The 72,089-nt window shown below is 46.1% G+C and overlaps 1 protein-coding gene across 1 annotated transcript; it reads right to left on the reverse strand.

Moving 5' to 3' along the window:
- Window positions 1-3,946: 3,946 nt before the first annotated feature.
- LOC123399564 lies at window positions 3,947-30,263 on the reverse strand. Its single transcript, XM_045093966.1, has 13 exons — window positions 29,672-30,263; window positions 26,431-26,580; window positions 26,113-26,325; window positions 25,942-26,031; window positions 18,489-18,605; window positions 17,896-18,165; window positions 17,653-17,809; window positions 15,579-15,656; window positions 14,810-14,910; window positions 14,222-14,392; window positions 6,528-6,602; window positions 4,825-4,920; window positions 3,947-4,539 (listed from the first exon to the last, which is right to left on the reverse strand). Exons 1-13 carry the CDS (start codon window positions 30,074-30,076, stop codon window positions 4,204-4,206), a joined length of 2,259 nt encoding a protein of 752 aa, XP_044949901.1. The 5' UTR covers window positions 30,077-30,263; the 3' UTR covers window positions 3,947-4,203.
- Between the last annotated feature and the right edge of the window lie 41,826 nt (window positions 30,264-72,089).

Raw genomic sequence — 72,089 nt, forward strand, 5'->3', positions numbered from 1 at the left:
GGTCTGATCGTGGTGGAGAGTACTTCTCAAATGAATTTGATTCATTTTGTGCGGAGCACGGCATTATTCATGAGAGGACGCCTCCCTATTCACCCCAGTCAAACGGGGTTGCCGAGCGGAAAAACCGTACTCTAACTGATTTGGTTAACGCCATGTTAGATACATCGGGTTTATCCAAGGCATGGTGGGGGGAGGCTATATTGACCGCGTGTCATGTCCTGAATAAAGTTCCTACAAAAGATAATGAGGTCACTCCCTACGAGGAGTGGTCGAAGAGAAGGACAACGCTCTCGTACTTACGTACTTGGGGCTGCTTGGCGAAAGTCAATGTACCGATCCCCAAGAAGCGTAAGCTTGGACCAAAGACTGTGGACTGCGTTAATTTGGGATACGCTAAGAATAGCGTAGGCTATAGATTTCTAGTAGTGAAATCTGAGGTACCTGACGTGAAGGTCGGTACAATAATGGAGTCGAGGGATGCTACATTCTTTGAGGATATATTTCCCATGAGAGATATGCAAAGCACTTCTAGACAGGAATCTGAGATAACTCCTGAGCCTGCCATTCCTATGGAATACTATGAACAAACACATGATGAAAATCCTGAGGAGGATGACGAGGAAGCCCGTGGTAGGGGCAAGAGACAAAGGACTGCAAAGACCTTTGGTGATGATTTCTTCATATACCTCGTGGATGATAATCCCACTTCTATTTCAGAAGCGTATGCTTCTCCAGATGCTGATTACTGGAAAGTTGCGGTCCGTAGCGAGATGGATTCTATCATGGCTAACGGGACATGGGAAATCACTGATCGTCCCTATGGTTGCAAAGCATTGGGATGCAAGTGGGTGTTCAAAAAGAAGCTTAGGCCCGATGGTACGATTGAAAAGTACAAGGCTAGGCTTGTGGCCAAGGGCTATGCCCAGAAAGAGGAAGAAGATTTCTTCGATACTTATTCACCTGTGGCTAGATTGACCACCATTCGAGTACTACTCTCATTGGCGGCCTCTCATGGTCTTCTCGTTCATCAAATGGACGTTAAGACGGCTTTCCTGAATGGAGAGCTAAATGAGGAAATCTATATGCAACAGCCAGATGGCTTTGTGATAGAAGGTCAGGAAGGAAAGGTGTGTAAGTTGCTGAAATCTTTATATGGTCTGAGACAAGCACCTAAGCAATGGCATGAGAAGTTTAATACAACTCTGACATCTGTTGGCTTCGTTGTTAATGAAGCTGACAAATGTGTATACTATCGCCATGGTGGGGGCGAAGGAGTTATATTGTGCTTGTATGTTGATGACATACTGATATTTGGAACCAACCTCAAAGTAATTGAGGAGGTTAAGTCTTTTCTGTCTCAAAACTTTGAGATGAAGGACCTTGGGGTGGCTGATGTTATCTTGAACATCAAGCTGTTGAGAGATGATGAGGGTGGGATTACACTTCTGCAATCCCACTATGTTGAGAAGATTTTGAGTCGCTTTGGATATTCAGACTGCAAAATTTCTCAAACACCATATGATCCTAGTGTGCTTATTAGAAAGTTTAAAGGCACAGCTATAGATCAATTGAGATTCTCTCAAATTATCGGTTCCCTTATGTACCTAGCTAGCGCAACGAGGCCTGACATCGCGTTTGCTGTGAGCAAACTTAGCCGGTTTGTTGCAAACCCGGACGATGTTCATTGGCGTGCTGTTGAAAGAATTATGCGCTACTTGAAAGGTACTGTCAACCACGGGCTTCACTATACGGGATTCCCATCGGTACTTGAAGGGTATAGTGATGCGAATTGGATCTCTGATGCTGATGAGATGAAGGCCACTACTGGGTATATGTTTACTCTGTTTCCTGGAAGTCTTGCAAGCAAACGATCTTAACAAGATCGACAATGGAAGCAGAATTAACAGCATCAGACACATCTGGTGTCGAAGCAGAATTCCTTCGAGATCTTTTGATGGACTTACCTGTGGTTGAGAAGCCGGTTCCGGCTATCCTTATGAACTGCGATAATCAGACGGTTATTGTTAAAGTGAAGAGTTCAAAGGACAATATGAAGTCCAACAAACATATAAGAATGAGATTGAAGTTTGTCAGACGTTTGAGAAACTCCGGAGTGATAGCGTTGGATTATATCCAAACGGCTAAGAATCTGGCAGATCCCTTTACTAAAGGGCTATCACGTGTTGTGATAGATAGTGCATCGAGGGAGATGGGTATGAGACCCACATGAGTTGCCATGGTAGTAACCTATATGATCGGAGATCCCGTGAAGTAGGACCTGGGAAAACAAGCCGGTGGTGAACTGAGGAGAGTAACTTTACTAACCCACTCCGTTGGAGATGCAATACTCTCGGATACTGTATGGTAGGATGACTACTGTCTTAATGTGTTCTAAAACTTATATGTAAGCAAGATGCTGTCCTACAGAGCGATCTTTGGAGGAACACACCTATATGAGCTTGACTGCTGGTCACAGTCTATGAGGTTTGGGTGATCTCTAGAAAACTCATGAATAGGCCAGGAGTGTGACTAATATGCTCCACCCGAGGGGTCACCTTCGGCAGTCTAGTACTAGTAAGACTTGTGGTGAAGCTCCTTTACGCCAAACTGACAATTCAAGGCATAGTCCATTGTTCAGTTGTAAAGGGGTGTAGCTACTTGTTCTAGGTGAAGCTCAACCTTAATAGGTCTTCACTGAAATGCTGGTATATTAAAACAGTGATTGGAACGAGGGAACACGATGTGCCCTTGAGATCTGGTGGGGGATTGTTGAAATTTGGAGGTGGGCTTTAGGCCCATTAGAGAATTTCAGAAAAATCTCCAAGGGCCCATGTAGGTGGTGGCATGACAAGGTGGTGGGAGTTTAGTCCCACCCCGCTAGTGGAGGAGAGTTTGGACCCCTTTATAAGGGTCTCTCTTCCACATGCTATTGGAGAGTGAGAAGAGAAGGTGCCCTCACGCACTCCTCCTCCGCCGCCCGCCTCGCCATGCCACGCCACGCCACGCCACGCCTCGTCACGACGCGCCGCGGGTTGCGGGAATGAGCCGAGCCGAGCTCATACCTACGCGCTTATTTTTGCCGGTCAGGAACGGAGAATACGTAACGGACAAGGCACGATCCGAGACGTCGGATCGTGGCTGCGATCGCCTACCCTAGCCGTCACGAGAATCAGATCACATCTGCCTCACGCGTTCGTTCCTTAACTGCTGCTGCCGCCGGCGACTCCGTCCCGTTTACCGCGTACACGGTCGACGGGAGAGCAGGCCTCCGAAACCCCGCCTCTCCGGTTCCTGTACGGGAGAGGGGCGATTAGGTTTTTGGGGAGCGATCACGCGACTGCTCGCCTCCGTCTGTCTGCTTCGTCTATGTCCGCGTCGCCCTCGTCATCGCCATGTCTTCACCAAGCGAAGCTGACCATCTCCGCGAGGAAGCCGAGAAGAAGACGGCAAAGGATACTGCCGCCGCCGCCGCTGCTACGGCCAACTGGCCGATTGGAGGGTATGACTCGTTTATCCTCATGTTCGTATTTATCCTAGCAGTACTACTTGTCTGCATAGATGTATCCACTATATGCGTAGTATGTGCTAGGTTAGCTCAAGATCAATATATCATTAGTCTAGTCAATGCCATGCTAGTTATTATCTCGTGGATTAATATACTCGGAAAATTGCCTATTTACTCAACATTATAACGGTATTTCTTTTAACATGCATGTTATTCTGGAAACTTTTTTTTGGAATGTCTTATTCTGAAAACGGATTGTGTGTTTGTGGTTTTTTCCTTGTAAATGAAAGTTTTGACAGATCCACACTCGTTGACCTCAAGAAAAAAGCCCTTGGCATCGTGCTGTATCAGGTTTTCGCCCTTCGTGCAATTGATCTAACAAATGATTTGTAACAACGGTGTTTAATACTATAAGACGTTTCATATTTAGAAACAAAGGTATACAGGTTAAAACTCAAGGTAACATGCTCATATTCAACTAGTCTGGTGGGACAAGTAGTTACTCATCTTCGTTTAATTTCGCTTAGCTCGCTTTACATCGCCAGTGAATCAGACGGTTTATTACCGGCCGATATTGACAAAGAGGCCTCACAATCAAGCAGTACATATAAATAAATATATACGTGACGCGCAATCCTATACAGCAATACTATGCACACTTTACTGTACAACACACCACGCCTCTTCTCGGGCCGTCGTCAGTCCGAGCTGCCCCCGCCGCAGCACAGCTCCGAGCAGCACTCGAAGCAGCCGAGGAAGGAGAGGGCAGCGCACATCTGCACCATGACGATGGCGCACTGGTCGTTCATCTTGCTGCAGCAGTTGATGAAGCACATGCAGCAGCAGCAGTCCGCCACGCGGCCGCAGCAGCCGCCCACCGCCTTCCCGAACATGTCGAATTTATCCGGCGCCCTTGTGTCGCCGAACCCCGAGGTTAGGTTCTCTGTCGTCGCCGGCACGTTGCCAAAGCCGAGTGTCAAGCCCTGAAGCGGCATCGCTGAAGGCTCCTCTGGTTTCTTTGGTTTCTGTTTTCCCTGCGTAAGTGCAGCAGCAAGCTTGATCACATACATATTCTCTCAACTTTCTTTGAAGACATTAATGTAGTACTCCCTCTGTCAACTAATATAAGAGCGTTTGGATCACGAATTAACACATAATCGTCTGAAGAATTACGTTAATAGGCAATGCATCATACTGAGTTCTAAGCGAGACCTGCTTCATTTGTTTTCTAAATCAAATTTAATCTTTGCTTATACTGAGTTGACATCGTAACCAAGACGTAATAAAGAAGGATGAATCTGTTGGGGCAATATGATTACCTGTTGTGCTGGATCTATTTTTTCCATGATGGTTTGAAGTAGGACTGTCCGTGTGTACTCCGAAGGAATGCCATTTTGTATGCTCATTTTTGCCACCTGTTTATATTCAAATAATGTGAGCGCTGAAGCAGATTTTAGAAACAATATTATTCATCAAGGTGAAGAGATATTCCCACTTTAAGCTTCCAGGCATATCACAAAAGATAATTTCGAGCAAGGATATATTAACTTTGATTGCAGTAAAAAGAACGAAATGACTTCCGCAGAAAAAAAAAACTTATCCTAGAATATGCAAAAGTATGTCGCGCCTTACGTAGAGAAAGGAAGTGGCCAACACGTATGGAAACATACTAGTCACGAATTCAATACTCATACGCATAGGGTTAACGATAATGAAACAGGAACAAACAAGGGAGTTATCAATACAAGAAAATAGAGGGATGGTGATTAGCAACACAAAGATCAAGGGTTTATTTCTGCTTGTCCCAAAAGACATGGGATGCATGCCCTCTTATAGGATGGCCAGTGCCTGATGCATATACAAAACCAAATAGAATAGAGCCCTTGCCAAAACATTTAATCCCTTGAAAAAATCATTTAGGGAATTAACCCCCTAAAAACTTAATCCTCAAAAATTATCACTGCTTTAACTTCATCCTGCTTTCCTACATGCGCCCAGTTCACCTACTTCTCACTTCAAAATATCTTCTTGAAGTAGACTAGCTTTTCCTCCAAACACCCCCAGCTGCTCAAATTTGGGTAGAAAACTCCCAATCCAAGTAAATTCTCATCAGTTTCTGCCATCCCCAGCCACGAGCAAAGCAGCAGCACTTACATAGAAGTGCACCAACAGAGAAACAGCACCTACGTAAAAATATGGCTGCCGGCCTTCATCGCCGATTCCAACATATCGTTCGTCCGGACCACGCCATCATGACCAGGGGAAACTTAGAAAAGAAAACCCCATTCAGACAAAGAAGTGTCAAAAATGTGGCCCATGGAGGACATATTTCACTGACTTTCTCGATTCCTTCCTCGCACGCGTACAATCAGGCTCAGTGATGTGAAGCTTCATGCACTAGCCAAAGCAACCAAAAGTCCGAGCTTATGGGAAGGGCTAGGCAATCCACATATGCACTTCAACAGGTGAGACTATCAAATTATTTTGCAGATCATCCCTGGCAAGTTCCTGGACATTGTTGTACGAGTCAAAATTCGTCATTGGCCGTAAACTCAAGACCGTGCCTTAAGTAAGAAGAAGGAAGATGGATTGAGACTTCCATGTGGGATCTAGCTCGTTTGAGGAGTTAAGTTTAAGGGAAGGGCTACCCAACTGGACTCTAATTGTGCTACTAACGCCACAACACTACACGTATGAGATAACCATGTCTTGTGTTTACTCATCCTCTCACACGTTGCAATAATTTACTCCCTTCCGTCCAGAAATACTTGTCATAGGAATAGATGTATCGACATGTATTTTAGTTCTAGATACGTCCATTTTTATACATTTGTGCAACAAGTAATTCCGGACGGAGGGAGTAATATCTAATCTTGGCATCAAGTTCAGTGCAGTCGAGTGCCCTAAAGTAACCACTTGAACATTGTCATATCAAATTAATACCTAACAGGCAGAGCTTAATTTAAGAATGTGAGGCCAGAATCAGATGTGATCAGCAGTATTAACCCAGAGTGCACGTTACCATTTGCTCCAGTTGCTTGTTTTCAGAAAGCCAAGCTTTTGCTGTTAGAAGGTCCATCTGTTGCTTTGCCAACACCTGAAATTTGAAAATAAAATGGAATATAAAATCTTGATTAATCTTTCACGTAATATTTTCCCGGTTACTGCCTTCAAGAACAATAGCACAAGTTCATTATTCGACACACAATTAGAGCACATCTTGACCTCAACGGCTCTGTAATCTTGTTAGGCCAACAATGGTTCTAAATTTTTATATGCACCTAACATTTTGAAGTCAGACAAGTCGAGCCAAGGCACCACCCAACTGGCTAAGTGGCTAGTCAACCACCAGTCAGTGCTACAAGGATTACGAGTCAACGAGTCAAGCCGTGTCTCCAGGATACCAACTCATGGACTAGTCGCAGTACTAGATATTCGTAACTAGTCATGGCTAGTCGAGGTATTCAGTTGGCCAAGTACTAACCTAGACTAGTCGAGCGACTGTTATTGCCTAATAGTCAGGGAGTTCAGGCCAGCAGGAGGTTTCAAGTCACATAGTGTTGCCTAGGACTACTTCTAGTCGGACATATATTTTGGGGTTTCTAACTGACAGCTCAACTACTAGTTGCAGGTTCGGAGCTAGCTGGTAAACCAGCCGACGAACCACTTTGACTTCATCTGCTAGCCAAGTAGTTTAGCAAAACCGGCTAGATGAATAATAGCAAACCAGTCATTGATTTAAAAACAATGCTAATATCTAGTGTTTTGTCACCCTCTCCTTGAGTCTGGTCACTGCGGTGATAAACAATGGTCCCTTAACAAGCTATAAGTGACATATTTTATTCAATTGATTGCCATGCCAGAGATGTTCAGTAAACAGCAAAATTAACAAGCTATAGGTGACTCTATGGACAGTAAATCTTTCCAAAAAAAAAAATCATGAATAGCAAATACTTCCAGAGATGTTCCAGACAAATTTTACAATTTTGGTAAGCCGACGTGATATCTGGTTATCATAACTACCGATTGGGAGTTTTACTGAAGGGCTGTAAGTTGGGCACTTGATGTCTCCGCTCCCGCTCCCGCTCCGCTCCTGCCCTCGCGCCTAGCCTAGCCTCGCCGCCCCCCACCGCCAGCGCTCCGCCCTGCCCCCGTCCCCTCTCAGGGCCCGCGAGATGGCCGCCTTCGCCGCCGCCGACCCTGCTGGCTCCCGAGAGACCCCCTCCGGCGAGCGCGTCTCCTACGGGGAGCACTGGAGCAGCTCGGAGGGAGAGTCCTCGTCGAGGTCGTACAGCGACGTCGCGCGCTCGCTCCCCACAGGCCCGCCGGCGGCCGCCGCCGCCTCCGGACGCGCCGCGCCCGCTCCTCGCCCCGCGGTGCAGGACCGCCTCGGACCTCGCTCGGAGGTACGCCGCGCGACGGGTGGGCCGGTGCTTGACGCGGACGGGTTCCAGCAGCCCCGCCGCAGGCACCCCCACCGCCGTCCGCGCCGTGACGCCCCGCCCTGTCCAGCATCTCCGCCGCTGCGCCGCAGCCCGTCCCCGGAGGAGGCCGCCGGCCTCTGCTTCCGCTGCCTCGACCCCAGGCATCACGTGCGCGACTGCCCCAACGACGTCCGGTGTCGCCGCTGCCTCGTCTTCGGTCATGCCTCGCGCGCCTGTGGCGGTCGTCGCTCCACCGACGTGGCTCGGCAGCCCTCACGCACGGACGCCGCGCAGCCCCGCGCCAAGGACGCCCCCAGGCTGCCTCCGCGCGCGTCAGCGGCCGCGCCGCCCCCTCCTCGCGGCGTGGTCGCCAGGATCTCTGCCGCCGCACAGCCACGCGCACCCCACCCGGCGCCTGCTCTCCCCCCAGCTCCACCCGCCCCGTCGCCCGCAGATAGCCCCGCACGGGTCATCATGGCGCAGACGACGGAGATGGACGACGCGGAGCACGTCCTTGCCCGCGCCATGGTGGCCACCATCACGGGCAACCGGCCGCGAGTTTCTCCGGCCGAGATGGTCGAGCTGCTCCTGACCTCGCTAGACCTCGCCGAGGGCGACTTCACCGTGCACGCGCACCACCCAGAAGACTTCCTCATCATCTTCTCCTCCTTGGCCACCATGCGCCGGCTCAATGGCGAGCACATCCTCTGTTCGCCGCGTTTTGCTCTCTCTGCGGCCATGGTGCAAGCTGGCGCACGCCACCGCCAATGACCTCGGATATCGCGTCGAGCTGGAGCTCCGCCGCATTCCTGCGCATGCGTGGCACCTCTCCGTGGCTGAGCACGTGCTCGGATCAAGCTGCTCGATCGAGCGGATGCACCCCCGCACGCGGTCGCAAGACGACCTCGACGTCTTCCGTCTCTCCGGCCACACCCACGACCCCGCCCGCATTCGGCGCGCTGTGGTGCTGGCTATCGTCGAGCAGCTCCCGGCCTGCGTGCCATCAGAAGCCCCGGCCATCAGAACCCTGTCCTACCCCATCTCCATCGAGCTCACCGTGGCGGAGCGCATCAGGGGCACGTCGGACGTTCCTCAGGCGGCCGGCGGGCATGCCGGCGACGACACAGGCGAGGGCAGCAGGCGCGGCCAGGGCAATGGCCAAGGCCCAGCACCAGGACGCGCGCGCCGTCGTGGCCGCAAGCGCAAGCGTGCTGACGAGGCCCCGGCCGGCCGCGCGGATGGCATGGCCATCGACGCGCCAGCATGGCGAGTGCGGTGCCTCGGCCGCGCTGACGGTACGGCCATGGCGGCCTCCTGGCCCGACGTGGCGGCGCCGTCGAGGGCCCCCCGTCCTGCCAGACTGGGCATGCAGGCCTGGCCCAGGCCGCAGGGACCCGCGTACCGCCGTCATCGCGTCAACAAAGGAGAGGGAGACCGTGTCATCAGCCTGCAAAAGGGAGGTTCGTCGGGGGCCCGCGCGCACCTACCTGCGCAACCCCCGGTCCACGGCAGAACGGCCCCACCTTCGGCGACAGCTGGCGCCCCGCCATTGGCTGGAGACGCCCCAATTCCTCCTGCCGTTTCAAATTCCCGCGCCCCCACCACGACCAGGGCCGCCTCGCACGAGACGGCACGCCCCCTCATATAGGAAGATCCCATCGGGGCCACGCCTGCTTCGGCTGAGATCACGCTCGCCAACCAGGTGTCGGATTCCCAGCCAGAAGCCCAGGCCGCGCCAGTCTCACCTGCTGCCCGATCGGGCCAAAGCTGCGCAATCTCCACCGCGGCGCCCTCCCCCCAGCCCATTCCTGCAGCGACTGGCGAGGTCTCAGGCCGACCCGGCCCATCCCCGATCACCATCCTGCAACGGCCCACTCGCCCAGATCGGGATGACCCTGATGTAGCGCCGCGCGTGCCTGCGCCGAGCCGGTTTGCTTCGCCCCCGATCACCCTGCGTCGATCGCGCAGCCGGCCAGCCCCGGCCACCTCCTCCTGGACGCTGGGGCAATTCTTGTCTGCAGCCACGAAGCAGCTCAACGCTACCCTGCCGTCTCCAGGGAAACGCCAGCGACCACCACTGAACTTCAGCCCGCGGCGGGGACGGTCGGCTTCGGCTCATACAGCAGTGGCAACACCGCCAAAGGCCGAGAGACGCGCCCAAGTGCAGATCCTCCGCACCCTTGGCATCGTTGGCATCAACCAGCCCATCTCCGCTGCTGCGATGAAGGCCTACGACGACCTATTCGCTACGCCGCTGCAGATGTTGGTCCTGCAGGCTATCGCGGCCCTCGTCGACAGGGAGCTTCCAGCCTGCCTGACGGCCGTGCCCAGCGCTGTTGCCGCCTGCGCGAGTTAGCCGCGCCGCTCGCCACGCGTCGACACCTTGTCCATGGATCACGGCTTGCAGATTGTTGTATGGAATGTTAGAGGCCTTAACTCACGCGCTAGGCGTTGCGCGATTCGATCGCTACTCTGTACCACCCGCGCATCCATTGTATGCCTCCAAGAAACTAAGATGGCTTTGATCTCGTCGTCTGTTGTGCTGGAAACGCTGGGGTCTGAATTTGACGGGTCCACTTATCTCCCAGCCGATGGCACGCGTGGCAGCATTCTCCTGGCTTGGAAAACAAGGGCTGCCACGCTCTCCGACCTTCAGTTCACGCAGCACGCGGTGACTGCGAAGGTGCGTGCGCCCAATGGCAACCCCTGGTGGCTCACCACGGTTATGGGCCCCAAAGCGACCAGGACAAATTGTTGGTCCTTCAAGAGCTGCGCGACATTCGCGATACCAGCCCAGGCCCATGGATGTTGTGTGGGGACTTCAACTTGATATGTCGTGCCTCGGACAAAAGCTCGGGTAACGTGAACCACCGCATGATGGGAAGATTCCGCCGCGTCATCAACGACCTTGCCCTCAAGGAGGTTTACCTCAATGGGCGTCGCTTCACGTGGTCCAACGAGCAATCCCCTCCCACGCTCGTGCGCCTCGACCTGCGCCTCGACCGGGTGCTCTGCACCACTGACTGGGAGGACAGTCATGGCGAGTGTCACCTCCGCTGTCTGGCATCCGTTGTCTCCGACCACTGCCCTCTGCTTTTGGACTGCTCGCCCATGCCATCAGCTCACAAGCGCTTCCACTTCGAGGAGTTTTGGTTGCGCCTCGACGGCTTCCACGACACGGTTGCCGCGGCCTGGGGCTCGATGTCCGACCCAGACCCCTTCAGGTGGCTGGTCCGGCGACTGCAGGCTACGGGCCGCGCCCTCATGAGCTGGTGCGCCAAGTCCACGGGCAACATCAGGGACAAGCTTGCCATCTCCCGCGAGCTCATCCTGCGCTTCGACCAAGCCATGGAGACCCGCACGCTCCCCCCGGAGGATTGGCTGTGCAAGCAGACCAAGCTTTCCTACCTGGGCTTGGCTTCGCTTGAGCGCACGATTGCCCGACAGCGTGCTCGCATTTCCTCCCTCTTGGACGGCGACGCGAACACGAGCTTCTTCCACAGGCAATGCACTTATCATCGGCAGAAAAACAGAGTATACAGCTTGCTTGTTGACGGGCAGACGATCAGCAACCACGACGAGATGGCCCAGGCGGCCTTTGCCCACTTCGACGGGCTGCTGGGCACAGCGGCCGATCGTGCCCACACGCTGGACTTTGAGCAACTCATCCAGCCAGTTGATCTGTCAGGCCTAGAGGCGCCGTTCAGCCCCGACGAGATATGGGAGGCTGTGCGGCGCATGCCGGCGCACAAGGCACCGGGGCCGGACGGCTTTACCGCGGAGTTCCTGCGAGCGTGCTGGAGCACCATTAAGCAGGACGTGCTTGAGGTCTTTGAGCAGCTCTATGCGCTGAGGGGGCGTGGATTCCACAGGCTCAACCAAGCACCACTCACCTTGCTGCCAAAGCGCTCCGATGCTCACAAGCTCGGCGACTACCGACCGATCTGCCTGATACATATTGTGGCTAAGCTCTTCGCGAAGGTCCTTTCCCTGCGCTTGGCACCGATGCTCGACGGCCTAGTGAGCCGCTATCAGAATGCTTTCATCGCCGGACGTACCCTCCACGACAACTTCATCCTAGTCCGGCAATCCCTCAAGCTACTGCACCAACTGGGCACGCCAGGATCATGCTCAAGCTCGACCTCACCCGGGCCTTCGACTCCATATCTTGGCCCTTCCTCTTCGAGGCCATGCGCCAATATGGCTTCGGAGCGAGGTTCCGGGAGTGGCTGGCCATCCTCCTCTCCTCGGCCAGCACCCGCGTCCTGCTCAATGGCGTGCCGGGACCCTCGATCTGGCACCGCCGCGGGTTGAGACAGGGTGACTCGACATCCCCGCAGCTCTTCGTTCTGGCCGTCAACACGCTCAGCCGCCTCATGCAACGGGCGCTCCAGGTCGGCATCCTCCGGAGACTCCACCCCCGACGCAACATCCCGGCTATCTCGCTTTACGCCGATGATGTGATGTTGTTCTATCATGCCTCGACCGACGAGGTCCTCGCTGTGAAGGGCATCTTAGGGATCTTCGGCTCCGCCTCCGGCCTACACGTGAACTACGGCAAGAGCTCCGCCACCGCACTTCATGGAGATGAGTCGACCGCCGAATCACTGGCGATTCTGGGCTGTCAGACGACGGCTCTGCCCATCACGTATCTGGGTATCCCCCTCTCCACGCGCCGCCCCTCCGCGGCTCAGATGCAGCCTCTAGTCGAAAAGGTGGCCGGCCGCCTCCCATCATGGAGGCATGGCTCATGAACAAGGCCGGGCGGCTGGCGCTCGTCAAGTCTGTGCTCAGCGCCATCCCCGTCCACCAGATGCTCGCCCTAGCGCCCCCGAAGAAAACTCTGAAGCAGCTTGAGAAGATTCGGCGTGGGTTTCTCTGGGCCGGGCGCGAGGCGGCCCACGGTGGCCACTGCCACGTGAACTGGCGACGGGTATGCCGGTTGCTGGAGTACGGCGGCCTGGGTGTACGAGACCTAGAGCACACGGGGCTCGCCCTTCGGCTCCGATGGCTATGGCTCTCACGGACGGACACTAGCCGCGCATGGCATGGCCTAGACCTACAGTTCACTCCCGAGGAGTATGGCCTCTTCTATGCCTCCACCACCATGCAGATTGGAGACGGATCGACTGCGCTCTTCTGGGAGGACCGATGGCTCATCAGCCTCTCCATCCGCGAGCACGCGCCCTCGCTATACGGGTGCATCCCCAATCATCGCAGGAAGTCCCGGACGGTGGCAGAGGGCATCGCCGGCAATGCCTGGGCAAGGGACATTCACGGCACCATTGGCCTCAAGGAGATTGGGCAGTATCTCCAGATCTGGCTGCTGGTGTCCCGCATCACCCTCTCCGCAGAGCCGGACACGCTCTCCTGGAAGTGGACAGCCAGCGGCAAGTACTCAGCCAGGTCCTACTATCTAGCCACCTTCCACGGTTCGATCACCTGCCAGTCCTGGAAGTTGATCTGAAAGAGTTGGGCCCCTCCGAAGGTCAAGTTCTTTCACTGGCTCGCTAATCAGGACCGTTGTTGGACTGCGGAGCGCCTTGCTCGCCATGGCCTAACGCATCACCCTCGGTGCCTTCTTTGCGACCAAGAACCGGAGACGATACAACACCTGCTGCTCTCTTGCCCATTCGCGAAGCAGACTTGGCACGGGATCATGTCCTGGCTGCGACTACCGGCACCTGTGCCCGACCAGGACGCCTCGCTGCAGGACTGGTGGCTACGCGCTCGCGAGGCCATGCCTCACCCGCTCCGCAAAGCGCTGGCCTCGATTGCGCTTCTCGTGCCTTGGATGATCTGGAAGCATAGGAACGCGTGTGTATTTGACCATGTAACCCCATCGCTAGTTGAGCTCGCCGATGCGATCAAGGACGAGTCCAGGAATTGGGTGCAGGCAGGGGCCAAGGGGCTTAGGGTCACCCTGCCACCCTCCTGGGACGTGCATTGATCTGGTTGTAACACCTCTGTACTAGCCTCCGAGGAGGTTGTCTTTCCCTCTTTTCAATACAATGAAACGCAAAGTCTTTTGCGTTTTCTCGGAAAAAAAAATAACTACCGATTGGGGTCAACAAGATACTTTAGATTGCATCGTACGTAAAAGAGCCACTGGAGTTCCTCAGCTACATTGTATCTTGATGACTGGCGAAAGCTGAATTGTTACAATACCACCCCCTCCCCCCAAAAAAGCACACACACATCACCCACAACCAAAATTAGGTCAATGAGGAAGTTCTATAAGTAACTACAGAGTGCCTTTGAATAGAATTAGAATAAAGTGTGAAAAACGTACTTTGTCAAGAGGTATATCCTTTATTTGTTGGACCTTCAATTCAATCGATATCTTACTCATGTCAGACAAATAGCCCTCAGCATAAAGAGTCTCCGGCAGTTCACCTCGGAATCTTCCAGATACAAATAATGGATATTTTGCTGAAACGTCAGGAATATATTCACAATCCACCTGAATGGGGAAAAGGTTCAATTGCAAGAGACATGGATAATCCAGCTATGAAAAAAAGTTAGATGATCTTAGGTACCAAATACCAACCATCCACACCTTTATATCAGAAGAAAATGAGCAAACGCAGGAGGGCATTTATTTCAGAAAATTAAAGATGCAACATGCTGTTGAGTATGTTGAGTGCTCCCAAAATGAGTAGTCAACTGAATACCCCAAAACCCAGAAGCACTTTATGCCCCCTCACTCGGCCTATCTCCCTCTCCACTCAGCAATTACACACAACTTACTACAAAGTGTTTTACTAATAGTACATGCATATGTCACCACAAGATTGATAATAAATGACTGTCACATGTTGCTTTTTCGTGACATGGCTAAAAGGTGACATTCTGACAGGTTTGCTGGGATAAAACTCACTTCAAATTCTTGGGTATGCTTTGTGACATCAATCGAAATGTCTGCGACAATTGTGGATGAAGCTTTCTGGAACCATTGAAGCATTCTACCCTCAATTGATCCTGGTGTCAAAAATCAGAATGGAAAACTTCAGTTTTGCAAAGTACCGCACTGGACTTTGGACAAAATCCGGCAAATTATAGTACAGCCAAAACACTTATAAACAATTAAATTTACTGCACAATTTCGTTCTGCCAACAGAGTTGCTGGATGAAATAGAAGAAAAAAATGTCAAAGCTTATTTGTTATAAAAAGCCATAGAACTAATTTGCCAACTTAGTAGATCATATGATTCCATAATGCAACATGCTGTTGAGTGCAAAACTGAACAGGAACAAAATGATTCCATGGAAGACCTTTAAATCATCTCATAAAATTCTACTCTCTGCTCAGCACAAATTCTAATAAGTTTCTACAAATATTCGCAAAAAAAGAAGAAGTTTGTACAATCAATATGCATGTCAAGTTTTATGGTTTGATTAGAAGCAATGGTGAAGGGCCCTAACGCACACAGTTTATAAACGAAAAACCTAAGTTGGGAACAACAACAACAACAAAGCTTTTAGTCCCAAACAAGTTGGGGTAGGCTAGAGCTGAAATCCATAAGATTGTCCTAGCCAGAACTTGCCAAAGTTGGATCATTAGAGCATAATTCAGAGTTTTGAGTTTCAGTAGTGCGTAGAACAAAACACTGCCTGGTTCAAGGGTTAAGGGGGCAATTTGTTCATACCTGTATCAAACGCAGCATCGTAATGCCCCTTGCCAATTGATGCCAACATCCGCAAGAAATAGTGGTTACAGTATGAACCTAAAATAAAGGGTAAGTACAACTAATTAAAAACTATTCCAAGTAAAAAAATTGGAAATCATACAAGTAAAATAAAATATTGATCTCCCCAATATCATCCCTCTTTACTGAACAAACTTGAGTAATCCAAAATGATTTACACATAAGAATGGATATGTAAGAGAATGAAGTTAGATGTATTTTCAACATGAGAATGAATAACTTTCAATAGTCCAACCCCTGACGTTCGTCGCCTCCTACATGTCATTCAAGATGAGTGTCGGGCCTGATCCCATGTAGGTGCCCTGGGATTGCTCAATCTGATCCCAGGATAGTACTTGGTACTTGGGGGTGTGTCATTTTGGGTGTCCGGTCTCATTTGAGTGCCCTGCTGTAGCTTTTCTGGGTGTTAATGAAATGATACACAAGGTTTTTTGCGTGTTCGTGGAAAAAAGTGTCCTACTTGTTTTGTCCTAAGTCAAACTTGTTTAAGATTGACCAAGTTTATATTAGAAAAACAACATCTACAAAACAAAACCAATACCAATAGATGCATTTATGGCCGTATGCATCGATTGATGCAGAAGCCGGGGGTTTGAACCTCCTTTTCAAAAAAAAACAATAGATACATCATGGAATATATGTTCATAGTATATTTATTTGGTATTATACAACAACAACAACAAAGCCTTTAGTCCCAAACAAGTTGGGGTAGGCTAGAGGTGAAACCCATAAGATCTCGCGACCAACTCATGGTTCTGGCACATGGATAGCAAGCTTCCACGCACCCCTGTCCATAGCTAGTTCTTTCGTGATGCTCCAATCCTTTAGATCTCTCTTTACGGACTCTTCCCATGTCAAGTTTGGTCTACCCCGACCACTCTTGGCATTATCGGCATGCTCTAGCCGTCCGCTATGCACCGGGGCTTCTGGAGGCCTGCGCTGAATATGCCCAAACCATCTCAGACGATGTTGGACAAGCTTCTCTTGAATTGGTGCTACCCCAACTCTATCTCGTATATCATCATTCCGGATTCGGTCCTTCCTTGTGTGGCCACACATCCATCTCAACATGTGCATCTCCGCCACACCTAGTTGTTGCACATGTCGCCTTTTAGTCGACCAACACTCAGCGCCATACAACATTGCGGGTCGAACCGCCGTCCTATAGAACTTGCCTTTTAGCTTTTGTGGCACCCTCTTGTCACAGAGAATGCCAGAAGCTTGGCGCCACATCATCCATCCGGCTTTAATTTGATGGTTCACATCTTCATCGATATCCCCATCCTTCTGCAACATTGACCCCAAATAACGAAAGGTGTCCTTGTGAGGTACCACCTGCCCATCAAGGCTACCCCCCCCCCCACGTGTTTAGTAGTACTGAAAGCGCACCTCATGTACTCGGTCTTAGTCCTACTAAGTCTAAAACCTTTCGATTCCAAGGTTTGCCTCCATAACTCCAACTTCCTGTTGACCCCGTCCGACTATCATCGACTAGCTCCACATCGTCCGCAAAGAGCATACACCATGTGATATCTCCTTGTATATCCCTTGTGACCTCATCCATCATCAAGGCAAAAAGATAAGGGTTCAAAGCTGACCCCTGATGCAGTCCTATCTTAATCGGGAAGTCATCAGTGTCGCCATCACTTGTTTGAACAGTTGTCACAACATTATCGTACATGTCCTTGATGAGGGTAATGTACTTTGCTGGGACTTTGTGTTTCTCCAAGGCCAACCACATAACATTCCGCGGTATCTTATTTGGTACTATAGACACCAATATTTATTTCTATAAACTTTGTCAAACAAAAAAGATTGACTTGGGACAAAACAAATAGGACTTAAATTTTGGGATGGAAGGAGTATTTTATAATTGGTAAAGTTGTATGTGTTTTATGGAGGGCCAACACCTTAGACATGATACACAGCCACAAAATCAAACAGTATTTCCTTTCAGTATTATCGTAGAGCAATATGTTAAGTCGTAAATAAGAAAATTCATATTTGCTATTACCTAGTCCAAAAGTAGAAATCCGAGGGGAAATAGATCCTTTGTTTGTGAGCTCAGTTTTCACAGTGTGACAGATATTCCGTTCATCCTCAACTGAACCATCGGTCACAAGAAAGATTTGTGGAAGTGCGCCATGAGAGTTTGACAGCAACGCCAATGCCTTACAGCACGAGAGGTAATGTGAGCACTGAAGGTGCCATCAATCATATATAAATGTCAACTGGTATAGTCTTCCAAATATTGTACCTCGGTTAATGGATGCATGATGTCAGTGCCACCCTGGGCGACGAATTTTGAGTTCATCCAGTCTATTGCACTTTCTGTTGTTTTGCCATTTACTTTCTCCAAACATGATGAGAATGAATGAAGTTCATCATTAAATGTTACAATGTTGAAGTAATCTCCTTCCTCAAGCTCGGAGACAGCAGTTGAGATGGCATTCTTAACATTCTCAATAGGCTTTCCTTGCATGCTTCCACTTGTATCAACAATAAACACAACTGCCTTTCTGAAGATCTATCACATAAATCAAATGAGATCAATATCCATTCACAGAAATATTTTATGAAGCACAAAAGCAGATAAAAAAAGTGTGTCATGTTCAATTAGATTGGTAAATTTTTCACACAAAAGTAGGGCTAAAGAAATGTCAACATGAAAAACAGAATGAACACGACTCACGAGAAACTTAATTAAGTACCTTAAATACTTTCAGTGAGTTACAAACTTCTAAGTAAAGATTTCTCAGTAAAGTTATCTTCAAGCATCAAGTAATTTCCGCACTGGCATAGTCTAGTTACTAGTGTCGAGTTAACAAGACAATAAGTAAGAGGAACTACCTTCCTGTTCTGGTTATTACCAGGTAAGAGAAAAATGCTGAAAATGTCTCTATCGTCATAGTCACGTAATGTTGAGCGCTGCACAAGCACTCCACCGGACACATCACCTGAGTAAACCTACAGACATGAACAATGCATTAGGTAATGACACTGATCTCAATGGCAACCATGCAGTAAACGCTGTAGTCTCCATGTTAACTAAAGTTGTTAATTAAATAAATTGTTTAAATTTGGAAAAGGTTTGTCCTTCAACCCTAAAATCTGAATCTGTGTGACTTGAGACCTCAAACAAATCAGTGAAGGGAGACGGCCCACTACTCATTGGCAGGAGTCCCATCGGACCGCACTCAGGAAAGACAGTACCGTGCAGTCTCGCCTACTGATGTGGCAGTGATGTGGCCCACTCCCTGTAATTATTTGTTTGGAAGACAACCATGTTCTCCTTCGTTGCAGTCTTGTAGTATGCTAATGACTAAACTACTAATATTAATGTATTATTATGAGATGTACTAGGGTTAGGAAGACTGGAAGAGGCTGTCGCCCCTGGGTGCAAGATAGAAGAACTATTCTTCTAGATCTTGCTTGCTTTACTCCTCATAGGGGGTCCTCTTTGTTAGGAATAAGCAACTTATATTTATTGAAGGCCCAAGGGGCATATATATATTACACAAGACTTGAGGTGCAAGGAAAGTAAACATAGACTAGTAATGACTCCTACACTAATACTAATAGACTAATAAGGACTCCTAGACTAATACTAATACTTCCTAACACCCCCCTCAAATGCAAAGCGTATGCAATAGCATTGCATTTGAAGAAGTGTAATACTAAAAAAAAATGATAATCCAAATCCGCATCATGAAAGTGTCGTCGTAGCATGAAGAGTCTTCAAAACTTGTTGAGTCGCCGAATGAGTGAACGAAGAGATGACACATCAGAGGTAGACACCGCATCACTTGAAGATACAAGATAAGTATCAAGAGAAGATGGGTTGTCAAAAGAAGATAGCACATCAAGAGGAAGACACCGAAGAGATGGCACATCAGAGGAAGACACCGCATCACTTGAAGATACAACAAAAGTATCAAGAGAAGATGGGTTGTCAAAAGAAGATGGCACATCAAGAGAATAAAGCATTGTGCAGAAAATCATAGTCCACGACAACCGTCGGCGAAAGAAGCTCGGCGGATAAGGCACGATGGACGTAGATCGACAATGCAAAAGAAGTCCAGAAAATCCTATAGAAAACAACAAGGACAAATAGGCCACAAAAGTTGCATAGAAAGGATCAGGACCAAAGAAAGGCTGACAGACAAAGGTATGGTGGACTCGCATGGCATGAGAAAACACAAAATATCAACGGATTTGGTGGACGCAGCAGAAAACAAAGAAAACTAGAAAACACACACTAGATTAGGGATGATGGCAGCGGAAGAGAAAAAATAAGATCATGGCGGCGAAGGCCAATTCCAACCAGAGTGTGCGTGAGACGGTCCTGACTGTGTAGGAGGTGGTTGCTCAATGCGGGAAGCCTGAGTCAAAATACCAGCAGTACCCGTCGAGGAAGAACCTGAAGCAACGAGCAGACGCTTAAGTCGCAGAATATCCTGTCGAGGTAGATGACGAAGTGTCTGTAGATGATGATTGCGCCTGGCGCAAACGGTTCTTCTTCATGTAGCAGTGGGACTCAATATGACCATCATTGTTGCAGTAGCCACAATGTGGACGGGGGCGACCTGAGCCTCCAGAAGGAGTGGGCAAGAGTGGCGGAGCACTCGAGTGAGAAGGGGGCGGTGCAGCAGGGGGCGTAGAAGTAGCCCGAGCAGCGAGCACCGAGGGAACCTCCAGCAAACCAGCACCACGGAAGCGAGTCTCCTCAGCACGAATCTCAGAAAGCGCCTCCATGAGAGAAATACGGCCACGAGCAAACTGTTAGGAAAGCAACTTGTATTCCCATGAGGTCATAGGCCGGTATATATACATGTGCAGGTGATGGACTATATGCAGGAAACCCCTTATATATTGGGATATCCCGAAGATATCGGAGAACACGGAGGAGATGACTATAGTGAACAGATGTGGGAGCAGAGACGAACTGACTCAGAATATGAACCGGATAAGAGATATCCGGGCGAGTGACAGCTAGATAAACAAGACTGTCAACAAGATGACGATAACGCGTTGGGTCAGGCAGGAGATCGTCATCAGTAGCAGAGAGGTGAACATGGAGCTCCATAGGAGTCTCAACAATGCGCTCATCAGTAAGAGCAGCACGAGCAAGAAGATCCTGGATGTACTTTTCCTAGGATATAAAGAAGCCATCAGAGGTAGAAGAGACTTCAATCCCAAGAAAGTAGCGAAGAGGTCCAAGATCAGACATAAGGAACTGCTCACTAAGGCGGGCCTTGACAAAGGCAATATACTCGGGGTCATCCCCAGCGATGACCATGTCATCAACATAGAGAAGAAGAGTCCGACCACGAGGAGAAAGGTGAATAAACAATGCTGGATCATGAAAACTGGGTGAAAAACCAGTGGCAGTCACCACAGAGGCAAAACGCTCAAACCAGGCGCGTGGGGCTTGCTTAAGGCCATAGAGAGAGCGACGAAGACGGCATACCATGCCATCAGGAACAGAATACCCAGGTGGTGGCTGCATGTAAACCTCCTCACGCAGCTCACCTCTAAGAAAAGCATTCTTAACATCAAGCTGAGAGATAGACCAGTGGCGTGTAGAGGCCACGGCAAGAAGTGTACGAACAGTGGTCATATGAGCCACAGGAGCAAAAGTCTCGTCATAATCACGACCATGCTCCTGCTGAAAACCACGAGCCACAAGACGAGCTTTGTGACGCTCAAGAGAACCATCGGAGCGAGTCTTAACCTTGTAGACCCACTTACAAGTGATGGGACGGACTCCGGGAGGAAGGGAAACAAGATCCCACGTACCAGTGCGTTCAAGAGCAGCAATCTCCTCTGCCATCGCAAACTGCCATTAAGGATGAACAACAGCCTGATGATAAGTAGTCGGCTCAAGAACGGTAACACCAGCGGTGGAAAATCCAAAGCGATCAACAGGCGGACGAGGACGAGAACGCAAGCCATAAGTAGGCTGAGACGAGGATGACGAGACATCCACAGAACGTGAACGACGAGTGTAACACTGAGGAAAAGATGGAACAATGGAAGGAGGAATTGCCAAGATAGAATCAGGGAGTGGCGATGAAGAAGTCAACGGAGATGAAGGTGTAGAATCTGGTGACATGCTAGACGAGGAGACTGTGGAAGATGGTGGCGACAAATCGACTGGAGGTGGAGAAGCAGAGGGAGCGGAACGGAGGCAAAGGCTCGACGGGTGTGATAGGTGTGTCAGGAAAAGTGAGGAAAGAGATATCCTCCACTGAAAAAGTCGAGGAAGATGGGCGTGGGTAGAAAGGACGAGACTCATCAAAAGTCACATCCCGAGAGATACGCATCCGACGACCGATAGGATCCCAACAACGATAGCCCTTATGCTCATCACTATAGCCTAAGAAGACACACTCAACAGACTGAGCGGTCAGTTTGGTGCGTTCGCGAGGGGCAAGAAGAACATAGCAAACACAACCAAACAGGCGAAGCATCGAATAATCGGGAGAACGATCAAAAAGACGCTCAAAAGGAACACCACCCTGTAGAGCAATAGAAGGTTGTAGATTGATGAGATAGGTGGAGGTGGAGACGGCCTCAGCCCAGAAATGAGGCGGGAGAGAGGCAGCAATCATCATCGCACGAGCCGTCTCAAGAAGGTGATGATGCTTGCGCTCAGCCACACCATTCTGAGCATGAGCACCAGGACAAGAGAACTGAGCAAGTGTACCCTGCTCAGCGAGAAATCCACCCAACATCTTGAAGATATACTCTCCAACAGAGTCAGCACGGAACACACGAATAGGCGTAGAGAACTGAGTGTGAACCATGGCAGCAAAACGCTTATAGATAGATAATACCTCACTACGAGAAGACATAAAATAGATCCACGTGTATCGAGAGAAATCATCTATAAAGATAATGTAGTAGCGATGGCCTCCCTTCGAGGAAAAGGGAGCTGGACCCCAAACATCGGAGTGAACAAGGTCAAAAGGACGCTGAGACACAGCCTCGCTATGAGGATAAGATAACTGAACTTGTTTACCAAGCCGGCAGCCTTGACAGTCTAAAGACACACCACCGGAGACGGATCCAAGAAGACCACGTCGAACTAAGGATGAGAGACGAGAGCCACATAAATGACCCAGACGATGATGCCACTCTTGAAAAGAGCTGGTAGACAAGGCAACAGAGGAGGAGAGACTGGCTGCGGTGGCAGCGGATGGAAGGTGAAGCCAGTCAAGCTCCTAGAGACCCTGAGAGTCACGGCGCCGGGGGCCAGCACAAAGAAGAGCACCAGTGTGACGGTCCAGAACTGAACATGAGTCGAAGTCAAGAATGACCAGACAATCAGAGTCAACAATCTGGCCACCAGAAAGGAGCTGCATGGTAAGCCGAGGAACATGAGCAACATCGGGAACATGAAAAGATGAAGTGCTAAGAGTGCCTCGGCCAGTAACCGGGAGAGAAGTACCATCAGCAGTAAGAACATGAACAGGAGAATCAAGAGGTCGAGTAGATGACAGAGTGGATGAATCAGGAGTCATATGAAAAGCAGCAGAAGAACTACCAGCACAGCCGTCAGGAGTCACGGGAAGCAAGGGACTGCAACGTTGCGTGCTGATGTAGACCATTTTATTTTATTATTTTGAATTTTTTTTATCGCCTGCGGGTAAGCCCGATCCGATCTGGAGGGCAGAATCGAGCAGCTGGGCGACGGGATCCGATCTGGAAGGCGAGCAGGAACAGGAGCAGCTCGTCAGCAAGATTCGTCCTGGAAGTCGTTGATGCAGTAGATCAAGCGGGTCGGCCTCGTCACTGGAAGCCAGCGATGCAGTCGATCTGGAGCTGGGCGACGGGATCCGATCTGGAAGGCGAGCAGGAACAGGAGCAGCTCGTCGGCAGGATTCGTCCTGGAAGCGGGAACGAGCGGGCCTGCAGCGCTTCGATCGTTTTCTTCGATCTGGAGCGGGGCCTGGCGCGTCGATCTCACGGGACTGGAGCGGGGCCTGCAGCGCGTCGATCTCACGGGAATAAACGGGGCCTGCAGCGCGTCGATCTCACGGGAACGAGCAGGGCCTGCAACGCTTCTATCCCACGGGAACCAGCAGCAGTGGGAGACGGCTTCGATCTGCAGCGAAACAGGAAGTAGAAGGAGATCGAGGATGACTTCGATCGGGAGAAGGAGGCAGGCGCTGGAACGAGGTGACGAGGAGCCGCTGCCTGACGGGAACGAGCCAGGAGAACGGCAGCGTGGAGCTGATCAACAGCACGAGTTGCGGCGTGCAAAAGTTAACCTAGCTCTGATACCATGTTAGGAAAGCAACTTGTATTCCCATGAGGCCATAGGCCGGTATATATACATGTACAGGTGATGGATTATATGCAGGAAACCCCTTATATATTGGGATAAATACAAAAGGGTACATGACTTATATTATAACTTTAACACAAACAACTGAGCACGCCGAGGCTCAAACTCCTTACGGAGCCGAGACAGGAACTCGTAGACGCGATGAAACTCCAAGTTGGTCTAGACAGCCTGGCAACAGGGGCAAGTACGACAACCAGCAGTGCGGAGAGAATCGGGCTGACGCCAGATAGCAGAACTTTGTGCATAGAAGTCATCAACAGTAGAGTCACCCTGCAGAAGAGCATGCTCCTGACGAACCACGGAGAGGTATAAGGCATCACCAGAGGGCGCATAGCGCTGACGAAGGCGAGTCCACATCTCAAAGGCAGTAGGAAGGCCCAAAAACTCAGAGGCAAACTGAGGCAGAACACTAGCAGTGAGAACAGCTGCAGCACGGGCATCATCATCAAGCCACTGGGTGTAAACGGTCAGAGCACCACGATACACCTGAAGAGCCTCCTCATAAGCCAAGACCTTCTCATCATAAGCACTCACAGCGGCCTCATCAGCAAGTTTAGCCGAATCCTTTGCGGTCTGAGAAGCATCCGCAGGAAGAGCCGGTGGGGTCGGCGGAGTGGGAGCCATGAGAGGAACCGGACATGGCGGACAGCAGACCTCGCCAGAAAGAACACCCCAGAGACAGATGCGACGCATGTGAATGCGCATAAAGCCAGTGAACTCGGTGTAGTTAGTATCATTAAAGATCATCGGACAACGAGGAACAGCAATGTAGCCTGATGATGAAGACATTTTTTTTCATTTTTTTTTTAGAACCAGAGAGCCGGATCCAATCGAGATCAAAACGAGATCAGGGCGGCGGCTGGCGGGCGCTGCAACGGGAGGACGAGAGCAGCGCTGGATCTGGCGAAATCAACAGCAGGGGCGACGAAATCAGGACCCTGGTTCGATCTCAGGAGGAATTTCGAGTGGAGCCGGCTACTTGAAGAAGGCCTGCGGATGAATCCGAATCGGGAACAAGTCCAAACAGCGGCGGAGTCCGGATCGAAGCAGATCAAGAATCGCGGCGGGTGGAGTCCGACCTGCAGCGGGACCGCAGCGGGTCCCGTCGGGAGGAGTCGGCGGCCTCCAGTCGTGACGTTGCCTGGAACCGCTGGGATCGGGACGGGCCGGGGCTTCGAGATCCAGCACCGCAACGGGATCGTGGCGGGTCACGTCGGGAGGAGTCAGCGGCCTCCAGTCGTGACTTCCCCTGGAGCCGCTGGGATCGGGGCGGGCCGGGGCTTCGAGATCCAGTAGCTTCGACGGGGGCGGCTGGATCACGGGAGTGACGGGATCCCGCGGGAGATGGAGCCGGCGGGATTGGATCAGGGACGAGCGGCCGACGGCTGTGACGGGAAGAGAGGCCGGCGGCCGTGATGGAAAGAGGAACAAGCACGAGTTGCGCGTGCGAAAAAAAACCTAGGGCTCTAATACCATGTTAGGAATAAGCAACTTATCTTTATTAAAGGCCCAAGGGGCATATATATATATATTACACAAGACTTGAGGTGCAAGGAAAGTAAACATAGACTAATAAGGACTCCTAGACTAATACTAATACTTCCTAACACTCTTTACATAGAGGTTTAACAATCCAATCTAAGTAACAAATCAAAGATATTATCTCCAATTGATTTAAGTCCCAAGCTAAAAATATATATTCCTAATTTAAATGATAAACTTTGTAACTGAGAGATCAAGGGGATCCTCTCCCTAACTTGGTCCTGGATGGGCCATGTATTGTATGTGCATAACAAATTCATAAATTCATATTTGAACACATAGCACACATATTGCTTTCAATATTCGCATATGGAAGGCCGTGGAACATAATGATCACGAAATTATTTTAGAAGTACCGAAGAGAATATACAGTTAACCAAATAAATAGGTTACTGGAGAATAACTTACACTATATGAAAAGTTGAAATCTTTGATTGACCAATTCTCAACCACAGCTTCATGCAAGAAAAATAATTTCTCAGCCTGCCTGATTTTTTCCTGAAAATGCACAAAGAACATCTCATGATAACCATGACATCGGACAGATTACCAAATGGTGCTTACGAAAAAGTTGATTACCTTCAAGGGATGGCTGGTCCCCTGCAATAAAACCTCTTTACTCACACCACTATTCACAGTTAACTGAATTTTCTCCTTTTTTGTGAAAATTTTAGGTAAAGGGTTCACATAATGTGGAAACCGAAACGGAATATCAACAGAAAACTGTCCATTATCATACAACAACTTTTGTGACCATCTAATTGTGGCAAAGATGTCTTCTCCTCCTACAACCTTGACGGGATGAAAGAAAATAGTTAGCACAGACAGATATGGCTGCAGAAAGCTTGAATCTTGACAAGCTAGCAGTTGGGAAACTGAGGACTACAAAACAAGTACCTGTGGTATTGTCAATTGAAAAAACTGGCGCTTCAGAATACCACCACTCTCAGTTTTTACAATCTTCACAGGACTGTTACCATCTACATCAATTACATGAGTATTGTACGATTTTTTTCCAACAGTAACCTCAGCGCCTAGAATTGAACCCTGTTAGCCAAACTGCTGTTCTTAGACTGAGATTAGCAGTACATTGAAAAAAAACTGCATTTTGGATATATATACATATGCATTAAGAAATATTGCAACATCAAACAGAATAGCAAGTGTATGCTTGTTTTTTAAAATGCATACAGTGATGACTGATATCACTTGCGCTATTTGCATTCGATGTTGACTAGAGAAATGGTAGAGGTTCTCTTTCGTTGTTGTAAACATCAAGTTGTTAAGTGATGAATATATCACCACCATTGTGGTGATGTAGTTATCTGGCTATTCTACCTAATATTACACTGTAGTCGTGATGTAGTTAGCATGGTGTTAACAAACAAAGATCGTAGTAGCAATAACCAACATAGCAGTGATGCAGTTACCGAGGTGTTCTAGTAAACAATAACCATTATAGATGTGCGTACTTACCAATTTGTTCAATTCAAATTAACAAACAAATTCAATCATTGCATATGCCCATCATGGCAGGATTACCACAAATGCTACAATGACTACTCATGATTTGACGACTACTCGCAACGCTCAACATGACTTGTTGAACTGCTATTCTTTTCTCACTGTTTATGCACATATTTCCAGGTGATTTCCACCCTTGTATTCATGGCCACGTGGACAACATCTCAATATGTATTCGGTATTATGTAACTTCATAAAGAACATAGTTTTTTTGTGAATATTTCTTTAGGAGATCCTCTGCTGTAACCTGGAACAGATTAGGAATATCAAACATGTAGCATGACTGCTTCCTAATATCTTATCGCCACGCTCTTATCAAGGATGCCATATTTTTTATGTTCATATGCAGCAGAAATGGTCGGACACTTCCCCGGACCCTGCGCAAGCGGGAGCTACATGCACCGGGCTGCCCCTTTTTTTATGCAGCAGCAATGGAGCATGTTTTAAGTTCCATGGTTGTTTGAGAGACAAATGATGCGTCAGTGACGGACATACCAACCAAATTACAATCCAGAATACCAGTCTGATCAATGTGTATTCAGTAAAAAACTAAAAATAGCTAACTTATCAGATAGACCAAGGAAAATAAGGCAAAATTGGGAGCCGATATGGGCTGTGGGCTGAAACAGAAAGGTTGGGGCACTTTGTGTTGTCAAGTGGGACATATGTTAGTGGGCAGTCGGCCAAAACAGAGGCGACGCGGGAGAATACAGTCGTGCATTAAGCCTGTTGTGTGTGCTGTCACGCCCTATTTGTGCCTAAGTTTAATAAATCAAATAATAGAAAACGAAAAAATAGATAAAAATCAAGCTTCCATGCACTGCTCTCACTTGTGAGCTTAGACTAAAGCCTTTGCCAACTTACACCCAAATGCAACCAAAACAACAGAATCCTAACAGCATTTCGTAAACATGAACATAAAAAAACAAAACCATAGGCCATATAAATGCACTACTTAGAGCATCTCTAGCAGATCCCGTATAAGTCCGGCGAACTGCGTTTTACGGGACGGGCCAAAAAACCAGCCCAGCCAGATCCGCTAAAAAGGGCCCTGACCGTAAAAATATTACAGGCGGCATGTAAACCACCCTCATTTCCTCCATATATGCGAGCGTCAGTGCAGTTTAAGGTTCCCGTCCCACATATCCCCTACCCTCCTCCGCCGCAAAGCTCCTCCCTCCGGCCTCAAATCCCTTCTCCTCCGGCCACGTTTTGCGGCACATTTCTCTGCCGGATCTTGCCGGAGATGGCGCCCACGGGTTCCGAGCATGGCGGCAGCGGTGGGTTCGGCGGACGAGGTGCGTTCGACGGCCGCAAGCGCCGAATCGACGACGAAGCCGGCAGATCCTCCCTCCGCCCTCCCATGTTGGAAAGGCGCAGGGAGCAGGTGTGCACCCGCGGCGCGAAGTCCCGCAGCTCCGGAGCGCGGGCTTGGGGGCATTAATTTTGCCTCGGGGACCTCTTCGATCCGGCCATCCAGCGCCTCTAGGCGGCCAGCGCACCTGGTTTGAGGCGAAGGAGGCCGCCGCCGCTGGAGATGCAGCTGCTGCCGCGGGCATGCCGGCACTCCTGGAGGAGTACCAGCACACCTCAACCCTCTCCGGCATGCTCATCTACCACACCATCCACGGCAATGAGCCCCCACCCTGCGACGGCAGCGACAGCGACTCCGGCGACAATAGCGACTCTGGCGAGGAGTAGATCTATTATTATGCTTTCCGTTTCGGTAGATGTTTTAATTTCGGTTTGTATTAAAAACTCCCCTATGCTATGCTTGTGATGAACTCCCTATGCTATGCTTGTGATGAACTCCGGTGATATGTTTCTAGCGCGAACTAGTATGTTTGAATTTGCAGTATCGATCTGCAGGATCTGTTCTGGCTGCGTGCCCCGTGTCCTGCAAAAAACGTTTACGGGATACCTTAAACAATTTTTCCAGGACGGCGGGTTGCGGGACCTGCTAGAGATGCTCTTAGTATGCCATTCAACTTACATTTCCCCAAAACAGCTGAAAGGAATGTTCTGTTTGGGCCACCGGAAGATAGTTTGACTACGAAATGACAAGTTAAAAAACAATGCACTTCCTAAAAATAGTACTATGACTGTACCAACTAAAGCATTTAGTGGACAGGTGTACAAATTACAAACAGAGTTATCCCTAGAAAATCTGGTTAATTTCCCTAATCCAAACCGAATATTTCTTTCTTGACGATGCTTATTTGTATGATTGGTAAGCAAGGAATTGGCCTCGCTTGCTTCCAAAACAACGACGGAGCCCACAGCCAGCAGAGAGGTAGCTACGTCCAAGAGCAAAGAGCTCCAAATGGAATCGTCTATAACGGCAACCCCTATGTTGTACTAGTACCAAGCATAATGTATAATGACGCGCATTCGCAAGTGGCTGGCTACATGGTGCGGTCCAGCGCAAATGATTTATGCGCACAGCCAAATTCATGGGCCCCGACCACCTAAAGCAAAACCAAATTAACTAGAGAATAACGGCAAACTTTACCGGTAATCATTCCAGCGCCTAACGGCACCAAAATCAAGCCCAAATAAGCTTCAATCGACCGCGATAGAGGAAAGGGGAGGGGGAGGGTTCGGATCGGATCACCTCCTCGCCCATGGGCACGACGAGGCGGCAGTCGCAGTCGCGGCTGCGCGTGAGGCAGTGCAGCCACCAGCGGGCGACGAGGGTGACCTCGGCCGTGGCGCACCCCGCGGCGCAGTCGACCCGCAGCTCGACCTCGCGCATCTGGAGCGGGATGAGCGCGGGCGGGCTGAGCCGGCCGTAGACGTGCGGCTGGTAGCTGGGGACGTCGGGGCTGTCGACGGCGGCGGGGTCCGTGACGACGGCGTAGGCCATGGGCGCCACGGGCAGCAGCGACGTCGCGGCTTCCGGCGCGCCGTAGCGGTCCATCGCGGCGTGCGGGCGCGGCGGGCCCGCGCCGCCCGGGAGGACGAGCCGCTTGGAGAGCCTGAGGCCGTCCTCCACCGCGCGCTCGAAGTCCTCCTCCATGGCTGCTGCGGCTCTGAGACGGAGGAGGAGGAGGAGGAGGAGGAGACGGGGAGGCGCTGGGAATTAATGGCTGCTGGGGATTCGTGGACAAGTGGGGGTTCAGTTTTTGGTGTGGTTTAGTGGGGAAATCATGAGCTGGGCTCCGCTGTTGGGGTGGAAGACGAGCCAGATAGCGGGGGCTGCTGTGTCCCGCGGAGGTGAGAATACCGGCGGTGTCATGTTAAGGCAACCGTTTGGCTCGCTCAACTTGTGCTGTGGTTTGCACTTTGCACTTTGCAGGGAGTGGACGGTTATTTGACTTGTTATTTCCGTCTCTCTCTTTTTTGTTTGGGTGCCGATATTCATCACAAATATATTAGATATCCGTTCACATATCATGTACGTAAAAGGTAGTCTATACGAATCATATGTGGACGAACATTGGAATTGTCTACACATATGAGCGCAGCTATTTCGTACCACACATCCAACAAGTACTATTCATTCTCATCTCCGCTTGAGGCACGAAGCAAATTTTCTCATACACATGACGCAGCTACGTTAGTTACTAGCGGAATGACACTTTAGTTACGTCGGGAATGGCAATATTAGTAACCCGAGATGGCTACTGTAGTTAAAAAACATGGTAATTTTTTATGTTTTGGTTAACTATAGTTATCCGCGGGATAACACTTTAGTTATTCGGAGATAGTTGTCATATGTGTTTACCTAGTTGTTACGTATGGTTCAACTATAATTGTCATGTATGGTTAATCATAGTTGTCATGTACGCGTAATTACAGTTGCCATCTAGAAGTGAATCATAGTTGTCATGTGAGTTTACTCAGTCGCCACATACGCGCAAATGCAGTTGTCATCTAGCAACGTACGAGCGCCGTGTGAGCGAAGATCAGTTTGCTCACACGCGTGGACTATGTGGAGACTGTGTGGGCAGAAACGGGTTCCCTCACACAGCACAGTTGTCTATCACACGTTGATGCGTGTCGTGTGGGCGTACTCTCCAACGCCCACACACACGATCATGTCTACGTGACACTGAAATTACAATAGACTCTTTTTAAAATCGTACAAAACAGAATCAACGTAAATCGACGCGTGTGGACAAAGTACAAACATACCACACGTACAAATATTATCATTTGGTTTTCTTTTTATTGAGGGGATCGTTTATATTCTTTTAGTGGGGGATTGTTATTTCAACTGATGCCTCGTAGTGGTAAATTCTGTTATCTTAACTTTCTATTATTAGCCTTTAATCTCTCCTTTCCTTGTCTACCCATCCTCTCAGATAGGCGAGGAATCGACAACAATAATGAGAGAGAGTGCATCTATGTCCTAAGTTATGCCCCCCCCCCCCCCCCCCCCCGCGGCACCCATGCACGCCGACATTGCATCCTTTCCTCGGTCACGACCTTCACAGCAACTTCAACGCGTCGATTCAAATGGGGCATTTTTTTGTTTGTTTTTTGTCCGTTTGGGTTGGCATCCGCTCGATGTCTGTCCTATATAAGATTTGTGACGGTGGTACGTTTAACTTCTGCGACTCATTTTATTTCCGTGCACATATTTGAAAAGTAGATCAAGCCAGCGACCATGCCATCGCTCAAAATTCATGCCGGCACCATACGAGCGACTCGTATACAATGTCAGTTTAGAAAACACCACACAGTTCATGCTGGCGCACTTGCCAGCGGCCGACACACATGCTGGCACACAGAAATGGGCAGGAGTTCGACCATGCCATCGTGGTCGTGGTCATGCGAGCACACTTGCGGCATAAAAAAAGGATGGCACTCGCCGCCATAGATCACTCGTAGTCGAACTTGAGCATGTCGCCTTGCATCTTCTCGAACCACGGCCTCTTCCTTGGCGACACGGTGTTGAGATCAACCTTCATGATCTCCACCCCCGTCATCATGCTAGCGAGAGCCACTTCTTTCGCCTTGGTATTGGCATTGGCGGCCTCGATCTCTAGCATCTTGGCTTGCTTCTTTGCCTCCATCTCAAGCATTTTGGCTTGCTTCTCCGCCTCCATATCAAGCCTACTCCTTTGGATATTCATGAAGGCGTTCATTTGCTCTTCCTTGTCTTGCCGACGCTTCTCCTCCCTTGAATCCTTCTTGGTCATCATGCCCTCCACAGTTGCGATCAAGGCAATCGACGCCGCATCCCGCTTGTCCTCCTTCTTGGAGTTGGTCTTTCCCCGCGATCGTGGTTTCTCACCCTCCCCGACCTCCTCCAGAGCTTCCTCCCCCCCATGCGCTGTGAGGGCGGCATATTGGAGCTTGAACTTCTCCTCGTCTTTAATGATCCTCCAATAATGAAAAAGGTTGAACGGCTTGCCTTCGTGTTGGACCTTGAATGCCTCAAAAGCTTGGAATGCCTACAAATGAATTACACACAAGCATATTAGCAAATGAATATGGAAATGGACGTGCAAACAAAGAGGGGCGTATGCATGCATACCATGTATTGCATGTTGATGCCGCTCATGGGCGTGCCTTGATGCTCTCATAAGTGGCACAAAACTTCTTGCATTCTTGTTGGATCACCATCCATCGCTTCGAAATGGACACCCATCTGCGCGTGATTTGCATTTGGTACGGCGGAAACTTCTTGCGTTCGTGAAACTCATGATGGACACGAATCCAAAAGGTTGATGCCTTTTGTTTGGCACCGACCTTGGGGTCTTGCCAAATGTCCCTCCAACACCCACAAAACAGCGTTTCCTCAGCCACCGTGTATGCCTTCGTTCGTCTGTTCTTGCGTTTCGGCTGCACCCCGGTGGCTTGGTTGGCGAGCTCGTCCTCAAACAAAGGCTCCCTGTTGATGTCCACCTCATCTTCTTCCTTGAGACTGTACTCATCCGGAAACACGTGGTCGAGCGGGAAGTTGTCTAGGTCCAGGGCGACCTGATCTTGCATGAAGGCGGACTTCATACCAGCTTGATCATAGGTCGACGACGTGAACGACCCGCCTCAGTTGTCCTGGCTTTGGGTCTCTTCAGGATCGTAGCCAGCCGCAGCCACGGCGGCGCCGCCAACAGTCGTCGCATCACCCCCGAAGATGATGCTAGGCATGAAGCGGTTGGACCTCTCGTCATCTATGACCGTCGACATTTCGTCGAACAGGTTGCGGGCGCCAGAGAGCATGTCGACTGACATCTCCCCAACGCGTTTCCTCGACCCACCGGATGATGAGACATCAGTCGTCGGTGTGGCGTTGAGGTCAATGGGTGTGGGCATGGAACGCATCACCACTCTCACCTCTGACGAGCATGTTGGAAATATGCCCTAAAGGCAATAATAAATTGGTTAGTATCATATTTCCTTGTTCATGATAAACGTTTATTATCCATGCTATAATTGTATTGATTGAAAACTGAAATACATGTGTGGATACATAGACAACAAAGTGTCCCTAGTAAGCCTCTACTAGACTAGCTCGTTGATCAAAGATGGTTAAGGTTTCCTAGCCATAGACATGAGTTATCATTTGATAACGGGATCACATCATTAGGAGAATGATGTGATGGATAAGACCCGAACCTTAAGCATATCGTTTGATCGTATCCAGTTTACTTCTATTGCTTTGTGCATGTCAATGTATCTATTCCTATGACCATGAGATCATGCAACTTAGTTAAACCAAAGGAATGCATTGTGTGTATCAAATGTCACAACGTAACTGAATGATTATAAAGGTGCTCTACAGGTATCTCCAAGGGTGTCTGTTGAGTTGGCATGGATCAAGACTGGGATTTGTCACTCCGTATGACAAAGAGGTATCTTTGGGCCCACTTGGTAATACAACATCACAAGAAGCTTGCAAACAATGCGACTAACGAGTTAGTCACGGGATCTTGTATTTTGGAATGAGTAAAGGGACTTGACAAGAATGAGATTGAACTAGGTATGGAGATACCGACGATCAAATCTCGGGCAAGTAACATATCGATGGACAAAGGGAACTCCATACGAGATTGATTGAATCCTTGACATCGTTGTTCGATCGATAAAGGTCTTTGTAGAATATGTAGGAACCAATATGGGAATACAATTCCCGTTATTGGTTATTGACCGTAGAGGTGTCTCGGTCATGTTTGCATAGTTCTCTAACCCGCAGGGTCCGCACACTTAATGTTCGGTGATGATATATATATACTTGGGTTATTGTGTTGGTGACCGAAGGTTGTTCAGAGTCCCGGATGAGATCCTGGACGTCACGAGGAGCTCCGAAATGGTCCGAATGTAAAGATTTATGTATAGTAAAGTAGTATTCGGGTTTGCGAAAAGTATCGGGGGTTTCCGGTATTGTACCCAGAGTGGCAAAAGGGTTCCAGGGGTCCACCGAGAGGGGCCCACCCACCCCGGGGGCACATGTGCCTAAGAGGTGGCACACTAGCCCCTGTTGGACTGGGCAGCCGACCCCGAAGAGGCCCATGCGCCCAAGTGGTAGGTGGGGACGTGCCTTGAGGAGGAGGGACTCCTCCCCTTGGGCGCCCACCTCCGTTGTTGGAGGTGGACTCCTCCCCATTTGGCCGACCAACCCTCCCTTGGAGGAAGGGACAAGGTTGCGCCCTACCTACCTCCTCATCCTATATATAGAGAGGGAGAGAGAGGGTAGTACCACCCTAAGTCATCGGTGCAGCCCTACCTCTCTCCCTAGAACAGTTTCTCCTCCGAAACACGTCTGCGACAACGCTTAGTGAAGCCCTGCTGAGATTGCTCCACCACCACCGCTACTACATCATTGTGTTCTGGAGAACTCATCTACCACATCACCCATGCTCATTGGATCGAGGTGGTGAAGGCATCATCGGGTTGTACATGTGCTGAACGTCGAGGTGTCGTCCGTACGACACTTGATTGGGACGTTCGTCATTGGATCGCGGGACAGATCATAATTGGATCGCGAAGACGTTCGACTACATCAGTTGCGTTTCTCAACGCTTTCGCTTAGTGATCTTCAAGGGTATGTAGATGCACCCTCCTCTCGTAGATGTTGATCTCCATAGATTGATCTTGGTGAGCATAGGAAAAAATTTGTTTCCTATGAGACGTTCCCCAACAGTGGCATCATGAGCTAGGTCTATGCGTAGATAACATGCACGAGTAGAACACAAAAGAGTTTGTGGGTGTTGATGTTCAGATTGCTTACTTCCTTAGTCTTATTTTGATTTGATGGTATTGTGGGATGAAGCGGCCGTACCAACCTTATCGTCCACGTACGAGAGACCGGTTCCATCGACTGACATGCAACTTGTTGCATAAAGATGGCCGGCGAGTGTATGTGCACTTCAGTTTAGTCGGATTCGACAGAGGCGGTCCTTGTAGAAGGCTAAATAGCAACTTGAATATCACCATTGTGGCTTTGCGTAGGTAAGAACGGTTATTGCTAGTTACCCATAGTAGCCAGGTAAAACATGCAACAACAAGTAGAGGACGTATAACTTGTTTTTGCAGGGTATGTTGTGATATGATATGGCCAATGACATGATGAGATATATGTGATGTCTGAGGTGATCATGTTTTGTATAGAATTATCACGACATGCATGTCAATGAGTACGGCAACCGGAACCATGGGGTTGTATTTAATTATTTGTGCCTTTTTGCTTGACTTTATCGCTATGAGTTAGCAATAGTGGTAGAAGCATAGTTGTTGCAACAACCCCAATGGCGACATAATGATGGAGATCATGGTGTCATGCCGGTGACAATGGAGATCATGTTGGTGCTTTGGAGATGGAGATCAAAAGCACAAAATTGATGATGGCCATATCATGTCACTATTATGATTTGCATCTGATGGTAATCCTTTTATGCATCTTATTTTGCTTAGGACGACGGTAGCATTATAAGATGGTCCATCACTAAATTTTCAAGATAAAATTGTGTTCTCCCCAAGTGTGCACCGTTGCGAAGGTTCGTCGTTTTGAGGCACCACGTGATGATCGGGTGCGATAGACTCTACGTTCGCATACAAATGGTGTAAGCCAGTTTTGCACTAAGTTGAAATGATTGGAAAGTCACTAGTAGGAAAAGGGCCATTAGTTCTGGTTTCAGAGGGTCTTTAGTCCCGGTTATTCAAACGGGACTAAACAAACGGGACTAAAGGCCCAAACTTTAGAGCAGGTTGTGTTACGAACTGGGCCTAAAGGTGCTCCATGTGGCCACTGTAGGGCGCGAGGGCAGGAGGGCCTTTAGTCTCGGTTGGTAACACCGATCGGGACTAAAAAGGCAGCCACCAGTCAGCAGCAGCCAGACGCTGGTTTTTTTAAAGGAGAGGTTTAGGGATTTCATATTGTGTTTCCCCCTTTTCTTTTTGTGTTCTTCATCTTTGGTTTCTTATGCCTATTGGTGTTCTCGGCCGGTGCCATTATTGAGCTTCATTCAACTAGTAGCTAGCTAGTACGTACATATAGCAATGAAGGAACTGTTACACAACATCATCATGAATATAGAGAGAAGTGACACCTCTTTCTCCGTGCTTGGTCGAAAAACAAGTTTTCGTATATCTATTCGACGTTACTACATATAATACACGTTCATGCATGTATACAATATATAACACCTCTTGCGATCCCTAACTAGCTAATATCTATCTACCACCAACATCAATAAGGAAATCCTGATGGTATTCTCCATTTGTAGGTATGACATGCTCAACAAAGAATCCCGCCAATTCCTCTTGAATTGCTTGTATGCGATCAGTTGGTAGGAGCTCGTCCCGCTTCCGTGTGATCTAATTTCAAGAAGGGGTCAATATATATATATATGAATAAAACTTAACACAATTGATGGTAATAAAATAAAAATGTGAACATTATTTACGTACTTCAAGTTCTTGAAAAGATATGCCCCTCTCACAGGTCGTCTGTTGAATCCACTCGCAAACGTAGTATCCACATAAACTATTCCCGGCTTCCTGCCTCAAGCAGTACTTTACGAGAATAGAGTTCAAATAAAATAATAATCAAGCATGATAATGGTATTGAAACTGGAATGAATGGGAGATGTGTGGAACTAGCTAGTACTACTTACTTTGAAGTGTGAAAATCGCAGCCCCTTTTTCCATTTGCCACTAGCGGTGCGGGTGAACTTTTTCCAAACCCTGCACGACAAAGAAAATGATTACTTGATATCAGGAAATGAACGAAAGTTGCCGATATGATGCGATAATGATTGAACTTACTTCTGGAGCATTTCACTCATCGTCTCCCACTTTACGTCTCGAGTCCAAGACAATTACTAGTCCCGCCTCAAGCTTAATGATTAGCAAAATAAAATGAAACCTGCGCACGCATAACTCATCAATTACACTTAACCTCGAGTAAGCGAAATAGAATGTGCACAAGACAACTAGTAACACTCACTGGAAGTTGTAAGGAAATATTATTTCCCTTCTATCATGTTGTCGAATTAACGCATTTAGCAAGCATTTCTCTATATCCACGGGCATGTGATGTACCGTATATTCATTTATAGTATTTGGGTTAATGAATCCAATATCATATATTTATCCTCTTTTGCATTTGAGGATCTTCAATCTGCATAATATAGTGAGGATAATTATACATGCAATGAACGAGCTGAGCTAGAGACTTAATTATAGAAATAATACTTACAGACAATAGCAATTGATGAGCGTTTCGTCGAGGGTGTCTTGATTGTATAACTGAAAGAATTCTTCAAATTCAATGCACAACGACTCGACTCCATTTAAGTAGTGCTTATCTTTAATTCCCATGTAGATACTGTTGGTCCCATCCTTAGAGGTTTTCAAGTACCAATCATGTAGTCTTCGCATCATCATTGATAGTTTTGTCAACTGCTCAGGTTTCATGAGAGGCTTCCCATGCTCGTATCTTAAGGCTGCTATTACCTCAACAGTTTCAAATTGTACGTCATCGCTTAAGAATTCACCAAGAGTGAAACGAGGATTAGCGGCCACTACCCCCAGATGAATATTAGTGATATCAGCAATCACCTTGAGCGGGGGGGGGGCACGATTGTTTTTCCTGTTCGCTGAGCTGGGGAATTGTTTTCCCACTACTTCTTGCACCACTACTAGTACTTCCCAACCGCTTCACTTGATTAAATGTCTTTACAAATACAACGGTCATAGTGTGATAGCAGGAGAGGCGATGGTGGTCGCTTAAGGTGAAAGGACCATGATGACGCCTAGAGGGGGGTGAATAGGCTATTTAAAAACTTCTTCGAATTTGGCTTAAACCTAATGCGGAAATAAACTAAGAGGATACTTTTCAAGCACAAATCCTAAATGCAATAGACACCGCAACGTGCACCAACAACACGATCTACCAAGATGGACACAACACTGTTACTAACAAGCACAAGTAAGTTACACAAACTTACTTGAGCTATATCACACGACGAGTAGGTGAACGACACAAGATACTAGATCACACTATAACACACGATATATCAAAAGCTGCAAGTGTGAACGTGTGGATATAGAGGGTATGCTTGAACGATTAATCTTGTACAAAGAAGTAGCCAACACAATATAATGAGCACAAACAATATGCAATGTATGTATGCTCAAGTAACACAAGTAAACCACAAGTAAGGAGTTAGGGTTAAGGATAACCAAGGTCACTGAGACAAAGATGTATCCCGATGTTCACTTCCTTGGAGGGAAGCTAGTCACCGTTAGAGAGGTGGATGTTACCACGAAGGCAAACCAACGCCACGAAGGCTCACCCTATTCTCCCTTTGAGATAACACCACGAAGGCGTTTCTCAACCACTAGTGGTAAGCCTTTGAGATGGCTTCCAAACCCTCACAAACTTTTCCGGGGGTAATCACACGGATTGATTCCTCTCCGAAGAACTCCTACCGCCTAGGAGTATCCGACCTCCAAGAGTAACAAGATCACGGGGAATGCTCAAAACTTGCTCAAATCTCAAATAGCTTGGGTTGAGAGGAGGAGAGGGAGACGATCTATCTTTTGATTGGAACAACTCTCAAAGGGGCTCACAAATGCTCTTGGGATCTAAGATTTGGTGTGAGCAATTGTGTGTGAGGTAGAAATGTGTTCTTATGAGGATATGGCTGTGTTGGGCCCGGTATTTATAGTGGAGAGGGGAAAGTGACCATTGGGGTCACTTAAGTCTAACAATGGTCGGACGTCCAACAGTTCTCGGATGTCCGGACGCCCACAAGGGATCGGACGTCCGACAGGGGTCGGTCGTCCGAGGGATGTATATATATCAGGAACCACTGTATAGATATGAGGAATCACTGTATAGACGAACAGGGACCGGACGTCCGAAGAGAAGGTCGGATGTCCGAGAGTTCAGCTCTGTTCAAGGGCACCGGATTTCCGAAAGTGGTCGGACGTCCGGCCCTTGGACGACAGGGGGTGGCCGGAAGTCCGAGTTATTTGACTCTGGATTTCTCTGGTGCAAGGTTCCGGTTTTCCGAAGTGGTCGGGCGTCCGGCCCTCAGACGTCCGGAGGGAGCCGGATGTCCGAGACTTTGGCTCTCGTATAAGATTCTGGATTTCTGAAGTAGTCGGGCGTCCGGCCCTCGGACGTCCGGAGGAAGCCGGATGTCCGAGGCATTGGTTCTGTTTTGAGATCAAAGCAGAGCAGTGGAGATGTGGTATGAGAAGAAAAGTAGAGATGTAGTTTGAGCAAGTTCATCGCAAAACCTGTGACCCCCTCTTAATAGTGCGGGATCCCTATACTCAAGAATAATAAAAAGGGTACTGATGATCCATACTTGAGTGTATACTTTTATTCGCTGATCATCACTCTGCACCACTAACATCAAAGGAACTGATACCTTTGAGTTAGCCCTTTCACTTGAGCTTGATGTTGTTGTTCCTTCTTGGCTCAAGTTGAAAGCAATACATGATGAAGTCTTCAAGTAGCTCTCCCATACACAATGTGGAAAGCCTAGCTTATGTATTCATCTTCATTTGTCCACCATGTGTAACATCCACAAGAATCAAGCATGTAGTGCTCAGGAATGCTTATCTTGATCTTGTCCTTGTTAGCACATGAGCTTGTCCTTATCAACATATGATCATTAACAACAGTTTCAATCATATATTCGTGCTGATCCACTTGAACTTGCACACCACAATCTTGATGACGATCACCACTTGACGTCATCCTTCATGGGTTGTATGAGATCTTCCTTTTGACGCAAGCCCATGGAAGCACACCTAACCCCCACATAGAACTCTCACAAAGACCATGGGTTAGTACACAAGCACGTAATGGACAATGCTTACCATACCATGGGATCACTTGATCCCTCTCGGTACATCTTGTACGCTTTGTGTGTTGATCATCTTGATTTACTCTTTGTCTGAGATCTTGATCAACCTTGTGTCTCTGTGACCATTCTTTGGATAATGCCTTGAATACCATCTTGGTCATCATATAAACTCCTTGAACCCAACAGATGGACTTCAAGAAGTGCCTATGGACAAATCCTATAAATATAACTTAAGGCAACCATTAGTCCATAGGAATTGTCATCAATTACCAAAACCACATATGGAGATATATGCTCTAACAATCTCCCCCATTTTGGTAATTGATGACAACCACTTCAAGAGAGTTTATATAAGGAAATAAGCATAACCAAGCGCACACATACAAAGCAATAATGCATGCGTGCAAGATGTAAATGCTTACGCAATAAAAGCAAAACCCTCTAAACATATCCAAAGTAAACTCTCTAAACTTCTCCCCCATTGGCATCGATTGCCAAAATGGACGAAAAGTTAGAAAGCCAATATAGTAGGTGATCCTCCAAAAAGTGTGTACTTCTCAGCAAATGAGTGCAAAGAAATACACAAATACAATGATAAGTAGTTGGAGGAAAACAAACTATATTGAGGACCCAAAGATTGCAAATAAAAGGATCGTATGCCACAAAGACATACAAAAATAGAGGCAAGCAATCAAAAGATATCAGATGGAACAAACAATCATATGGTCCTTCGAACCACATGAATAGAAGATATTATGGTAAAGGCAACATAGTGTTTTATCAAAAACTAGAGAAGCTCCCCATGATTTGTGCACTAATACGAGATTTTTGTATTTGATACAGGTGCACAAAATAGGATCGTTGCTCCCCCAAAATTAATTAAAACACACAACGAGTGCAAGAAGATAGATGAGACAATAAGCCTATCAATTGCACAAAACAAATGGTTGAGCAACATGTAAAAGAAGCAACTTAAGAATAGGCTCAGCCAAAGTAATGTGTGTGAGTCATGGCAAAGCACTTGAGAAGACTAAGATAAGGATGAGCATTACTCATCAACATAGTCTTGATGAAATGAGAAACAAAGTGCAAGACATATCATTCCCACACACACATACTAGAAAATGGGTTCACAAGCTTACTAATAAACAAAATAAGAACCAACGCTTGTGACAACCCATTGTGAAGATAGGAAGTAAGAACCTTGTCAAGAGGAGGGATACTAATCGAAATGGCAAGACCCTCATCAAGACAAGCATGAGGAAAAATAATCTTCACGGCCAAAGAGTGCATCAAGATGTAGGAAAATAAGATACGCACTCAAAACAAATCCTTTCACGAAGCCACCAAAAACTGAAAAAGGAAATGCAACGGTGGAAGTGAAAGAAAAGAGGATATCAATTAGACATGTAACTTCTCTCATGTGTAAAAGATTCTAAGTAGAAGACAATCATGATGATATATATCCACAAAGAAGGATGTACACACGAAATGATTACAAGAAGTAACAAACTAGATATCCAAAAGGAAGTCATAAATATATCAATAAGATCTTTTGCTTGGAAGCATAGCACATGGCCTAATATTTTCTTATTGTACAATATGAACTTCCAACATACGAACATCAAAGACATCCCAACTAGTAGTAAGACATCATCGTTCGGATGCTTTGAGAAAGGAAACAAGTACTACAAGAACGAATCAAGAGATTCATGCCATGATGCAACCTGGAAAAGAAAAGACAGGTTGGGGCCTTTGCAAGAAAAGAATGCATGAAGTGGATACTTGTTACCGAGACAACATTGGATTGATGCAGTAGATAGTTGTTCTTTGATCATCCTAACTTGGCTCCAATAATCACATGGTCTCAACACCTTCCTTATAGGTGAGCCGAGCATCCAATGCATATCTAGTTGTTCCTGGAACAGCAAAACAAACAAAATGGTGCCCAAACTCATTGGGACCAAAGAGTTAGAAAACCAGCAATACATAGGACAAACTCCACATACATATGTGCATATAGATATGAATTTGAATTTCATGCACACTTTAGCCAATTTATGACAAGGTGCAGTTTCCCCTATATATTGGGTCAAAGAAAGAAAGCAAGCAAAAGAAGTTGTATATAGTAGATATGCATGCTCAAGACTCTCAAGAATCATCTCAACACAAAATTGATAAGTCACAGACAAGGTATCAAGTGATAATAAGATCCTAAACAAAAAAGAACTATCACTTGAAGGATATCAATTAAAAGATACCTCAAGGAATGAGATATCCATTGACACATGCCAAATAAAAGGAAACAAGATACCAATTGAAGGAAAACAAACACGAGGTATCTAATTTCCAAAAGAGAGCTAGGTTCCAACAAACCTAACCCTCGACAAATTTTCATGATGGCACAAAGCATCATAAAGAGCAAGACTTGCCTCCCATCAACACACACTTGATGGGGATCAAAAGATTTTATGATGGGTGAATAAAGAGAGTGTTCTAAAAAAATAGGATAGCTCCCCCAAGGGACGTGCATTATATAGAATTTGCATTTAAATACAAAATGCACAAGATGGGATCATCACTTTCTCTATATCTATAAAAACACTAGACATGTTAAAATAGATCCATAAGAGGCAAGGAAGACAAACGAAACACAAAGTACAATGTAAAGACGATTAGCAATTCCTTATCACATGATGGGAATACCAATTGTCAAGGACGAGAAGTATTTTGGAAGTGATACTCATTGGTAGATCGCAAATATATCCAAGATCATCTTTACCCATAAAACGCAAGCAAATGACACTTGTAGAGCTAACATGCCACCTAGGAACAAGATAATTTACAATATCAACACTAAGTGGCAACACCTCAAATGTACACATTTTCTAGGTTTGTAATATGCACATAGCATATTACTCCCCCATAATGTGATAAACTAACAATATTAACAAGTGGAAAATTAAAACCAACAAGAGATAATTAATGGACCATATAGAATTTGAATTTCTCATGAGTAAGACATACGACATAGCAACTAGATAATCTTGAAATATCAATACTAAGTGGTATTCCCCATGTATACACATTTATAGGATTGTGAGGTGTGCAAAGCACATCACTCCCCCACAATGGGGTAATCCATTAATCTCTCACAAGAGCCAACAAAGGTACAAACAAGATGCAAAAAGGCTCAATACAAGACTCACATGTACATGATATGCAAACCAACATACACATACTCGATTACTCAAGATAAGCAAGTTGGAAGCACAACATATACAAACGCATGCAAGGTACAAAACCACAACATGCAAAGGGGCAAGCAACTAACAATGTAAACAGTTTAAGTACAAGTTACCGTAAGGAGGCACATTGGATATGAGATAGAAACTCGATAATCCAAATCACTTGGCTTGAGATAATATGAATGATGAAGACCCCTTAATTCTTCATTATGTATCCAAGTCTCTAATGTCCTCCAAAGTCACCTATTGATCAAGTTTGAGCTTGTTGGTCCCCAACTACGTTGGGTCCTAAGAGGTTAGTCACAATAGGCTTGGCAACCCAAATGGTTCTTTTCTTGACACCATTTTGAGTACCAACAAACTTGGCAAACACATTGCCAACCTTATCCTTCCCAAGGGAATAGATATCATCAATAGTGATTGGGTTGGATAAGTTACCTCTCATGCAAGACGAAGCGACGTGACCCTTCTCACGACATAAGTAGCAACATCTACCCTTTGCTTTCTTCCAAGTTGATTTCTCACCTCGGGGAGTGTTGGCTTGGGTCTTATTGGGAAGAGGCCTTCCTTCAACTTGTAGCTGAGTATGTGATTGAGTTTGTGGCCGCTTCCCTTGTTGCTTGTGACTTTGAGACTTCGTCTTCAGAGGGCAAGATCTAACATGGTGCACTTTAACTTTGCACTTGAGGCAAATGATTTTGGCCGAATTCTTGACTTGTTCTAGGCCCCTCTTGTTCTTGTTTGAGTTTACTCCAACATCATTTTTGTCATTCGGAGATGTTTGCTCACACAGGACGTTGTTGAGTGTGGACATCCCTTCATGACACTGCTCCAAGTCTTTCTTCAAAGAAGTGACTTGGGCCTTGAGCTCTTCGATTTCCTCTGCACGGTTAGTATCAAAGCAAGTACTAGAGGAAGTGTAAGCTTAAATGTTAGAGAAACAAGGCAAGGAAAGTAATTCATCACACGAGGTAGCAACATTATGAGTAGACGAATTACGAGGACTAGCACATGGAAATATAGTACTTTGACTAGAATTAGTGCCATTGTCCACATGAGGCTCACTTGATGTTACCTTGGTGATGATAGCCTCATGAGCTAACTTTTGCACATTATGGGATGTTAGAATATCGACATGAGAGCTTGTGAGCATTACATGGTTTTCTTCCAACTTCCCATAATTGCTGGTTAGTAAATCAAGTTGAGCACGTAGCTCAACATTCTCCTTCAATGTTGATACTTCAAATGAGGTAGAGTTAGATGTACAAGTATCATCAACAATATGAGAGGAGTTAGTAGCAATTAGAGACTTCTCATGAGTAGATTGAAGCTCCTCATAGATCTTAGAGGTTTTGATGAGCTCTCCCTTGACACTATTGCATTCAAGGAGAAGGACCTCAAAATCCTTTTTAAGTTTATCATGAGCAACTTCAATCTCTTCTTTTGAAGATCTTAAGTCTCTACATGCTTGATGACTCTTCTCAAGTTCATGTTCAAGTTGTTTACTTTTAGCTTGCTCATGATTAAGTGAATCATTACAATTTTCAAAGTAAGCAAGAACATCTTGGAATCTTTGAAGAGCATTATTTTTAGCTTTATGAAGAATTTTACTGATCACATAGAGATTTTCAGTCAAGTCATCATCATCATCCTCATCGCAAATATCATCGTTATTGCACAGAGAAGATGATACCTCATTATTACCTCTTGCCATGAGGCACATGTGAACTGGAGGAGTTGATGATGATTCTTTTGGTGAATCAGATTCTTCATTAGTCAAGAGTACTTCATATTTCTTGATTTCCTCTAAATGATTAATCATAGGGAAACTAGGGAGAAACAAGATATTTTGATCAAGAGGACACGGGAAAGCAGGCATATCACCACAGACATTTGTCGAGGGATCTTTAGGTGAAATGCATGACCTATCAGCACAATAAGTTACACTATGTGTGGTGCTAGATATGCTCGTGTCCATAGAGGCTATGACATTTTCATCAACATATATTTCTTCACTCACCATGTCATTACCTTGTGAGATTCAAGATGTTGAGGTGTGCAAGCAATCGGATATGGAAGTAGTGGTGGACTCTTTATGATCGAAAAGAGTGAAGAGCTCATGCACCAACTCCTTCATCATAATATCGTCTTCATCAAGATTGGACCCACCATATATATCTTCAAGTTTAGTCCAAACTTCATGAGCTGACTTGCAAGTCGAGATAGACTTAAACACTTCAGGACTTATGGTTCGATGAATGGCAAGAAAAGCCTCACAATCAAGATACATTTCATTAGTAGATGAAGATGCATCATCCTTTTTGTAAGCAATCCCTACAAGAACAATTCTATAGTATTTGGGCCCATGGCCCGAATGTTGGGGAACGTCGCATGGGAAACAAAAATTTTCCTACGCGCACGAAGACCTATCATGGTGATGTCCATCTACGAGAGGGGATGTGTGATCTACGTACCCTTGTAAACCGTACAGCAGAAGCGTTAGTGAACGCGGTTGATGTAGTGGAACGTCCTCACGTCCCTCGATCCGCCCCGCGAACCGTCCCGCGATCAGTCCCACGATCTAGTGCCGAACGGACGACACCTCTGCGTTCAGCACACGTACAGCTCGACGATGATCTCGGCCTTCTTGATCTAGCAAGAGAGACGGAGAGGTAGAAGAGTTCTCCGGCAGCGTGACGACGCTCCGGAGGTTGGTGATGATCTTGTCTCGGCGGGGCTCCACCCGAGCTCCGCAGAAACGCGATCTAGAGGTAAAACCGTGGAGATATGTGGTCGGGCTGCCGTGGCAAAGTTGTCTCAAATCAGCCCTAAAACCTCCGTATATATAGGGGGAAGAGGGGGAGCCTTGCCTTGGGGTCCAAGGACCCCTAAGGACTTTGGCCGAGCCAAGGGGGGCAACCCTCCCCTTCCAAACCGAGTCCAACTAGGTTTGGAAGGAGGAGTCCTTCCCCCTTTTCCCACCTCCTCTTTTTTTTTTCTTTTTCTCTTTGATTTTCTTCCTATGGCGCTTAGGGCCTTCTTGGGCTGTACCACCAGCCCACTAAGGGCTGGTGCGCCACCCCCAAGGCCTATGGGCTTCCCCGGGGTGGGTTGCCCCCCCGGTGAACTCCCGGAACCCATTCGTCATTCCCGGTACATTCCTGGTAACTGCGAAAACCTTCCGGTAATCAAATGAGGTCATCTTATATATCAATCTTCGTTTCCGGACCATTGCGGAAACCCTCGTGACGTCCATGATCTCATCCGGGACTCCGAACAACATTCGGTAACCAACTATATAACTCAAATACGCATAAAACAACGTCGAACCTTAAGTGTGCATACCCTGCAGGTTCCTCGGTCAATATCCAATAGCGGGACCTGGATGCCCATATTGGATCCTACACATTCTACGAAGATCTTATCGTTTGAACCTCAGTGCCAAGGATTCATATAATCTCGTATGTCATTCCCTTTGTCCTTTGGTATGTTACTTGCCCGAGATTCGATCGTTAGTATCCGTATACCTATTTCAATCTCGTTTACCGGCAAGTCTCTTTACTCGTTCCGTAATACAAGATCCCGCAACTTACACTAAGTCACATTGCTTGCAAGGCTTGTGTGTGATGTTGTATTACCGAGTGGGCCCCGAGATACCTCTCCGTCACACGGAGTGACAAATCCCAGTCTCGATCCATACTAACTCAACGAACACCTTCGGAGATACCTGTAGAGCATCTTTATAGTCACCGAGTTACATTACGACGTTTGATACACACAAAGTATTCCTCCGGTGTCAGTGAGTTATATGATCTCATGGTCATAGGAACAAATACTTGACACGCAGAAAACAGTAGCAACAAAATGACACGATCAACATGCTACGTCTATTAGTTTGGGTCTAGTCCATCACGTGATTCTCCTAATGACGTGATCCAGTTATCAAGCAACAACACCTTGTTCATAATCAGAAGACACTGACTATCTTTGATCAACTGGCTAGCCAACTAGAGGCTTGCTAGGGACAGTGTTTTGTCTATGTATCCACACATGTATATAAGTCTTCATTCAATACAATTATAGCATGGATAATAAACGATTATCTTGATATAGGAATTATAATAATAACTATATTTATTATTGCCTCTAGGGCATAATTCCAACAGTCTCCCACTTGCACTAGAGTCAATAATCTAGCCCTCACATCATCATGCAAATTACATTGTAATAAATCTAACACCCATACAGTTCTGGTGTTGATCATGCTTTGCCCGTGGAAGAGGTTTAGTCAGCGGGTCTGCTACATTCAGATCCGTGTGCACTTTGCATATATTCACGTCCTCCCCTTCGACGTAGTCGCGGATGAGGTTGAAGCGTCTTTGATGTGTCTGGACTTCTTGTGAAACCGTGGTTCCTTTGCTAGGGCAATGGCACCCGTGTTGTCACAGAACAAGGTTATTGGATTCAGTGCGCTTGGCACCACTCCAAGATCCGTCATGAACTGCTTCATCCAGACACCCTCCTTAGCCGCCTCCGAGGCAGCCATGTACTCCGCTTCACATGTAGAATCTGCTACGACGCTCTGCTTGGAACTGCACCAGCTTACCGCACCCCCATTAAGAATAAATACGTATCCAGTTTGCGACTTAGAGTCGTCCGGATCTGTGTCAAAGCTTGCATCGACGTAACCATTTACGGCGAGCTCTTTGTCACCTCCATACACGAGAAACATCTCCTTAGTCCTTTTCAGGTACTTCAGGATATTCTTGACCGCCGTCCAGTGATCCACTCCTGGATTACTCTGGAACCTACCTGCCATACTTTTGGCCAGGCTAACGTCCGGTCTAGTGCATAGCATTGCATACATGATAGAACCTACGGCTGAAGCATAGGGGACGGTGCTCATATGCTCTCTATCCTCATCAGTTGCTGGGCACTGAGTCTTACTCAATCTCGTACCTTGTAAAACTGGCAAGAACCCTTTCTTGGACTGTTCCATTTTGAACCTCTTCAAAACTTTATCAAGGTATGTGCTTTGTGAAAGTCCTATCAGGCGTTTTGATCTATCCCTGTAGATCTTAATGCCTAGAATGTAAGCAACTTCTCCTAGGTCCTTCATAGAGAAACTTTTATTCAAGTAATCCTTTATATTAGAAACGCCACAGAGCTCCCACTCACTTTCTTGTAAATACAAGATTCTCCAACCACTTGTATAAACCCAAATGCTTTGATCACCTCATCAAAGCGTTTGTTCCAACTCCGAGATGCTTGCACCAGTCCATAAATGGATCGCTGGAGCTTGCACACTTTGTTAGCATTCTTAGGATCGACAAAACCTTCGGGTCGCATCATATACAACTCTTCCTTAAGGAAACCGTTAAGGAACGCCGTTTTGACATCCATCTGCCAGATTTCATAATCGAAAAATGCAGCTATTGCTAACATGATTCTAACGGACTTAAGCATCGCTACGGGTGAGAATGTCTCATCGTAGTCAACTCCTTGAACTTGTGAAAAACCCTTTGCCACAAGTCGAGCTTTATAAACGATCACATTGCCGTCAGCGTCCGTCTTCCTCTTAAAGATCCATTTGTTCTGAATAGCCTTGCGGCCCTCAGGTAGTACTTCCAAAGTCCACACTTTGTTCTCATACATGGATCCTATCTCGGACTTCATGGCTTCTAGCCATTTGTTGGAATCTGGGCCCACCATTGCTTCTTCATAATTTGCAGGTTCATTGTTGTCTAACAACATGATTGACAAGACGGGATTACCGTACCACTCTGGAGCAGCACGTGGTCTCGTCGACCTGCGTGGTTCGACAAAAACTTGAACCGGAGTTTCATGATCATCATCATTAACTTCCTCCTCAACCGGCGTCGCAATGACAGAGGTTTCCCCTTGCCCTGCGCCACCATCTAGAGGGATGAGAGGTTCGACAACCTCATCAAGTTCTATCTTCCTCCCACTCAATTCTCTCGAGAGAAACTCCTTCTCGAGAAAAGCTCCGTTTTTAGCAACAAACACTTTGCCCTCGGATTTGAGATAGAAGGTGTACCCAACTGTCTCTTTTGGGTAACCTATGAAGATGCACTTTTCCGCTTTGGGTTCCAGCTTTTTAGGCTGAAGCTTTTTGACATAAGCATCACATCCCCAAACTTTAAGAAATGACAACTTTGGCCTTTTGCCATACCACAGTTCGTATGGTGTCGTCTCAACGGATTTTGACGATGCCCTATTTAAAGTGAATGCAGCTATTTCTAATGCATAACCCCAAAACGATAACGACAAATCGGTAAGAGACATCATAGATCGCACCATCTCTAATAAAGTACGATTACGACGTTAGGACACACCATTACGCTCTGGTGTTCCAGGCGGTGTCAACTGTGAAACAATTCCACATTGTCTTAAGTGAGCACCAAACTCGAAACTCAGATATTCACCCCCACGATCAGACCGTAGGAACTTGATCTTCTTGTTACGATGATTTTCAACTTCACTCTGAAATTGCTTGAACTTTTCAAATGTTCCAGACTTGTGCTTCATTAAGTAGACGTAACCATATCTACTCAAATCGTCAGTGAAGGTGAGAAAATAACGATATCCGCCGCGTGCCTCTACGCTCATTGGACCACACACATCGGTATGTATGATTTCCAACAAGTCACTTGCACGCTCCATTGTTCCGGAGAACGGAGTTTTAGTCATCTTGCCCATGAGGCATGGTTCGCACGTGTCAAGTGAATCAAAGTCAAGTGACTCCAAAAGTCCATCGGCATGGAGTTTCTTCATGCGCTTTACACCAATATGACCTAAGCGGCAGTGCCATAAAAATATGGCGCTATCATTGTTAACTCTAACTCTTTTGGTCTCAATGTTAGGTATGTGTGTATCACTATCAAGATTCAACATGAACAATCCTCTCACATTGGGTGCATGACCATAAAAGATGTTACTCATAGAAATAGAACAACCATTATTCTCTGACTTAAAAGAGTAACCGTCTCGCAATAAACAAGATCCAGATATAATGTTCATGCTCAACGCAGGCACTAAATAACAATGATTCAAGTTCATAACTAATCCTGATGGTAACTGAAGTGAAACTGTGCCGACGGCGATTGCATCAACCTTGGAACCATTTCCTATGCGCATCGTCACTTCATCTTTCGCCAGCCTTCGTCTATTCCACAGTTCCTGTTTCGAGTTGCAAATATGAGCAACAGAACCGGTATCGAATACCCAGGCACTACTACGAGAGCCGGTTAAGTACACATCAATAACATGTATAACAAATATACCTGATTTTTCTTTGGCCGCCTTTTTATCAGCCAGATACTTGGGGCAGTTGCGCTTCCAGTGACCCATACCCTTGCAATAGTAACAGTCTGTTTCAGGCTTAGGTCCAGCTTTGGGTTTCTTCATCGGATTGGCAACAGGCTTGCCGCTCTTCTTTGAATTACCCTTCTTGCCTTTGCCGTTTCTCTTCAAACTAGTGGTCTTATTCACCATCAACACTTGATGCTCTTTACGGAGTTCAGACTCTGCGACTTTCAGCATCGCAAACAACTCGCCGGGAGACTTGTTCATCCCTTGCATGTTGTAGTTCAACACAAAGCCTTTATAGCTTGGCGGCAGTGATTGAAGGATTCTCTCAGTGATAGCTTCTTGCGGGAGTTCAATCCCCAGCTCAGCTAGACGGTCTGAGTACCCAGACATTTTGAGCACATGTTCACTGACAGACGAGTTCTCCTCCATCTTGCAAGCATAGAATTTATCGGAGGTCTCATACCTCTCGGTCCGGGCGTTCTTCTGAAAGATAAACTTCAACTCCTGGAACATCTCAAATGCTCCATGACGCTCAAAGCGACGTTGAAGTCCCGGTTCCAAGCCATACAAGACTGCACATTGAACTACTGAGTAGTCCTCCTTATGTGCTAACCAAGCGTTCTTAACATCCTGATCAGCCGTAGCGGGTGGTTCATCTCCTAGCGCAGCATTAAGGACATAATCCTTCTTCCCAGCTTGTAAGATTAGCTTAAGATTACGAGCCCAGTCTACAAAGTTGCTTCCATCATCTTTCAACTTAGCTTTCTCTAGGAACGTATTAAAATTCAGGGTGACTGTCGCGTGAGCCATGATCTACAACACAAATATATTCAAAGTGGACTTATACTATATTCAAGATAATTAGAGTTTAACTTAATCAAATTACTCGCTAAACTCCCACTCAAAAAGTACATCTCTCTAGTCATTTGAGTGGTTCATGATCCACTTACACTAGCTCAAGTCCGATCATCACGTGAGTTGAGTATAGTTTCAGTGGTATGCATCCCTATGCTAATCATTTATCTATATGATTCATGATCGACCTTTCGGTCTCATGTGTTCCCAGGCCATGTCTGCACATGCTAGGCTCGTCAAGCTTAACCCGAGTGTTCCGCGTGCGCAACTGTTTTGCACCCGTTGTATGTGAACGTTGAGTCTATCACACCCGATCATCACGTGGTGTCTCGAAATGACGAACTGTAGCAACGGTGCACAGTCGGGGAGAACACAATTTCATCTTGAAATTTTAGTGAGAGATCACCTCATAATGCTACCGTCGTTCTAAGCAAAATAAGGTGCATAAAAGGATTAACATCATGTGCAATTCCTAAGTGACATGATATGACCATCATCACGTGCTCCTTGATCTCCATCACCAAAGCACCGGCACGTTCTTCTTGTCACCGGGGCCACACCATGATCTCCATCAACGTGTCGCCATCGGGGTTGTTGTGCTACTCATGCTATTACTACTAAAGCTACATCCTAGCAAAATAGTAAACACATCTGCAAGCACAAACGTTAGTATAAAGACAACCCTATGGCTCCTGCCAGTTGCCGTACCATCGACGTGCAAGTCGATATTATCTATTACAACATGATCATCTCATACATCCAATATATCACATCACATCGTTGGCCATATCACATCACAAGCATACCCTGCAAAAACAAGTTAGACGTCCTCTAATTTTGTTGTTGCATGTTTTACGTGGTGACCATGGGTATCTAGTAGGATCGCATCTTACTTACGCAAACACCACAACGGAGATATATGAGTTGCTATTTAAACTCATCCAAGGACCTCCTCGGTCAAATCCGATTCAACTAAAGTTGGAGAAACTGACACCCGCCAGTCATCTTTGAGCAACGGAGTTACTCGTGGCGATGAAACCAGTCTCTCGTAAGCGTACGAGTAATGTCGGTCCGAGCCGCTTCGATCCAACAATACCACAGAATCAAGAAAATACTAAGGAGGGCAGCAAAACGCACATCACCGCCCACAAAAACTTTTGTGTTCTACTCGAGAAGACATCTACGCATGAACCTAGCTCATGATGCCACTGTTGGGGAACGTCGCATGGGAAACAAAAATTTTCCTACGCGCACGAAGACCTATCATGGTGATGTCCATCTACGAGAGGGGATGTGTGATCTACGTATCCTTGTAGACCGTACAGCAGAAGCGTTAGTGAACGCAGTTGATGTAGTGGAATGTCCTCACGTCCCTCGATCCGCCCCGCGAACCGTCCCGCGATCAGTCCCACGATCTAGTGCCGAACGGACGGCACCTCCACGTTCAGCACACGTACAGCTCGACGATGATCTCGGCCTTCTTGATCCACCAAGAGAGACGGAGAGGTAGAAGAGTTCTCCGGCAGCGTGACGGCGCTCCGGAGGTTGGTGATGATCTTGTCTCGGCAGGGCTCCGCCCGAGCTCCGCAGAAACGCGATCTAGAGGTAAAACCGTGGAGATTTGTGGTCGGGCTGCCGTGGCAAAGTTGTCTCAAATCAGCCCTAAAACCTCCGTATATATAGGGGGAAGAGGGGGAGCCTTGCCTTGGGGTCCAAGGACCCCTAAGGACTTTGGCCGAGCCAAGGGGGGCAACCCTCCCCTTCCAAACCGAGTCCAACTAGGTTTGGAAGGAGGAGTCCTTCCCCCTTTTCCCACCTCCTCTTTTTTCTTTTTCTCTTTGATTTTCTTCCTATGGCACATAGGGCCTTATTGGGCTGTCCCACCAGCCCATTAAGGGCTGGTGCACCACCCCCAAGGCCTATGGGCTTCCCCGGGGTGGGTTGCCCCCCCGGTGAACTCCCGGAACCCATTCGTCATTCCCGGTACATTCCTGGTAACTGTGAAAACCTTCCGGTAATCAAATGAGGTCATCCTATATATCAATCTTCGTTTCCGGACCATTCCGAAAACCCTCGTGACGTTCGTGATATCATCCAGGACTCCGAACAACATTCGGTAACCAGCCATATAACTCAAATACGTATAAAACAACGTCGAACCTTAAGTGTGCACACCCTGCGGGTTCGAGAACTATGTAGACATGACCCGAGAGACTCCTCGGTCAATATACAATAGCGGGACCTGGATGCCCATATTGGATCCTACACATTCTACGAAGATCTTATCGTTTGAACCTCAGTGCCAAGGATTCATATAATCCTGTATGTCATTCCCTTTGTCCTTCGGTATGTTACTTGCCCGAGATTCGATCGTCAGTATCCGTATACCTATTTCAATCTCGTTTACCGGCAAGTCTCTTTACTCGTTCCGTAATACAAGATCCCGCAACTTACACTAAGTCACATTGCTTGCAAGGCTTGTGTGTGATGTTGTATTACCGAGTGGGCCCCGAGATACCTCTCCATCACACGAAGTGACAAATCCCAGTCTCGATCCATACTAACTCAACGAACACCTTGATACTCTTCCCAGTCACCCAGTTACGTTGCGACGTTTGATACACACAAAGTATTCCTCCGGTGTCAGTGAGTTATATGATCTCATGGTCATAGGAACAAATACTTGACACGCAGAAAACAGTAGCAACAAAATGACACGATCAACATGCTACGTCTATTAGTTTGGGTCTAGTCCATCACGTGATTCTCCTAATGACGTGATCCAGTTATCAAGCAACAACACCTTGTTCATAATCAGAAGACACTGACTATCTTTGATCAACTGGCTAGCCAACTAGAGGCTTGCTAGGGACAGTGTTTTGTCTATGTATCCACACATGTATATAAGTCTTCATTCAATACAATTATAGCATGGATAATAAACGATTATCTTGATACAGGAATTATAATAATAACTATATTTATTATTGCCTCTAGGGCATAATTCCAACACCGAAAGTGATGGAGCATACGAATTCTCCATAGGGTATAATTTGTGCCATCAAAGTCAAATGTGTCATTGTGCACTAATCCAATAGTCGACATTGATACTCTCTAGGTCGTGAAACCTAATTAAAGAGAGACATTGCTCTGATACCAGTTGAAAGGACCACGATGACGCCTAGAGGGGGGTGAATAGGCTATTTATAAACTTCTTTGGATTTGGCTTAAACCTAATGCGGAAATAAACTAAGAGGATACTTTTCAAGCACAAATCCTAAATGCAATAGACACCGCAACGTGCACCAACAACACGATCTACCAAGATGGACACAACACTGTTACTAACAAGCACAAGTAAGTTACACAAACTTACTTGAGCTATATCACACGACGAGTAGGTGAACGACACAAGATACTAGATCACACTATAGCACACGATATATCAAAAGCTGCAAGTGTGAACGTGTGGATATAGAGGGTATGCTTGAACGATTAATCTTGTACAAAGAAATAACCAACACAATATAATGAGCACAAACAATACGCAATGTATGTATGCTCAAGTAACACAAGTAAACCACAAGTAAGCTCAAATGGATAACCAAGGTCACTGAGACAAAGATGTATCCCGATGTTCACTTCCTTGGAGGGAAGCTAGTCACCGTTAGAGAGGTGGATGTTGCCACGAAGGCACACCAACGCCACGAAGGCTCACCCTATTCTCCATTTGAGATAACACCACGAAGGCGTTTCTCAACCACTAGTGGTAAGCCTTTGAGGTGGCTTCCAAACCCTCACAAACTTTTCCGGGGGTAATCACACGGATTGATTCCTCTCCGAAGAACTCCTACCGCCTAGGAGTCTCCAACCTCCAAGAGTAACAAGATCACGGGGAATGCTCAAAACTTGCTCAAATCTCAAATAGCTTGGGTTGAGAGGAGGAGAGGGAGACGATCTATCTTTTGATTGGAATAACTCTCAAAGGGGCTCACAAATGCTCTTGGGATCTAAGATTTGGTGTGAGAAAATGTGTGTGAGGTAGAAATGTGTTCTTATGAGGATATGGCTGTGTTGGGCCCCCTCTGACGAAGTGGGAGGGGGGGTATTTATAGTGGAGAGGGGAAAGTGACCGTTGGGGTCACTTAAGTCTGACAGTGGTCGGACGTCCGACAGTTCTTGGATGTCCGCACGCCCACAAGGGGTCGGACGTCCGACATGGGTCGGTCGTTCGAGGGATGTATATATATATCAGGAACCACTGTATAGATATCAGGAATCACTGTATAGACGAACAGGGACCGGACGTCCGAAGAGAAGGTCGGATGTCCGAGAGTTCAACTCTGTTCAAGGCACCGGATTTCCGAAAGTGGTAGGACGTCCGGCCCTCGGACGACAGGGGGCGGCCGAAAGTCTGAGTTATTTGACTCTGGATTTCTCTGGTGCAAGGTTCCGGTTTTCCGAAGTGGTCGGGCGTCCGGCCCTCAGACGGTCGGAGGGAGCCAGATGTCCGAGACTTTGGCTCTGGTATAACATTCCGGATTTCCGAAGTAGTCGGGCGTCCGGCCCTCGGACGTCCGGAGGAAGCCGAATGTCCGAGGCATTGGTTTTGTTTGAGATCAAAGCAGAGCAGTGGAGATGTGGTATGCGCATAAAAGTAGAGATGTAGTTTGAGCAAGTTCATCGCAAAACCTGTGATCCCCTCTTAATAGTGCGGGATCCCTATACTCAAGAATAATAAAAAGGGTACTGATGATCCATACTTGAGTGTATACTTTTATTCGCTGATCATCAGTCCGCACCACTAACTTCAAAGGAACTGATACCTTTGAGTTATCCCTTTCACTTGAGCTTGATGTTGTTGTTCCTTCTTGGCTCAAGTTGAAAGCAAGACATGATGAAGTCTTCAAGTAGCTCTCCCATACACAATGTGGAAAGCCTAGCTTATGTATTCATCTTCATTTGTCCACCATGTGAACATCCACAAGAATCAAGCATGTAGTGCTTAGGAATGCTTATCTTGATCTTGTACTTGTTATCACATGAGCTTGTCCTTATCAACAGATGATCATTAACAACAGTTTCAATCATATATTCGTGCTGATCCACTTGAACTTGCACACCACAATCTTGATGACGATCACCACTTGACGTCATCCTTCATGGGTTGTATGAGATCTTCCTTTTGACGCAAGCCCATGGAAGCACACCTAACCCGCACATAGAACTCTCACAAAGACCATGGGTTAGTACACAAGCACGTAATGGACAATGCTTACCATACCATGGGATCACTTGATCCCTCTCGGTACATCTTGTACGCTTTGTGTGTTGATCATCTTGATTTACTCTTTGTCTGAGATCTTGATCAACCTTGTGTCTCTATGACCATTCTTTGGATAATACCTTGAATACCATCTTGGTCATCATATAAACTCCTTGAACCCAACAAATGGACTTAAAGAAGTGCCTATGGACAAATCCTATAAATATAACTTAAGGCAACCATTAGTCCATAGGAATTGTCATCAATTACCAAAACCACATATGGAGATATATGCTCTAACATAAGCGCATCCAGACAGCGCTTCGCTTTTACCGGATCTATTTTCTCCTTTGGAGGTGGACGTTTCGGTGCAAAATGTTGTTTCACTTGGGCAGCCACGATTTCTTTGTTTTTCTCCCCAGTCATGCCGTATGGTCTCTTGGGAGGAGCCTTCTTGACACTTGGGAGTGCTCTGGACTTCTTTGTGTTTCTACTGCTAGCCACTAGAGCGGCGGCGGCTCTCTTTCGCTGGTGTTGAGGAGGCGCAGTGGAGGATGATTCTACTGAGGGGCCTCCTCCGACGGAGTCCGTTGACGTGGCGGAGACAACTGAGGTGGCAGAGATAGCTCACGCTCCGGAGACGACTGAGGCAGCGAAGATAGAGCTGGACTATGAGGAGTCTATTGAGGGGCCTCCTCCTGCAGAGTCTGGTGAGGCGACGTCCAGTTTGGAAGCACAATGTTTTCCTTTCTCCATAGACATGCAGTCCTTAAGGCATTTTACAAATGAATCTCCCCTTCACCTATACGGTAGTCAAGCTCCAGCCCCTCAAATCCACTCATTACTTCATCCACCGCCGACAACAGCAAAGCCATATGGAATCGAAGCAAAATGGGAAGTTCCATCAGGTCGACAGGTTAAGACATAGCTGACCGTTGATAACCCACAAGTGTAGGGGATCGCAACAGTCTTCGCGGGAAAGATAACCCAATCTATTGATTCCACACAAGGGGAGCCAAAGAATATTTATAAGATTTAACAGTTGAGTTGTCAATTCAACCGCACTTGAAAGATACTTGCTTGACAACGAAATATTAGTAGCAACGGTGATATGGAAGTGATGGTGGAAACGGAAATAATGGTGACAAAGCAACGAAAGTAATACAACAAAAGCAAAGCAACTTATAACCAGCAGGATTAAAACACTGTTGTCTAGGGAGATGGATGGTTGGTCATGGATGAGAGATATCATGTATTTAACTTGGGGCAAGGCACACATAAAAGTAATGATCATCTAGGCAAATATCAAACATTAGGCATGTATCCCAAGGTAGTCGTGCGTGCTTGCAATAAGAACTTGCACAACATCTTTTGTCCTACCATCCTGCTACCAACGGGGCCAAAAGGAACTTGTGGAGATTAAGGTGCTTCTGTCAAAGAGCACCGGAACAAAGCATTAACAATCAATGGATACATGGAATCCTCAAATTATAGTCTATCCCATTTGGTGTCCCAAGCTGTCACCATTGAGATCGCCGGTTCCGGACTATAATAGGTGCATACAACTCATAGATAGGATCAAGAACACAAATATATTATGAAAACATAATGGGTTCAGATCTGAAATCATGGCACTCGGGCCCAAAGCGACAAGCATTAAGAACAATAAGTATTAGCAAAGATGATAAACACAATAGTAGATGATAGGCAACGTGCCCCAACAATCTGAAGAACTATTATATGATCTAACTCACCCAACCCTTACCATCCCCTTCGCCTACAACAGGGAATTACTCACACATGAAAGGGGAAGTCATGGGAGGGTGATGGAGTGGCGATGGTGATGATGATGGCGACGATTTCCCCTCTCCGGAGGCCAAGGCAGCCTCCAGATTAGCTCTCCCGGAGAAGAACCGAGGGTGGCGGCGGCTCCACGTTGAGAATTGGCAAAACGACTTCTGTTCTCGGGTTTCTACGACTCGGGTAAAAATGGGAGCTAAAGTAGGGCACCAAAGGGGATGGGCCCCACCCAGGCGGCCTCCTTGCGCGGCCAGGGGGCAAGCCATGCCACTAGGTCGCCTCGAGGCCTGGTGACCCCCCTCTGGCCCATCTTCTGGTCAAGGGTTCCTCTTGGTGTGTGTATTTTCTCTATTTTTATTGGAATTTTTCGGTACACCTAAATCCATTTTCCTGCACACAATAAAACCATACAGGCAGCTCTGCTAAAAACAACGTCAATCCGGGTTAGTTTTGTTCAAATCATGCAAGAATGGGGCCAAAACTATAGGAGAAGTGTTTGGAAAAGTCGATACGTTTGAGGTGTATCAACTCCCCCAAGCTTAGCATATTGCTTGTCCTCAAGCAATTCAGTTCAACGAACTGGACGTGACAAAGAAAACTTTGACAAACTCTTTTGCTTCATTAGATGTATATAAGCATGTACTACGAATAAGGCCAACAAGTATTGGAGCAATGCTACAAAGACAATGCACAAAGCAATCCTTCGATCATGTGAAGAGTTTCAAACAACTAAGAATGAATAATATGCAATTGAAAATCATGACGAGATCACAATGCACATGACTTGGACATACTAGAGTGGTATCTCGCTAGCCCCCATGAGTGAAGCAAAACATAAATGCAGACACTCCTTCAGAGTCTTAAAGGAGACTAGAAATAAATATTTCAGAATGAGTAATATCACAATCATGCAGAAGACAATGCGGTACTTTGGGACAATGCACATTACACTCAGAATGACAATTGTGCTCTCAATAGTTGGTGCTTTGAAGAAAGAAGGTGAAGACTCTCGAACCGTGGCTTTTGATGGCAATGTTGAAAACCCATGGCTGGAAGCAAAGAGTAAACAAGTACCAGAGCTCGCAGTTTTGAAAACAGAGATAAAATGCGTTTAGGAGTGTAACTTTCCAGTCAAAGGTAGATGGTAAAGGTTCTCAATATCTTCCATACCAACCATATTAATGGCGGTTCCCATGCTTTTTATGCTTACACTCCTCCTCCATGAATTCTTACACAAGCCATAGCTAGTCGCATTTGCGGGTGCCCTCCATAAAATCTCAAGCCAAGGGGGAGTGTAAGTTTTTTTATAAACCAATTAGAACCGGGCATTCTCCAAACCAGCCCGTGCCTCATAAATTTGACTAGAATACACTTTGTCAAGTTGTAAAATATTTTTAGCATGGAAGATATTGATTGCCCCTAACGCTCCATGAGCTTGTACGGGTACAAAAAGAGAAGTGCATTTGAATAGTTTTGAGATGGTACAAGAAAGTATTTGTTAGGATGACTGGTAAATATCATATATAGGAAGGTACGGTGGACTCATATGGCGCAACTGGTTTCAAGGATTTTGGATGCACAAGCAGTCAGTCCGCTTAGTACAGGCGAAGGCTAGCAAAAGACAGGAAAGCGACCAACTAGAGATCAATGACGGTCATAATCATGCAGAGCGACAAAGCAACATTGAATCGGGCATGAAAGTGATATAACTATTCTGAAATAATAAGATCATCAAGGCTTGATAGACTTCTAGTCATAAACATGTGTAAGCATGTGCCAAGTCAATCCAAAAACTCTCCGAAGGGAAATACCACTTAAATATGCCAAACCATGAACAATGCATTGCATGCAAATCATTTCAATAACACATTATGCACTCCACCTATTTAAGACTAGTCACAAAGAAAGCATGAACTACTCGGAAAGCATTGTAAACATAACACTATGTCGCTACAAGCTGGTCTCTAGATCATAAGTACATGCATATGTACAAAAGTAGAAACAAATAGAGTTCATACCGGCTTTCCTTGTTGCATCACTTCCATCGATCTTCGTCATTATTGCATCATCACTTGCACGATCAAACATAGAAAGATATAATCAAGTGCAATTGCAACCATGGACGTGAGCTGAACTCTGCAAACAAAGCAAACTAAAGAGAGAAAGGAAATCTTTTTGGGTTTTCCAAAGTTTAAATGAAAGTAAAAGAAAATAGAATTCTTTTTGTTGTTTTTGCAAAGAAAGAACAAAGAAGAACATGCAAAAACTCCGAAAAGATTAAAAAGGAAACCACGGATGATACAATGAAAGGGGAGAAGGGTATGTACTCCCCTAAGCTTAGGCTTTTGGCCTAAGTTGGGCTTGGCTACTCTGGGCTTTAGGAGCCCCCTCCGGCTCCGGGGTGGTACTGGTACCTCCAAGAATCGTACCGGGCCTCGGGCGCATAGACTGATGTCCTGTTGTCCTCCCAAGAAGAAGGCTCCTCTTCCTCGGGAACAACCCCCTCCGTGGGGTTATGGAACTGCTGCTGGATCATGAACTCGTCCAGCTCAATCGCGGTGAAGGACCATCCGTTCGTGCTAGTATAATCAAACAAAAGTGGTGTAGGTAGACGGATCTCGCGAGTAGTAAACTCGCCAATCCTCATAATATAGACAAGGTTACCAAACTCAGAAGTCCTAGTAAAAAACTCATGCCTATTCATAGTGGTAAGATCAAAGCTTATGAATGGAAAAGGCGCATCATCCACGCGTACAGTGCGCTCGCGATGCTCAAGGATAAGCGTGCATAAATGCCACCAAAGTGAGGCCCTTTGGCGTTGTTAGCGACGAGGCGACGAGCAATCAAAGCACAAATATTATATGTGTTATCTCCTGAGAGGGTAGCTGCCAAGATAGCAATATCCAGAGCCGAAATGTTGCTCGTGTTGTCACGAGCTAACACCCCTCGAGCAATATAGTATGTGAAATACCTGATGTGGGGAAACAAGATGCTGGAAATCTTCCCCCGATGAATGTCTTGCGGATCCTTGTTGCAAAGGGAGGCGAATAGGGATTTCAGCTCGTAGGGCTGAAATTTTATTCTGGTCGTCTTCCCGACATTCCGCACACCTATAACGTCACAAAATTCTGCCAAATACATGGTAAATACATCCTCATATAATCCGAATTCAATCATGGAAGTTTTATCATTATATCTAAACCAATTGACAGAATAATAGGTGAGTTTTGGTTATTGTGGCACACATCATGTTATGAGACGTCTCAAACCAACAGTTGCGCATAGGTTATCAAACTCATCCTTAATACCTGCCGCCGCAAGGAATTCTGAACACGGGTATGTCATGGCACGTGCCATGTCCGTCTCGTGAAGCAACTCCGGTGGCACGATATCATCATTGTAACTTGTCCTCATAGTAGAAGGTGAAGCTGCAGCTCTAGTTAGTCTATCGGTAGGCTCAGGTCTCTTCTTCCGAAGCCATCCTTTTGCTTTTCCAAACAAACTCATTTCTAAAAAAATTGGTACATAAAAAATGAAGGTTTAAGCAAAATGAGTTGGAGCAAACTATTCTACTCACTTCCCCAAGGCATAAACTTGCGTCAAAACTTCATAAATTAATTTCTAAACATGCATGCAAGCTCATATGAATAGCACCAAGAACTCCTAAATACTCACAAATAAGACTACCAATCAAAATTCTAATTGGAGGGGTGGAGGAGTCACATACCAAGGAGCAAATGCTCAAATTCTCAATGCAAATGGTGGGTTGTAGAGAGAGATCAAAATTTGCCACCAAGAACAACAAGAACTCGAGCTCCAGGAGAAAAATCCGGATTTTTGGAGTGAGAGAAAGAGAAGGGAAGAAGAAATACCTGGAAAGGGGACCAGGTGGGCCCAGGCGCCCTGTGGGCGCGGGCAGGGGCCAGGCCAAGCCACCTGGCCGCCTGGACCAGGGGTGCCCCCGTGGTCAGCCCAGGTGCCCTTGTGTCTCTTTTTTGGTGGAATTTTTTATTATAATTTTTTTTGAATTTTTCTGACAACTTCACCTTCGAAAAAAATTCAAGGTAGCGAAAGCTGCAAAACTTCCGGAAAGCTCGAAGCAATGGTTAAACATATGAAGCTTCAAAAACATAAAACTTTGGTACAACAAGGAGGATGAAAGAGAAAGGAAATGAAAAGATGACAAGCTTCTCTTTTGTACTCATATAAAACATGTTTGTTAGCAAGGTGGATCAAGTCTTACTAGCGAACAGGTGATATATCGAGCAAAAAGCTTCACTTCTTATAAAGCAATCATGGTACCTTTCTTTTAATGGATATTGTCCCCACCATAATGGTTTGTATTTGTGGTGCACATGTAGAGGACGATCCCACTCTCCAACCTTCACGGTCACAATATTCTCAATATAATTAACGCCATGCCTTTTATCAATCTTCTTCGGAAAATATACTGTGTGCTCCTTCTCATTAACATTGAAAGTCACCTTTCCTTTATTGCAATCAATAATAGCACCTACAGTGTTAAGAAAAGGTCTACCAAGAATAATAGACATGCTCCCATCCTCGGGCATGTCAAGCACAACAAAGTCAGTAAGGATCAAGCAATTAGCAACTACAACAGGAACATCATCACAAATACCAATATGAACGGTTGTTGACTTATCAGCCATTTGAAGAGAGATATTGATACGTCTCCAACGTATCTATATTTTTTTATGGTTTCATGCTATTATCTTGTCAAACTTTGGATGTTTTGTATGTCTTTTATATATTTTTTGGGACTAACTTATTAACTCAGTGCCAAGTGCCAGTTCCTATTTTTTCCGTGTTTTAGACCCTTTTCAGAGGAAGATTTGAAACGGAGTCCAAACGGAATAAAATCCCCGAAAAGATTTTTTCCGAAACAAAAGAAGATTGGGGAACCTGAGAATCAGGGCAGGGGGCCACCGGGACACCACAAGCCCCCTAGCCGCGACCAGGGGGCCCGCGCCTCCCAGGCTTGTGGGCTCCCTGGGCCACCTCTGCCATAGGTCTTTCGCCTATATATTCCCTAAAATCCCAGAAAAAATCAGGAGATCATCGAAAGTACTTTTCCGCCGCCGCAAGCTTCTATCTCCGCAAGATCCCATTTGGGGCATGTTCTGGTGCCCTGCCGGAGGGGGGATTCGGATACGGAGGGCTTCTTCATCAACACCATGAGCTCTCCGGCAATGCGTGAGTAGTTCACCATAGACCTATGGGTCCATAGCTAGTAGCTAGATGGCTTCTTCTCTCTCTTGGATCTTCAAGACAAAGTTCTCCATGATCTTCATGGAGATCTATCCGAGGTAATCTTCTTTTGCGGTGTGTTTGTCGAGATCCGATGAATTGTGGATTTATGATCAGATTATCTATGAATCTTATTTGAGTTCCTTCTGATCTCTCTTATGCATGATTTCATATCCTTGTAATTCTCTTCGAGTTGTGGGTTTTGTTTGGCTAGCTTGATCTATGATTCTTGCAATGGGAGAAGTGCTTGGTTTTGGGTTCATACCGTGCGGTGACCTCACCTAGTGACAGAAGGGGTAGCGAGGCACGCATCGTGTTGTTGCCATCAAGGGTAAAAAGATGAAGTTTTCATCATTGGTTTGAGATTATCCCTCTACATCATGTCATCTTGCTTAAGGCGTTACTCTGTTCGTCATGAACTCAATACACTAGATGCATGCTGGATAGCGGTCGATGTGTGGAGTAATAGTAGTAGATGCAGAAAGTATCGGTGTACTTGTCTTGGATGTGATGCCTATATGTATGATCATTGCCTTAGATATCGTCATGACTTTGCGTGGTTCTATCAATTGCTCGACAATAATTTGTTCACCCACCGTAATATTTGCTATTTTGAGAGAAGCTTCTAGTGAACACTATGCCCCCCGGGTCTACTCCACACCATATTTTCAGCCTTACTCTTTTACTTCGTTGCACTTTCCGCCTTCAGATCTCACTTTGCAGTCAATCTTGAAGGGATTGACAACCCCTTTATAGCGTTGGGTGCAAGCTCTTTCGTGTTTGCGCAGGTACTCTGGACTTGATGAGATTCTCCTACTGGAATTATAGCTTGGTTCTCAAACTGAGGGAAATACTTACTGCTCCTGTGATGCACCACCCTTTCCTCTTCAAGGGAAAAACCAACACAAGCCCAGCCTCCGTCAACGTGTCAATCTCTGGCGCTGTTGTCTGTTGCCGTAGCAGAAGAATTTTTGGCGCCATTGCCGGGGAGGATCAGGTCAAAAACTCATCGCAAACTCATCTCTTGCATTTACTTTTTTTGCCTCTCGTTTTCCTCTCCCCCACTTCTGAAAAACAAAAAATTACAAAAAAATCTTTGCCTTTTTCGTTTGCCTTTTTCGTTCGCCCTTTTTTCTCGCTCGCTCTTTGTTCGCTTGTGTGCTTGCTTGCTGAAGTCACCATGACTGAAAACACCAAAGTTTTGACTTCTCGAATACTAATAATAATGATTTTATTAGTACTCCGATTGCTCCCGCCACTAGTGCGGAGTCATACGAAATCAATGCCGCTTTGGTGAATCTTGTTATGAAAGAGCAATTTTCCGGCTTTCCTAGTGAACATGGCGCATCCCATCTTAATACCTTCATAGAGCTTTGCGATATGCAAAATAAGAAAGATGTGGATAATTATGTGATTAAATTGAAGCTTTTTTACTTTCTCGTTGCGAGATCGAGCAAAAACTTGGTTTTCGTCTTTGCCCAAAAATAGTATCGATTCTTGGGATAAGTGCAAAGATGCTTATATTTCCAAGTATTTTCCGCCGACTAAGATTATCTCTCTCCGTAATGATATGATGAATTTTAAGCAACTTGATCATGAACATGTTGCACAATCTTGGCAGAGAATGAAATTGATGATTAGAAATTGTCCCGCTCATGGCTTGAGTCTTTGGATGATTATACAAATCTTCTACGCTGGCTTGAATTTCGCTTCTAGAAATATCTTGGATTCCACCTCAGGTGGAACATTCATGGAAATCACGTTAGGAGAAGCCACAAAACTCCTAGATAATATCATGATGAACTACTCTCAGTGGCACACTGAAAGGTCACCTACTAGTAAGAAGGTACACGCTATAGAAGAAATTAACTCGTTGAGTGCTAAGATGGACGAGTTAATGAATTTGGTTGCTAGTAGAAGTGCTCCTTTAGATCCTAATGATATGTCCTTGTCTTCCTTGATTGAGAGTAGCAACGCTAGCTTGGACGTTAATTTTGTTCGTAGGAATAATTTTGGCAACAACAATGCTTTTAGAGGAAACTATGTTCCTAGGCCTTTTCCTAGTAACTCCTCTAATAACATTGGAAACTCCTACAACAATACTCATGGAAATTACAATATATTACTCTCTGATCTAGAGAGTAATATCAAAGAGTTTATCAACTCACAAAAGATTTTCAATGCGTCCATAGAGGAAAAACTACTCAAAATTGATGATTTGGCTAGGAACGTTGATAGAATGTCTAGTGATATTGATGCTTTGAAAGTTATATGTGCTCCTCCCAAGATCAATATGGATGAAACTTTGAAAGCTATGCGTGTTTCCATGAGTGAGAGCAAACAAAGAACCGCCCAAATTCGTGCTAGACATGAATAGCTTAAAAAGGCGTGTTCTCGTGATAAGAATCACGAAGATCTTAAATTGCTTGGTGTGACTCCCATTGAATCTTTGTTTTCTTGTGTCAAACCTAATGATGATGGGTCTGGATATGAATCCACTTTGGTTGAAAAATGCCCCAATGATTCGGAGTCCATCTATCTTGATGCTAAAAGCATTGAAAGTGGAGCAGAAGACATTAAAACTTTGAGTAGTAATGAAATTACTACTTTGGATTTCAAGGAATTCAATTATGATAGTTGCTCCTTGATTGAATACATTTCCTTGATGCAATCCATGCTAAACTCTCCACACGCTTATAGCCAAAACAAGGCCTTTACCGATCATATCGTCGAAGCTATGATAAAATCTCTTGAAGAGAAACTTGAATTGGAAGTCTCTATCCCTAGAAAGCTTCATGATGAGTGGGAACCTACTATCAAAATCAAAATCAAAAACTATTAATGCAATGCTTTGTGTGATTTGGGTGCTAGTGTTTCCGCGATTCCAAAGTCTTTATGTGATGTTCTCGATTTTAATGAGATTGAGTAGTGTTCTCTTAATTTGCATCTTGCGGATTCTACTGTCAAGAAACCCATGGGAAGGATCAATGATGTTCTTATTATTGCAAATAGGAACTATGTACCCGTGGATTTCATTGTGCTTGACATTGATTGCAATCCTACATGCCCTATTATTCTTGGCAGACCTTTCCTAAGGACTATCGGTGCTATCATCGATATGAAGGAAGGGAATATTAGATTTCAATTTCCTTTAAAGAAGGGCATGGAGCACTTTCCTATAAAGAAAATAAGATTGCCTTATGAATCCATGATGAGGGCTACTTATGGTTTGAGCACCAAAGACGATGATATGTGATTCTATCGCCTTATGCCTAGCTAAGGGCGTTGAACAATAGCGCTTGTTGGGAGGCAACCCAATGAATTTATCTTTTTATTTTCTGTTTTGTTTCGTCGACACTATCATAATTCTGTTGTGATTGTGTATTTTGTGTTTATTTTTGTGTTTGAGCCAAGCAAAACCTTTATGACTAGTCTTGGTAATGGTTGTTTGATCCTGCTGGAAAAAGACAGAAACTTTTCGCTCACGAGATGATTTTTCATTTTATTCAGAAAGAGATTTTGAGTTGATTCTTTTTTCTGCTGGTTGATATGCCTTTTTCTCAGGCAGTCTTAATTTTTCAGAAGTTTTGAGGTACGAGAAGTATACGAAGTATGCAGATTGCTACAAACTGGTCTGCTTTTGACAAATTATGTTTTTGTTGAGTTGGTTGCTTGTTTTGATGAAACTATAGATAGTATCGGGGGGGGGGGGGGTACTAGCCATGGAAAAGTGAGAATACAGTAATCTAACACCAATATAAATAGAAATCAAGATTTCTACAGTACCTAAAGAGGTGGTAGTTTGTTTTCTTGTGCTAATGATATCACGAGTTTCTGTTTAAGTTTTGTGTTGTGAAGTTTTCAAGTTTTGGGTGATGTTCTCATGGACAAAGATATAAGGAGTGGAAAGAGCTCGAGCTTGGGGATTCCCAAGGCATCCCAAGCCAAATTCAAGGACACCAAAAAGCCTAAGCTTGGGGATGCCCCGGGAAGGCATCCCCTCTACCGTCTCCAATCCATTGGTAACATTACTTGGAGCTATATTTTTATTCACCACATTATATGTGTTTTGCTTGGAGCGTCTTGTATCGTAGGAGTCTTTTCTTTTTGTTGTGTCACAATTATCCTTGCTGCATACCTTTTGAGAGAGACATGCACTCATCGTGATTTTGCTAGAATGCTCATCGTGCTTCACTTATATCTTTTGAGCTAGATAATTTTGCTCTATGTGCTTCACTTAGATATTTTAGAGCACGATGGTGCGTGACTTGGTAGTTGGCTTGTGCTATGAAAGTAGTCCCAAAGGTGATAGGTACCCAAAGAGTATACAAAAACTTCCATATTCATGTGCATTGAGTAGAAAGAGAAGTTTTGATTCGTCTCAATTAGTTTTGAGACGTGGATTTGGTAATATTAAGAGTTATGTTAGTAGGGTGTTGTGAATCTAGAAATACTTGTGTTGAAGTTAGTGATTCCTGTAGCATGCACGTATGGTGAACCGCTATGTTAGGAAGTCGGAGCATAATTGATCTATTGATTGTCATCCTTTGTGTTGTGGTCGGGATCGCGCGATGGTTAACACCTAGCAACCCTTCCCCTAGGAGTATGCATTTAGCACTTTGTTTCGATTACTAATAAAAACTTTCGCAACAAGTATGTGAGTTCTTCATGACTAATGTGAGTCCATGGTATAGATGAACTTTCACTTTCCACCACTGCTAGCCTCTCTAGTGTCGCGCAACTTTTGCCGGTACACAAACCCACCATATGCCTTCCTCAAAACAGCCACCATACCTACCTACTATGGCATTTTCATAGCCATTCCGAGATATATTGCCATGCAACTCCCACCGTTCGTCTCATGACTTATGCCGTCACTCTCATATTACCATTGCATGATCGTAAGATAGCTAGCGAGATGTTTCAACGTCATACGCTAAGCTAGATCGTTGCACATCCCGGTACACTGCCGGAGGCATTTCCTATAGTGTCATCATCGTTCTGAGCTTTGAGCTGTGAGTAAATAAAAGTGTGATGATCATCATTATTAGAGCATTGTCCCATGTGAGGAAATAAAATAAAAAAGGCCAAAGAGCCCATATAAAAAAACAGAGAAACAAAAAAAAGAGAAAAAAAGAGAGGCCCAAGAGCCCAAATAAAAAAAGAGAGAAAAAGAGAGAAGGGACAATGCTACTATCTTTTTCCACACTTGTTCTTCATAAAAGCACCATGTTCTTCATGATTGAGAGCCTCTCGTTTCGTCACCACCATATGCTAGTGGGAATCTTCATTATATAACTTGGCTTGTATATTCCAATGATGGGCTTCCTCAAAATTGCCCTAGGTCTTCGTGAGCAAGGAAGTTGGATGCACACCCACTAGTTCTCCTTTTGAGCTTTCACATACTTATAGCTCTAGTGCATCCTTTGTATGGCAATCCCTACTCATTCACATTGATATCTATTAATGGGCATCTCCATAACCCTTTGATACGCCGAGTCAATGTGACCATGTCCTCCTTTTTTTCTCACAACCACCACCACACTCTACTCCACCTATAATGCTATATCCATGTCTCACGCTCATGTATTGCGTGGTAGTTATAAAAAGTTTGAGAAAGTAAGAGTGCGAAAAAAATTACTTGGCCAATACCGGGGTTGTGCATGATTTACATTAGTTGTGTGAGGATGATGGAGCATAGCCAGACTATATGGTTTTGTAGGGATAAATTTCCTTGGCCTTGTTATTTTGAAAGTTGATGATTGCCTTGCTAGTTTGCTTGAAGTATTGTTGTTTTTATGTCAATAGAAAACTATTGTTTTGAATCTTATGGATCTGAACATTCATGTCACATGAAAGAAGTTACAAAGGACAACTATGCTAGGTAGCATTCACATCAAAAATTCAGTCTTTATCACTTCCCTACTCGAGGACGAGCAGGAGTTAAGCTTGGGGATGCTTGATACGTATCCAATGTATCTATAATTTTTGATGGTTTCATGCTATTATCTTGTCAAACTTTGGATGTTTTGTATGCCTTTTATATCTTTTTTGGGACTAACTTATTAACTCAGTGCCAAGTGCCAGTTCCTGTTTTTTCCGTGTTTTTGACCTTTTCCAGAGGAGGATTTATACGGAGTCCAAACGGAACGAAACTTCCAAAAAGATTTTTTCCAAAACAGAAGAAGATCGGGGAACCTGAGAATCAGGGCAGGGGGCCACCAGGGACCCCACAAGCCCCCTAGCCGCGGCCAGGGGGCCCGCGCCTCCTAGGCTTGTGGGGTCCGTGGGCCACCTCTGCCCTAGGTCTTTCGCCTATATATTCCCTAAAATCCCAGAAAAAATGCGGAGATCATCGAAAGTACTTTTCCGCCGCTGCAAGCTTCTGTCTCCGCAAGATCCCATCTGGGGCACGTTCTGGTGCCCTGCCGGAGGGGGATTCGGATACGAAGGGATTCTTCATCAACACCATGACCTCTCCGATGATGCGTGAGTAGTTCACCATAGACCTACGGGTCCATAGCTAGTAGCTAGATGGCTTCTTATCTCTCTTGGATCTTCAATATAAAGTTCTCCATGATCTTCATGGAGATCTATCCGATGTAATCTTGTTTTGCGGTGTGTTTGTCGAGATCCAATGAATTGTGGATTTATGATCAAATTATCTATGAATCTTATTTGAGTTTCTTGTGATCTCTCTTATGCATGATTTCATATCCTTGTAATTCTCTTCGAGTTGTGGGTTTTGTTTGGCCATCTTGATCTATGATTCTTGCAATGGGAGAAGTGCTTGGTTTTTGGTTCATACCGTGCGGTGACCTCACCCAGTGACAGAAGGGGTAGCGAGGCACGCATCGTGTTGTTGCCATCAAGGGTAAAAAGATGGGGTTTTCACCCACCGTAATATTTGCTATTTTTAGAGAAGCCTCTAGTGAACACTATGGCCCCCGGGTCTACTCCACACCATATTTTCAGCCTTACTCTTTTACTTCGTTGCACTTTCCGCCTTCAGATCTCACTTTGCAATCAATCTTGAAGGGATTGACAACCCCTTTATAGCGTTGGGTGCAAGCTCTTTTGTGTTTGCGCAGGTACTCTGGACTTGACGAGATTCTCCTACTGGATTGATACCTTGGTTCTCAAACTGAGGGAAATACTTACTGCTCGTGTGCTGCACCACCCTTTCCTCTTCAAGGGAAAAATCAACGCAAGCCCAGCCTCCGTCAACGTGCCAATCTCTGGCGCTGTTGTCTGTTTCCGTAGCAGATATCTATAGGGATTAGTTTATCTAGACAAAGCCTTCCTGTTTTTTTCCGTGTTTTTGACCCTTTTCAGAGGAGGATTTTAAACGGAGTCCAAACGGAACGAAACTTCCAAAAAGATTTTTTCCGAAACAGAAGAAGATCGGGGAACCTCAGAATCAGGGCAGGGGGCCACCAGGGACCCCACAAGCCCCCTAGCCGCGGCCAGGGGGCCCGCGCCTCCTAGGCTTGTGGGGTCCGTGGGCCACCTCTGCCCTAGGTCTTTCGCCTATATATTCCCTAAAATCCCAGAAAAAATGAGGAGATCATCGAAAGTACTTTTCCGCCGCTGCAAGCTTCTGTCTCCGCAAGATCCCATCTGGGGCACGTTCTGGTGCCCTGCCGGAGGGGGATTCGGATACGAAGGGATTCTTCATCAACACCATGACCTCTCCGATGATGCGTGAGTAGTTCACCATAGACCTACGGGTCCATAGCTAGTAGCTAGATGGCTTCTTATCTCTCTTGGATCTTCAATATAAAGTTCTCCATGATCTTCATGGAGATCTATCCGATGTAATCTTGTTTTGCGGTGTGTTTGTCGAGATCCGATGAATTGTGGATTTATGATCAAATTATCTATGAATCTTATTTGAGTTTCTTGTGATCTCTCTTATGCATGATTTCATATCCTTGTAATTCTCTTCGAGTTGTGGGTTTTGTTTGGCCATCTTGATCTATGATTCTT

Source organism: Hordeum vulgare, chromosome 5H (assembly GCF_904849725.1).
Source record: "Hordeum vulgare subsp. vulgare chromosome 5H, MorexV3_pseudomolecules_assembly, whole genome shotgun sequence".
Taxonomy (NCBI): Eukaryota; Viridiplantae; Streptophyta; class Magnoliopsida; order Poales; family Poaceae; genus Hordeum; species Hordeum vulgare.

Bases quoted from the DNA above. Each gene is read 5' to 3' on its own strand.
- LOC123399564 (XM_045093966.1), bottom strand. From the start codon at position 30,076: ATGGAGGAGGACTTCGAGCGCGCGGTGGAGGACGGCCTCAGGCTCTCC. The intron at 26,326-26,430 runs GTACTTGTTTTG...CATCCCGTCAAG, and splicing joins TTCAATTGACAATACCACAG to GTTGTAGGAGGAGAAGACAT. The intron at 6,603-14,221 runs GTACGTTTTTCA...TTCAAATTTCAG, and splicing joins AGGATATACCTCTTGACAAA to GTGTTGGCAAAGCAACAGAT.